This window comes from Miscanthus floridulus, chromosome 9, assembly GCF_019320115.1.
Source record: "Miscanthus floridulus cultivar M001 chromosome 9, ASM1932011v1, whole genome shotgun sequence".
NCBI lineage: Eukaryota > Viridiplantae > Streptophyta > Magnoliopsida > Poales > Poaceae > Miscanthus > Miscanthus floridulus.
In genome coordinates, this window is record NC_089588.1 from 64,615,620 (window position 1) to 64,687,708 (window position 72,089).

Sequence of the window (72,089 nt, forward strand, 5' to 3'; positions counted from 1 at the left end):
GTGGACCCATCACAGGACCACCTTCCCTGCAAACGTCGAGATAGTTTGGGACCAGTTCCAGATAGCTTTCCGGGGGCACTTTATCCCTCCTGGTCTCATGGCCATTAAGCATACCGAGTTTATGAAGCTAACCCAAGGCAACAAGAGTCTTAATGAATACCTCCAGGCATTCAACAACCTGGCAAGGTATGCTCCCAAGTTTGTCGATACTGATGCTAAAAGAATAGCTAGTTTCAAGAGGGGCCTTTCCCCTAAACTGATGAAGTCTATGGGCAACTGCAAGTGTGTCACCTTCAATGAGTTTATCAGTGACACCCTGACTTAGGAGAATAATGATAAGATATATGCTGCTTCCAAGACCCATAAAAGAAACTTTGAGGTAGGTGCTTCTCAGTCTAAAGCACCAGTGGTATCCAAGACCCAGTATCGTCCACCCAATGCTAATGTCCGGTACCGCCCACCTCAGAAGAAAAATCAAGTTAAAACTGGTTTCCGCAAGGGGTACACAATTTCCTTGCCAAAGAATACCTCTGAGCAGGGCAGCTCCAATGTCCCACCAGCAAATAGGTCGTGCTGGAACTGTAACCAGCCTGGTCATTGGGCAAATAAGTGTCCCTATCCTTCTAAGCAGAATGCTTAGGGAAACGTCCGTCAGGGGCATGTTCACGACACTACTGTGGAGGAAATTCCTGCTGGTGAAGTGGTCACCGCTGGTAAGTTCTTTGTTAATGATCACCCTATAGTTGTGCTCTTTGATTCGGGTGCTTCGTATTCCTTTGTGAGTTCTACTTTTGCATCTATGCATAAGATGAATGTGATTACAATTGTCAAGGGTGGTTATTGTATTAGTGCTACTGGAAATAATATCCTGACTAACCAAGTAGTTAAAGATGTAAAGATTGAGATTGGGGATCGAGAGTTCCTTACGGATCTTGTAGTTCTACCGAGGGTAGGAATCGATGTAATCCTAGGAATGAAGTGGATGAGCGGGAATGGAGTGTTGATCGATACATCAACCCGTGTGGTAATGTTGAGGGATCCTGTGGATAAGAAGGGTTTTCTAGTGCAGTTACCTCATGATATCGCTATCCACAATGCAGCCAATGCTACCCTAGCCAAAGCCATTAAGGAGATACCGGTTGTCTGAGTTTCCAGATGTCTTCCCTGATGACTTGCCTGGATTGCCTCCGGACCGTGATGTAGAATTTAAGATAGAACTCATCCCGGGTACGGCTCCTATTTCTCAAAGGCCCTATAGAATGCCGCCCAATGAGTTGGCTGAGCTGAAGAGTCAGTTAAATGAGCTATTAAAGAAAGGTTTGATTCGGCCTAGTTCTTCTCCTTGGGGTTGTCCAGCTATCTTTGTGAAGAAGAAGGACGAGTCTCTGCGCATGTGCGTGGATTATCGCCCCCTCAATGCTGTTACTATCAAGAACAAATACCCTCTTCCTCGCATCGATATTCTATTTGATCAGCTCTCCAAAGCTAAGGTATTCTCCAAGATCGATTTGAGGTCTGGCTACCATCAGATCAAAATTTGTCCGAAGATATACCTAAGACAGCTTTCTCTACTCGTTATGGCTTGTTCGAATACCTTGTCATGTCCTTTGGGTTGACAAATGCTCCGGCACACTTTATGTACCTGATGAATTCAGTATTCATGCCGGAATTGGACAAATTCATCGTCGTGTTCATTGATGATATCCTTGTATATTCTTAGAATGAAGAAGAACATGATGAACATCTGAGAATTATTTTAACTCGGTTACGTGACAACCAGCTTTATGCTAAGTTCAGCAAGTGCGAATTCTGGTTGAACAAGATACCTTTTCTAGGTCATGTGTTATCTGGAGATGGAATTTTGGTTGACCCTACTAAGGTGCAAGAAGTCCTAGAGTGGAAGGCACCTACTATGGTCATAGAAGTCCGAAGTTTCCTAGGTTTGGCTAGCTACTATCGTCGCTTTATCCCGGATTTCTCAAAAATCGCCAAGCCCATGACTCAACTACTTCAAAAGGATGAGAAGTTTGTGTGGACTCTGAAGTGTGAAGAGGCTTTCCACACTTTGCGGACCTTACTAACCTCTGCTCCTGTATTGGCACAACCTAACATCGAGAAGCCGTTTGATGTCTACTGTGATGCATGTGGCACCGGTTTGGGGTGTGTTCTTATGCAGGAGGGACGAGTCATTGCTTATGCTTCGCACCAACTTTGAAAGCATGAAATCAATTATCCTACCCATGACTTAGAGCTAGCCGCGGTTGTTCATGCCCTGAAGATTTAGAGACATTACTTGCTGGGTAATGTGTGCAACATCTATACGGACCATAAAAGTCTCAAGTACATCTTTACTCAACCCGAGTTGAACATGCGTCAACGACGATGGTTAGAATTAATCAAAGACTACAACCTTCAAGTGCACTACCATCCTGGCAAGGCCAATGTGGTTGCTGATGCCTTAAGCAGAAAGGCCCATTGTAATTCCTTAGTTAGTGAAGACTTTCATCTGGCACACCTCCTTCATCCTGTAGTACTCCACAATATCACTGTGGATTGCTCTCTTAGAAGTCGAATTATCGAACTCCAGAAGACTGATGTGGGTGTGTTTCATATCAAGCGAAAGATGAAAGATCAGGAGACCAAGCACTTTAGGGTCGATGACAAAGGAATTCTCTGGTTTAATGATAGGCTTGTAGTACCCAAAGACAAAGAACTTAGAAATCAAATTATGGCTGAAGCCCATTCTTCTAAATTGTCCATCCATCCTGGTAGCAGTAAAATGTATCAAGATCTCAAGCTGTATTATTGGTGGACCAAGATGAAGAAAGAAATTGCAGCCTACGTGGCAAGGTGTGATAACTGTTGCAGAGTCAAGGCTATTCACATGAGGCCCGGATTATTGCAGCCACTCTCTATTCCTGGCTGGAAGTGGGAAGAAATTGTTATTGATTTCATTGTTGGATTACCCACTACCAAAAAGGGTTGTGATTCCATCTGGGTTATCGTAGATCGTCTAACTAAATCCGCTCACTTTATTCCGGTCAAGTCTACCTATCACCCTCACAATTATGCTGAGATTTATTTTCAACAAGTGGTATGTCTCCATGGTGTACCCAAATCCATTGTTTTAGATAGAGGACCGCAATTCATGGCTCGCTTTTGGGAATGCTTACATTAGAATCTTAGCACTCATCTAATCCATAGTTCTGCCTATCATCTGCAAACATCAAGACAAACTGAGCGTGTTAATCAAATTCTTGAAGACATGCTTAGAGCTTGTCTTATCTCTTGCAAAGGCTCTTGGGAGGACTAGTTGCCTCTCATTGAATTCTCTTATAACAATAGTTATCAAGAGAGTATCAAAATGGCTCCTTTTGAAGCTCTTTATGGCCGCAAGTGTAGAACTCCTTTGAACTGGGTGGAACCCAGAGAAAGAAGATTCTATGGTATTGATTTTGTAAAAGAAGCCAAAGAGCAAGTCCAAACTATACAGAAAAATATGACTGCCGCTCAGGCTAGACAAAAGAGCTATGCTGACAAGAGAAGAAAACCTATTGAGTTTGAAGTAGATGACCATGTTTATCTGAAGGTATCCCCTATGAAAGGAGTAAAACATTTTGGAATCAAAAGGAAGCTTGAGCCTTGATATGTTGGACCTTACCTCATTATCGAGAAAAGTGGAAGAGTAGCCTATAAACTCGATCTACCACGTGAAATGGGAGCTATATTCCCAGTATTCCATGTGTCCTAGCTGAAGAAGTGTCTCCGTATTCCCGAGGAAAGGATAGCAACAAGGAAAATCAACTTGAAATTTGATCTTTCTTATGAGGAGAAGCCCGTGCAGGTTCTGGATACTCAAGAAAGAGTGACTCGTAGATGAGTAGTTAAGTTATACAAGGTAGTTTGGAGTAATCATAGTGAGCGGGATGCAACATGGGAGCGGGAAGATTATCTAAAGGAAAATTATTCGGCTTTCTATATTAAATGGTACGCTTTCCAAATCTCAGGACGAGATTTTTCTAAGGGGGGAGGGCTATAACACCCTAGGTGTTTGGCTTCCACATAATTGCATGTCATTTCATAAACATATGCATCATCTATGTCATCATGCCATTGTCACTGAAACATGCATATGCAACATTCACAAATTCTATTTGTTTCATACTTGATTGCTTATGAATGGTAGTAGTACAACATGTGAATGCAACATGAGTCTCTCATACCTTGAAACATGGCAACATGGTAGGAATGTGGCAAGTTAAGCTTGCAACAAAAGTAATGAAACATGTGAAACATGGAATTGCAACAATTGAGTGAATTGATTGTTTTATGCTTCATCACATGTGATCATTAGAAATTGATATAACAATTGTGTAAAGTGGTTGATCATGGTCTAATACACCTTAACTACACTTAGGGTAATTGTTTGGACATTGTTCATGTGGACCAAAATGACCAAATTGCCCTTTAGGAGAGGTTTGACTTGAATTGACACTTAGAGTGCCACTGTTTGACTGATTCAAAAGACCAACTTAGAGACTTTCCATGGCTGTGCACTCTTTACCAAAGTTGTAGCTAATTTATCAAGGAACAAAAGTTGTTTTATGATCAACTCATGAAAATGTGTGGAACAGCCTCAAACATGGCCCACAAGTCATTCTTGATGGTGGATTCAACACTGAAAAATATTCTAAGTCATAACTGCACTTTCAGTTGGAACAAGCCCACTTTGGCTTGATGTAACTTCGGATCCATGGCGAATTAGATGATGGTCCTTGAAAAGAAATTGTAGATGGATGGTAGACCTACAATTTTCATGTACACTATTTTTGCAATGGATCAACGGTTTAGCCGTATTAAGACGCTGAAGTCACGCTGTCAGTCGGTTTCCGTTGTCTGAATGAGTGCTACAGTGACTGACAGTCATCAGACAACGAACGCCGCATGTTCGCCACCCGTCGCCGGACTTCTGCTCGGGCTGCCATGCGCCACGGGCATCCTGGCGCTGCTGGCCGCGACTTGAGCACCCCGCGCGCCTACCCGACGCACTAGCCTGCTCCATTTGCCTCTCTTTCTCATCCACCGTGCACAGCACCGAAGCCGCCGTAGCTTCTCCATTTCTGACCGAGCATTGCCGTCGTCGTGCGCGCTCACCACTACAAAAACACGCTGCCCAGTTTGTCAATAGCTTCGCCATGATCCCCTCTACCACCTCCATCTCTCAGTCGGTTCGTTTAAGTCTTGGTAAGCACGAATTTGTCATTTCTTCCACCGTCGCCATGGCGGGACCTCGCCGGAGTTGGCGCTCCACGCGGCCAACTGTCATCGCACCCTTGCTGTCCCTTCTCTCCCTTGCACTAGGTCCAGTGAATGCCACTGATGCTCATAGGGTCACCCATTAGAGCCGTGACGCCGTCGTCTCGCCGGAGCCGGCCATGCCGTGGCCGTGCGCCGCCATGGCCGTCGCCATTACCAGTAGCTGCAGCAATAGCTTCGATTGAGGGCACCGCTAGATGTGCACGGGCGAGGAGGACATCATAGTACCGCTGGACTCGCCGGAGAGGCCATCGGCGACGAGCTACGCCGTCGTCTGTTCCTCCTCCCCTGCCTGTCTCTCTGTCACGTGGGACCCGCGCGTCAGCCGTTGTTCTCAGGCGGGAGTCAGCGTGGGCCACGCCGCGTTTGGGCCGCGCCAGCGCGTGTGTCGTGGGCCGCGCGAATCTGTTCGGGCCGGCCCAGCAGTATAGTAGGGTTTCAAATTTGTTTTTGTTTTATTCTTTTCACAGATTTGTGTATAGATTCAAAAATATGTATCTCTTAGTTGGTAGCTTCAAATGATGTGGTTCCAATTTTGTTGAGTTCATGATAATGTCTAGTTTTTATTAAAAATATAATTTATGCTATGTTCTGTTATGAAAAATGGAGTTGCTAATTATCTCTTTTAATCATGCAAGAAATAGGGGTAATTATATCTTTTTCTATGTAGCTCCAAATGGCATGAAATGTTTATGGTGTATTGCTCATATCATGAATAGCTTGTAGTTAAATTTTTATGTATTTTGGACACTATATGTAGGAGATAGAAAATTCTCTTGTTTGCATGGATGGATCTTGTGTGAATTTTCATACTTTTTCTATAGATCCAGTAAGGGTAAAATTTGGTGAGTGCTGTTCTTATGCTATAATGATGCTAGGAAAAATGAGAAATCTATTGCTTGACACTTTTCAATAGGGTTTCCTAATTATGCTAAAAATAGACATGCCACCTGTTATTTTGGATACAACAAGTTCTGCTTGCCCAATGACTTTGAAATTTTTATGGTAGTCTATGTGAAGCATGGAATAGCTACTATAATTATTGTAGATTTTTCTGAATAGTTTTACTATATATTGGTTTAATCACCTAATTAACTAAATAAATTAGAAAAGGATATTAAATAATTTATTTAGAAGTTGGCACTATACTTTCTGATGTTCCTCTGGTAGGTGCAACAAGTTGGTAAACTTGGTTTGGTCTAATTATGCTTTTGCATCTTTATTAAATAATTAAGTTTGTAACCCTGTCATTTCTGGACAGATTCTAGGTTTAATGGAATACGATTTGGTTAACTTAAGAATCATGCTTTGATGTGTACAAATGAATTGTAGAAAATTTCATAAGCTTTCCAGAATGTCCTCATGCAAGTCATTTGGATTTATAGAACTCTTGTTGTGATTGAATTAAGGAACTACCCGTGTGCATATGAAACTTTAACTGTTGTTTTAAGTATGCCTTTACTATTTCTAAGTTTGTGGTAATGTTCCTAGGTGTTAGGCCCTTAACTGAAGATGAGCATCTTTATCTTAGGTTATACAAGTTAGGTAAGTTGATCTTGTTCTTCAAGTTAAGTTAGATACATGTTTTAAAGTGATTTGAATAGAGCTATTCTTAATCGGTAAACGAGTGTCCAGTGATGTTTTCGTTAAACACTTACTATGATTCATTCCTCATGAGCATCATGTCATTCCTTATGCATCCATGATATTTATCTTGTGCATCGGCATGCAATAGGTGTACCAGAGGGAGTGACACTGCTGAAATTCGAGGAACCAAGCGAGCAGCAGTAGCCGACACCAGAGGTTCAGGAGGTGCAGCCTTTAGGAGAAGTGCCAGACGAGGTCGCCGTTGAGTGCCCGGATCACCGTCCGTGCAACTTTGTGAAAGGCAAGCCCCGGAGCATATTAAGCCTCCTAATTTCCGAAATGCAGTTAAAGTATTATTGTTACATATATATATTGTTGCATTAAGTTTAGGTGTTGGATGCAAACACTTGCTGCATTGGTTATCCAATCCTTGTCCAGATATTGATACCCTGAATCCTATGTAGCTCAGGTTCATGTAGTGCTTAGCCCTGCATAAACACGGTAGAAGTCAGGTGATTTCCTGTCACCTACGAGATATAGGAAGATACATATGGCACGGTTGGCTATATTTGCTATCGTGGAAAAGAACCAGTCTTAATTTGAAATGAAGACCGGACGGAGGCTTGCCGGTTTGCAGTGACTCCATCTGTGTCGATTAAGGACTGAATCTTGGAGCCTTTCCAGTTCATGTTGAACGCATGCCTCTCTCTTAGTTGGTCGTGTCTGAAGACCGACCGCGAAGCCGAGTAGCTCACCTCAGGCCGAGAGTCGATAAGTATAAAGTGCGCCTCGGAAGGGAGCCATAGGCGTGAGTCCAAGGGTAGGTGATTTAAAAGTCCTGATCGTCCTAGCAGAAGGGTAATCCTTGAGAGTGTTGGCGCTGATCGAACCCGCGAATTTGGTTCCTGAGTTGTTCCAAAGGTGACCCACGGCTACCCTTGCTAAGTATGCTAGGGTGAGAGTTAGGAATACCCCCTCAGCTGAGTTGTAATTCAATTCGAGTCGCCGTCTCTCCCGGTTAGTGAGAACTTGACGGGCTTATCTCCAATGTAGATACACTAAATAACATAATGGTTCGGAAATGATGATATGATGATGACAGCCTTATTATACCTGCTATGGTTAATATTGTTTGCTCCTAATAAGTGAGTGCTCTAGTATTGGTGCTAATCTAGTGGACAGGTAAAATGATGATAAACTTGATGCTAAGTTTAAATTGGTTACTATATTCATAAGCTCTTTTATGCAACTGTGTCTAGCTAGCCCACCTCTTAAGCCTTGCATGACCCTTGGTGTCTTTTATTTCTGGTTTTGATGGGTAAGTCTAGCTGAGTACCTTCTCGTACTCAGGGTTTATCTCCCACCTGTTGTAGATGACCAGTTCTACTTTGGTTGCTGCAAGTACTGCCTTCTCCCAGCTGGGGATGAAGACTAGACCGTTGGGCGCGGTCTCTACTAGTTCTCGTACCTGATGATGCTTTTGTGGGACATGACTGAGATCTAGCAATGTATTTGAAACTATGAAGTTATGTACTAAACTATGTTGCTTCCGCGAACTTGAACTTGGTTTGTAATATTTTTATTCGAACTCTGATGGATGTAATCCGAATGCTACTTGTGAAATGTTGTAACGAATGATGTGTTGTGTTGAATCACTATGGTCTTGGTTTGTATGTCAAGAGTTGGTTGAAATCCTTCATGATTTCCGGACTACCAGGATTATGGGAGCTTAAGTACAGGAATTTGATCACCTCGGTGATTGTTTTTGTACTTACGTTCTTATGATTTGGTCGGTTCTGTTACACCAGAGCTCGAGGGTTAGAGAGATTCTCAGGATTCCAGAGTCATCCATTCGGCTTCATGAGGTTTGCTATGGTCAGACAGAGCCTCCTAAACACCCTCACGGCAGACTTGTGCCACCCACAGATCTTGCCCAACCATGCTTCGCAGAGCCTTTTGGTGAGGGGTCAAGCAGGACACCACGTGACCTTACTCCCACAGCTCGGCTACTTGATGCTATTATGAGGAGGACTTTGCTTCTGAGGATGGGTTACTGTGAGGGCTTGACTCGCATTCAGTTGTGGTTAGTGAATTCTCTGGTGTCTCAGACCGTATTTGATATTTGGGATGTCATACTTTTAGAGATGGAGGACACACTTGCTGAGGGTTTCAGAGGTCATTGTTAGCTGTCGTATGCTCACTGGATCACCTTCTTGATTCGAAAGGCAGTTACTCAGAAGTCCCCAGAGATGATGGTAGAGTACATAGGTGCCACTACTAAGATTCCTCCATATAACATGACTTAGATGCTCTGCCATAGTAGTGTGAGGACACCTCGCCAGCCGAGCCATCGCCTAGAGGTCCTAGAGACAGCAGCCCAGCAGGATGAGATCATTAGGGGCATTGCAGCGACAGAGGAGCAGCAACTAGATGCTCAGCAGGACAGTGTGGTCGAGAGCGACCCTAGTGACAGCTCTAATGATGACTATCAGCATATTCCTCAGATGCCTCCTTGACCACACGACAGAGAGACCAGTGGCTCTAGCTTAGCTTCACCATAGCCACCGCAGATAGATCCAGCACTTCCTGACGTACTTGAGCGGATGAGGCAGGACTAGGCACGCCAGGCATTGGAGACAGCAGCTGCACTTGCATAGGTTCAGGCTTGATAGGACAAGTTCCAGAGGTAGCAGCAAGCCATGCAGCAGCAGCAGCTTATGATCCAGCAGTAGTTACTTAGCTTCATGCAACATGTCTTTACTGCTATCGGGGCGGCTCCTCCATAGTCTACACCTCAGATCGGCCAGCCTGCCACCACTTTAGTGACTCTAGCTATACAACCCAGTGGGCTTTAGAGTCAGGGATAGCCAGCTACTCAGTTTGCTTCACCTACAGAGCAGGTGTCCTAGTGGTTTGCTTTGCCAGTGATAGCCCAGGGTCCTCACTTCACTCCCATTGTTACGGATTTCACTCCGCCTCTGAGTTCCTTAGTGCTAGTGACTGACACCCTAGTCTCCAAGAGCCTTGGTGCTACTTTTAGTGAGCTTATAGGGCAACCTACACCGCCAGAGTTGTGAGTCCTTGTCATGACCACAGTTGCTCCAGTTGCCGGTACTATAGAGATAATCCAATTGTCTATTGCATCATCCAAGCTAGTTTCAGCGACAGCGACAGTGGCAGATGTGGCTCCCGTGCCACGCCCACGCCCGTGCCACCATGCCCACGCCATGCCCACGCTCGCCCGTGCCTGTACCACTGTGCTCGCCCGGCCACACCCGCCCGCGCTGCACTGCTGCTGCTGCTCCAACGGCCGAGCCCACGCCCTCGCTGCGTCGCGTCGTCTCTGCTGCTCCGATGGCCGAGCCCACGCCCTCACCACGCTGCACCGCCGCTGCTGCTCCCTCACCCGAGCCCACACCGTGCCACCGTGCACTCGCGCCGTTGCCCATGGTTGGCTGTAGCGTCGCGCCGCCACATCCTCCACCGCCGTCCTTGCCTTGGTCTCCACCAGCGGCCTCGGCCTCGCCCCGCCTTGCCCCCCTCCACCGCCGGCCTCGCCCCACCTTGCCGCTGTCCACTGTCGGCGTGCCTCCCGCGCCTGTCGAGCTGGTCTCGCTGTGCGGAGCGCTGGCCACCCCGCGGCCACCGCGTGCCACCGCAGGCCTGGATCTTCGCCTTGACCTACGCCCGTCGTCCGCCAACCCGGAAAGGTAAACATTATGAATATGCAATGTACCTATTTAGTTTGTGTTTGTTATTTACTAATTACTGTGATGACTCAGTTAGTTGATTTAGTGAGATATATATGTAGATAGATAGAAACATAGATACATTTGTAAATAGATACAGTTAGATAGCTACTCAGATATGTAGTTATATTTGTAGTTAACTACATATGATCTAGCTATTTAGTGAGTACACTATAAATATATACGTAGTTATTATCTTGATTACTTAGTTTGTAGTTAGAAAGTACTTGTTAGGTAATATCTATCGTCTAATTTGGACTAAAGGACATGTGTTTCATTACGTTTTTTAAATAGATGGACAACCTAGTGACCATATATCATGGAGGCACGGTTGAAAGCGATCGCTATGGATATGTTGAGTTTCTTAACATGCAAAGCGTGCCTGTACTATTTAATGATAGGCCTTCATTTAGTGAGATAGTTGCAAGGGCTCGGGAGGAGCTGCATTGCTTTAGAGATGATGACATTGCAGTTGATGGTGTACTGCACCTAGGTTGTCCTCCGAACATCTTCAGACAAATGATCTCAATTGGTTGTGCGGATCAGTGGGAGAACTATGTGAGATCGGCTATGAAGAGCCAGCTGCAATGTTTGGACGTGGTTGTGCGTCGGGTGTTAGTTGATCCAATCCCTCATGGGTTTACCCCAGCAATGGATCATCCGGCACACATCGACCCTCCCATTCTGAAACCTTACCTGCATGTGCAGATTGCGCCTATGGTTCCTAATGCTCAATCTGCCCCCAATGCGGTATTTGGAGATGGTTGTCATACTCATGTTTTCATGGCAGATCCTCCTTATGAGATCCCTTTGACATAGAATCATCCGAGTAAGTGTCTTAACCGCATGGTTTTTGGGAGCTTATCCCATTCCTTACATCTATTTCTTTCATTCTTTCCTCATTTCTGTAATGACGTTGCAGGAGACATTCCTAAGAATATGGATGTGCCCCATGTTGCTGCGCAAGTGCACTTTGGAGATGGATTTCGTGGCTCCAATAGTGTTGAAATTATGAATGATTCGGAGCCATATGAGATGGCTAGGGCTCTTGATTCTGATGATGATCGTCCTGTTGGAGAGCTAACGGAGAGTGATATTGAGATGATGAGGCGTATCTTTCCCGACTGCCATGATCCTAGAGTTCATGAGTTCAGTGATCTTGCTCATTCGGATCTAGTGTTTGCAGAAGGACGTGATGATGAGCTCCTAGAAGCTCCTGAGGCCGGTCCTAACATGGTAATTAAGGAGGGGAGGGTGTTCAATGACCTCCCTACTTTGAAGAGGTGGTTGCAAGCTTTTGCAGTGATACGAAAGAGGCCTTACAGGGTATTGCATTCATATGTGGAGCACTGTTACATAGTTGTGTGTGACAAGGAACGCTGCCCATGGAGGGTTTGTGCAAGGAAGCAACAGGTGACCAGAAAATGGAAGATCACAAAAGTTTGGGCCACACAATTGTGCTGACCATGAGCTGACACTAAGGCATCGGCAGTTGACATCTACCCTCATTTGCCAAGCGGTTGATGGGAATTTTGTAGGGAGAACCCAACATGAAGGTGAGAACAATTATCAGGACCATTGAGGCGTTGTATGAAGGATATGTGATAACTTATGGTAAAGCATGGAGGGCTAAGCAACGAGCGTGGAAGATGATATATGGGGACTGGGAGGATGAGTATGAGCAGTTGCCAGTTCTTTTCAATGCAATCAAAGCGGTGAATCCAGGCATGCATTATGAGTACATCCCAAAACCTAATGCATGGAAGGATGGGAGGCAGATATTTTTCCGTGCCTTCTGGTGCTTCCCTCAGTGTGTCGAGGCCTTTAGGCACTGTTGTTCCATCTTCTCCATTGATGGTACGTTCTTGATTGGCAAATACCAGGGCACACTTCTTATAGCCATATCATGTGACATGAACAACAAGTTGGTTCCTTTGGCATTTGCTTTGGTTGAGAAGGAGAACAATGACAGTTGGGGATGGTTCTTGAGGCTAGTCCGGATACACATGGTTGGGCCTGGCAGGGAGGTTAGCGTCATATCTGATAGGCATCAGGGCATACTTAATGCCGTGCGAGAGCAGTTAGAGGGGTATGCACCTTTGCACCATTGTTGGTGTACTCAACACCTTGCCGAGAATCTACTACGGAAGGATGGTGTCAAGAAAAACTTTGATCTGTTCCAAGAGGCTGCTCGATAGCTTGAGGACAAGTACTTTAGGGAAAAGTTGGAGCAGGTCAGAACCGCATCAAATGCAGAAGGTAGACAATGGCTCTTAGGTTTGATGAGGGATTTGGAGAAATGGATGAGAGCTCATGACACCGGTGGCTGGAGGTATGAGTTTCAGTGCAGCAACATGGCAGAGTCATTCAATAAGTTGCTATTGGGGATACGTGGTATGCCCGTGAATGCAATTGTTCAATTCACCTTCTATAAGCTTGTTGCCTGGTTCAACGATAGACACGCCCATGCATTGCAGTTGAGGAGTGATGGAGAGATATGGGCTCCAAAACCAAAGGCACACCTAGAGAAGGCAAGAGAAAGGGCTGGCACACATGAGGTTGCATGCTTTGACCATGCCACAAGGACTTATCAGGTCGAGCATAGGGGCGGTACAACGTCCGACGGTGAGGTCCGAGAGTCGAGGATACATGTGGTTGTCCTCCAAGATTTCAAGTGCACTTGTGGTAAACCAAGGCAATACCACTTTGTATGTTCTCATTTGGTGGCAGCAGCTAGGCATCACAACTATAATATCGAGAGGAGGATACCTCACGAGTTTAGTGTCAACACGCTTGTGAACACATGGAGCCCCCGCTTCATGCCTTTCTGGGACCCTAGAGAGTGGCCTCCATATGATGGGTCGAAGCACATTGCGGATCCAGCTTACCATTGGAACAAGTGTGGATCAAGGCAGAGGACGAGACATAGGATGGTTATGGATCAGATACCCAGAAGAACTAGGCATGGGAGAGGAACTCCATTTGTTACTGATCCCGAGCAGTACGAGTGTGGCAAGTGCGGTAGACTTGGCCACAACTCACGAAGTTGCCGTTGGCAGATTAGTGAGGTAGGACTATTGGTTTATAGTATTATTTTATATTTGTCTTATTCATATATTTAATTATGCATGTTTCAATTTATGCTTGTATTTGTGTCAATTACTTATACATTTATAAGTTCATGTTTCATTGTACATTGCAATTCTAATTCATTCACTTTTTTGTAGGATGGAGCAATTCCACCTGCTGGACCCGACGTACGAGGAGACCCACCGAGGACGTCTCGTTGCGCTGGGGCAGGTAATAATCTATAAGTTTTATTCGTACATATGTTTGTGAAGTAACATGTGACTATGTTTTATTCGATGCAGGACCTTCCGCACCTTCGTTCTAGGACCCACAGTGGGTTCTTGGACATTCGGTATGACGATAGGTACACTCCTTTCCTGCAAAGAGCTGGCCTGGATGTCATCTCCTTTCACGTTCGTCGTGGGTTGCCCAAGTTCAACTCAGCGGTGATAACTGCGTTGGTAGACAGGTATTAAAGTGAATCATTGGCTCCATTCATGGTCATTTGTTCATGCGATTGACATTTTGACAAGTAATCTTGCTTGGTCTTAAATATAGGTGGCGGCCGGAGACTCACAGCTTCCACCTACCTTTTGGGGAGATGACAGTCTTGCTTCAGGACTATCAGAAGATGCTAGGCCTAAGGATTCATGGGAACCCAGTCACCGGGAAGTGCAGGTCAGAGGGCTGGAGAGCATGAGTGGAGGCCTTCCTTGGGCGTGAGCTTGGCAAGCAAGGGGCTCGCACTTCTGGAGTTCCCATCTCATGGCTACATATAGAGTTTGCACAGTGCTCTAAGGAGGCAGATGAGGAGACGGTTGGGTACTACTACCGGGCGTGGATCCTATACCTTTTTGCTTGCGTTCTCTTTCCCGATGCGACGGGTGACAATGCATCCTAGATGTGGATCCACTGCCTCGGTGACTGGGACCAGGCAGGTCAGTACAGCTAGGGCTCTGTAGTCTTGTGTTTTCTATACCAGCAGCTGTGCGAGGGGTGTCATCGGTCTATGGCGAACCCATCACTTGGTGGATGTGTGTACCTGTTACAGCTGTGGATGTGGGCTCATTTTCCCGTTGGTCGTCCATAGGTTCTGGCTCATCGTGAGTGGTTCCAAGGTCAGCCTCCAAGTCGCTACTCGACGTGGGCGTACCTTTGGGACTAGGTCTAGGTTCCACACATGAGGATAGACCGGGCATACATTGAGTACATGAATGAGCTAGATTCGCTGACGGCGTCTAGTGTAAGCAAAATTTATTTTCTATGCTGCTTTGAAAATGATTAGTTTACCATCTAACATCTTATTTGGACATGTTGCAGGTGGAGTGGGAGCCGTATGGTGGAGAGGACGCACTTCCTTTTCAGCTGAGCAACATCTGTGGGGCTGATGACTACTTCTATAGGATGAGGTGCCCTCTAATCTGCTTCTATGCTGTCGAGTACCACCTGCTAGATAGGGCTACACGCCAATTTGGAGTGAGACAGCTTTGGCCTATGCCTCTATTCTCGACTGGCGTTGACTTAGACAAGTAAGTGTTTTGATATTTCAAAAGTCTCATGATGATGGTCCATTTCTTATAATATGGTGCCACGTACGTGGATTAATGTAACGATGACATACGTGCAGGTTGGATCGTTAGAGGAACAAGAAGATTTTTGACTGGGAGAGGCACCACCAGTCCTACATTGAGGAATGGGAGGAGATGCATGACAACGTGGATGACAACAACGAGCCGCACACGAACCATGAGTTCAGGTGGTACCAAGCTTGGTACCAGCGTTCGACACGGTGCAGGCTTAGGCTATAGTGGATCGAAACTGACTACGCCAACATCGAGTCCTCCGACGATGAAGACATGACGTACGACCAGTCCACTCGTGTAGGAAGGCAGGTGGAGGCAGGACCGATCTTGGACAGAGTGGTAAGCCAATCGCCTTATTTTGTTACATTGAGTTACATAACAATACATTAGGCGTTCTTGGACCGACATTAGGAGTTATCTATTGTAGTTATTGCAACCTTCGAGCCGTATAACCCTTATAATAAGTTACATTCTTGTATAAAAGAAAACAAAACTAAATGATATCTGTTCAGAAGTCTTATTATTGAAAACTTTGTTGCAGGGCAATACACTGAGAAGCTCAGTTGAAGAGATCAAGCGCGTTCGGCCGAGAGTCAATGATGACTACATATTTGGCTTCCTAGACGTAAGATTTAAAATATTCTTTCAAACAAATCATTAATACGTTATATTCTTTTAGTTAACATAGTTTTGTACAACAAAGGCTGTCACGTCGTCTACGCCGTGCTGCTGGTCGTTGTGGTTGCAGGACAAACACGACGCATGACGTGTACGATCCTTCCATAGGAAGAGGAGCCTTGGGTTCCTCTAGTCAAGCAGCTACAGGGGATGGGGACGAGGACGAGGAGGACGACGACGACGATGACATGGACAAGAGGCACGATGAGCTTGGGCCCTCTCAGCTCCATGACGCTCCATTGACTCATCCTACACCGCCTCTAGGCACTAGGCGACGCCGTCCATGTGACCCCTATACTCCAGGCACCAGCGCTCTAGGTCACAAGGGTAGGGGCAAGAGTATGAGACAGTGAGGGACGTGGTAGGTGTTACTATGAACTATTGTGAATTTTGTATTTACATTTCTGTAACTATTCGGGACTGTATGGACATTGTGGACTATTTGCACTTTGCATGACATATTATGTTGGTTGTGATATTTGTTGTGGTTGCATTATGCTCGTTGGATGATTAAATGTTTGGAATATATATTGATGTCTCTGTTTATAGCTGTGGATGCTTCTAATACAAGACCGTATCTTGTGAATTTTTTGCGTGAACCTTTAATCATACTACACTTGTACAAAGGTACAAATGTAGTACATAGATTAACTATAAATTTATTACATGTATAATCTAGGAATATTTGTACATATGCTGTGTAGAAGAATCTAGGATTACCAAGCAACAGTGAATGAATCTATGCTTTTTAGACAACAAACATAGACTTTTCAGATACACGGACAGCATCGAATTATCACATCACCGATATAGACTTTTTAGATACACGGACAACATGCAAGGAAGCACAACTCCACTCTATCTCCACCATCCATCTTATGACTGTTTGATCCAAGGGCTAAGGTGAAGAGGCACACGGATCACTGACATGGCACATTGATAGGCCTCCATTCCTCCTCTCAACCTATAAATAACCACTCACTCCCTCTCATTCACACAAACAAGAAGAAAAAAGAACACTCCTCAGCATTTGCTTTCATTACAGTACCAATGTCTGGAGGGTCGTCTAGAGGGAGAGAAAAGGAGAAGGAAACTACCTGGGGTGGGAGGGTCCTCTTGGTCCCGTTTTCTTTGAGGAAGCTCTTTATAAGAGGTTCCCAGTTGAGAGCAAAAGTGATTTCACCAAAGAGGCACCACTGAGAGGATACGATGAAAGGAAAGAAGAGTGGCCAAAATGCATGCATGGTGAGGACTGCCTAGTGTAGATGTTCACCGAGGGAATAGATGGAGGTCATCGTTTCTTTAAATGCCCGCGAGCATGGGTAATTGCTATTACTATTTGTTTCTTCAATATGTTTGTCTTGTATATCACTTACACGACATACTTATTGTAGTCTTCCTTAACCGAAGAAAACGGTGGGTTCAGTAGGTGGGTCGATCCTCGACCTATTTATCCGCATGCGGAGTACATCTACTACCTACAGGACCATATCTTCGATCTAGAAAGGGAAGTTAGCAGCGGTTACAAGGACGACGAACAGGACGACAACAACAATGGTGCCGATTCACAGGAGGCACTCTACAATGATTCATATTGCACCTGCCCCAACCACAAGAAGAAGGGGCCTCCCCCGTCACCCCCGCCACCACCACCAACAACAACGGGAGGCTACTATGGAGAAGGTGCAACACAATTTGCTATGTGGCCACACTACTAGGATGACTTTATCTTTTTCACATGTACCCAGGTTTAATTACCTAAGGCATGTTAGATTTAATTACCTAAAGCATGGTTTAATTACCTAAGGCATGTTAGGTTTAGTCAAAGAAAACTCTGTACCTAGGTTCGGTACATGTAGTTACATGCCATTTAATGTGTTTTGTGTGTTGATTTCTATAATGTCGTACGTCGTTAAGTGTTTTTGCAGCACGTGTTCAAATTTAAATATGTCTGTATCATTAAGCGGAATATTAAGACCATTGATAATGAAAACAACCACATAATGAAAAGTTTGATACTATGCCACATTACACAACATATTAATACTACAACTACGTGCCGACAGTAGACATAGGGGCAAAAGCACTTCCAAATCCTTAGTCTGAAACGTACTGAGTAAGCAACTCATCATCCGAGTACCAGTCCTCTACTACAACCATGTTGTTGTGGCTAGGCTCAACTACGTTGCTTTGACCTGCCTGTCGCTTGTAGTAAGCGGCCTCCGCTTCATCCGCGGTCGCTGTGGCCTGAGTGAAGATCGCGTCGTCATCCTCCTCTGCCTATAAGCCTACCTGTGCTAGAGCAATGAGCTCACTTAGTCTGCCAGTGTCGTCGTCAGCCTCCTGTGCCTGAATGCCCACATCTGCTAGAGCTATGAGCTCGCTCAGTCTGCCAGTGTCGTCCTCAACCTCCTATGCCGATATGTCCGCCTCTGCTAGAGCAATGAGCTCACTCAGTCTGCCAGTGTCGTCTTCATCCTCGTCTCTGTCATCACACAACACAATCGGTGATTGAACGGTGCGACCAGCTCGTGATCTATGGACATCTAACTTCTTCTCCTCATACCTTGCACGAGCCACCTCTGCAGCATGTTTCCCGCTGCAACCAATCCCTTCATGTATAAAATGCAATCAGTTAGCAACGCGATTATATTACATTTAAAACCAGGCAATAAAAAAAAGGTTTTCAAGCACTCACTGGCACATAATGTAGCAACATGCTCGTTCAAGACTTGCATCTGTACTCTTGTCTCTTCCCTTGCCTCATTCCTTGCTCTCTCCTCCTCTAACGTCATCCGCCTCTCCAATCCCCATTTATTTAGCCCAACATCGATCGGGTTATAAATACCACGCTGTCTAGCAAACTCACGTATCTTTTCTTTGTGATGTTTAACGAATAGGTTGACGTAGTCAGGTCCATATCCCCTCTTCCGTGCAATTAGTTGCCTCTTCTTCAGTTCATCCAAGAACTTAGCTTGACCATCATAACATTCCCAACTGCATTTCCTAGTGCTCTGTTCAAAAGAAATATTATATCATATGTCTTAGCAAAACAAACAAAATACAATTTCATGTTTACCAGAAAAATAACGAACCTCATCATACTCAATCATATGGCTGCAATAATGGCCAATTCCAAGCTCCGAAGGGACTAGGCCATAGTTGGATTTTACACCACATTCGCACATGACAGGAGGTGCTTTGTAGATTACCCGTTCTTTCTTCTTTTCCTTAACCCTCTGTGGTTCTTCCGGCTATTGGTTCTTAGGACCATACAACCACTCCTTGAAACGACACTTCGCCATTGAATACACCTAAATAATGAGACATTAGTACATGAACACATATAGCTCAAGATTTTAACACATATACTTTGCACTTACTTCATGCTTGTTTGGACACACAAACTCCAATGTATTCTCAGGGTTTATCACAGCTCGATCTCCGCAATCGCACAGAGGAGGTTCCTCGAGTCGTTTAACTACGGCTAGGTGCTTCTCCTTAGCCGTCATTGTCGGAGGGTTAGGGGGGTGGAACCCACCGCTTGAAGTGCTCACGTGGATGTCTGCCTCTAAACCAATCATCGAAAAAGATGTACCTATGATCAAACTTGTCTGCACCATCGATCCACTGAAAGAAAAAGCACCTCTCATAGTCCTACACAACGAGATTTCAACAAAATATTAGTACCATACTTAAACAAATAAAGAAAAAGGATAGTACAAACAATTTCTTACATTAAACCGACTACATGTGTAGAAGCAACGCGAGGCTGTGTCCGGATGTTTCGATTGAAAAACATGGGCCGGCAAACCACAGTCACAGTTAGGGACAGGAAGGTCAGGAGGGACGGGAGCATCTTTGCTAGACGCGTCGGGGTATAATTCTCGAGGTCGACCCCGTTTTCGCCAAAACTCCTCCCGAAATATTTCTTGCATCTAACAAAACGGATGTAATTTAACAAACATAAATCAAAACATCACAAATAAATATCAATGATAACCATAAGTACAATACAACCAATTTCGTTCTAAGAACCCAAAGCAGTTAACATTAAACCATAAACCTAGTGTTTCTCATTTCATCCTCAACAATGAACCCATAACATAACTACATGCGGCTTGGTTTGCTAGTTTTTTCCACGCCTTGGAATCAACCTACGGTTGTATAATACATATATTGAGGGATACAATGAAACCCTAAGTGATGACGATTCTTAGGTTCAAAAATCCGACTAATATATACCGAATCGATGCGAAAAAACAAGGAGGTGAGCGAGTATACCTTGCTCTCGAAGATCTACGAATCAAATCAAGATTTTCAAGGTCCAATATGTCGATTCGTGGGGTAGGGTGATGTGGGGAGAGAAAAACCCGAGAGGGAGGAGAAAGAAGAGGAAGAACGCTCGGGGAAGAAGGGTGGGTTGGGTTAAATGCTGGTGGCTCGGCGCCATTCACTCTGGCGCCGAGCCCCCTGGCAGGCCATTTCCCCGTGCCCAGGACCTCGGCGCTAGTCACTCTGACGCCAAGCCAAGGGTCCATTTCCGAAATTCTTTCCGTCAGGGGTCTATTTATGAGAAACTTTCCAAAAAATGTCCGAATAGTAAAAAAATTCGGCGTGGAGGCCCAGCCACGGACTGAGTCCGATGCCCAACAACGCTCTCGGGCGGTCTCTGTTTCCCTCCTGGAACCGTGGGACTTGGCCTGTTGCGGTCCGACGCTGGCGTTCAAGCAGGGTCCGACTCCGCTTTGTTCCTTTCCTTGCGCATGAACAGTGTTGCATCCAGTCCGGCGCTTCCTGCTGCCACGGTCCGACGCCCCTTCGATGCCTTGGGTGGCTGTGGCTTCGCACCGTCAGACTCACGTCCAAAGGTCCGACGCCTGCCCTAGGCAGGGTCCGACGCCCCTACACCTCTCTTCTTCGCTTCATTCCTTCGCCAACTTGTGTCCGGGCTTGGTTCCATCTTGGTTCTTTGATTTTTCTAGGTTGTGAACATCTCTTGTATTCTTTTCGGTGTTTCTCTGGGGCGTTGGATTTTTCTAGGTTGTCAACACCATCTTGTCAAGGAAGTCAGGGTTCCGATGGTTGGGGCGGGTAACAGATGGCTCCGATGCCTTTCCTGTCAGCCAGACAGCTAGTTGCAGGTTGGCATGGTTGATTGGAGCCTAGACGGCTGGTCACAGGAGGCCAAGAAGCATGGAACCAGTTTGATGTGCCCAGGTCGCGAAGTGCACAACAGCGAAGAAACTCCTAAGTGATGTGATGGATCTAATAAAACTAGGTGATGTGGCAGGTTTGAATATGGAGAGTGGAAATGTTTAGAGAGACTGTTAGATTAGTTGAGTTTTTTTAGGGGAAGGGTTATTTTAGAGATCAGCTAAAACAAGAAATTTGTAATATATTTTTAGTTAATTTCTTGGAGTTGCTCTTATAACGTATCTAAACTTGCGCAATGCAATTTACTCGTGTTTGGTTGCCCGCCAAGACCTTTATGGAGGCTTGCACATTCCTCATAACACAATAAGGTTGCATTAGCTAGGGAAATATTGAGTACAAACTACGTCTTCGATGGAATCGTGAAAACCCTATAAAAACATAATTACGAGTTTCTGAGTAACTTGAAACAATGCAGATCCACAGTACATCTATATAGTACATTGTCATAAAATTGAGATTCCAACGCATTTAAAAAAATATATGAAAATAATAAATTTTGGGTGCATATACACTATAAGACAAATTCATATGCACCAGAATTTTATTAATTTTATTTGAAATTTACAAAATGAGTTTGCATGTCTAACTTTTGTGACAATGTACATCTGTAAAGGCACTATGGATATGCTTCATTTCAAATATTTTGAGAACCCCTAGGTATGTTTTTCTTAGGGGTTTTCACGATTCTAACGAAGATGCGATTTGTAATGAATATTTTCTTGCATTAGCTAGTAAGCAAGATTTTTTATGGTATTGGAAAATGCAGGTATACATAAACCATTGAGAACTACAAAAATGAAATCTCCTAGTCTCTCCTCTGTTGGAATATAGATTATACTAGCAAGTAGCAACCAACACAATCTTAACAAATGCATCTGATATTCTTATATATATGCAAGACAATACCAAACACTTAAATATGCATTTATACTAGCTTAGATTGTGCTACATATGTCCTAATATAATGGAGGTTTAGTCTAGTGTAACCAATCTATCACACCTTATATTCGAGCTTTAGTTTTCAGATGCCCGGCCACCAAGGATTCCAAACAATTACTGATTCCAGTCTGAGATTATATTGTATGAGAATCACTTGCTGAAAGGGCTACATCAGCACGAAATTCCCTAAAGGCGATCACAATTCACAACCTTCTGGTGCTGATCTTACGCAGCTTATTGTAAAAAGTTACAAGGTGAGCCTAACTTTCCTCTTCTTCCAACCATAGCAGAAAGATACATGGCGATACAAGCCATGGAACCAAAATGCATTTCATAACCCAGTGGGCTTTAGCGATGCTCATGCTGTGTATGGGGTCTGCCTATCTGATGTATTACCGAGTATTACCCTACTCTATCTTGGACAGGAGCAGCAACCTTAAGCTGGCAGCTCTAGCTTCACATTGTTCTTCCAGCTGCACCATTGTTTGGAGAACATTTTCAATGAAAGGAACATTCGTAAAAAAAAGATATCTAGGTTAGCCAAAGGAACTTATAGTTACCTCATTATGTAATAATAGAAGAAGTCAGCATACAACAGAGTTTGCACTATTCCTGCCACCCAACCTGGGTTGAGAAAAACAAAAAGAAAATGGGTGCATGAATAATGGTTACATCTAACATAATGGGGAGTGCAAATGGATGTCACATCTTATTTAATGAAATGATGCGCATCTCCCCTGCACATTCGAGGAATAAAAATGGATGGCACAAGGAATTCATACTTATCCAGTGGACAAAATGGGGCTCAGTGAAGTATCGGTAAATCCAGTTAAGGATATAAAGCACGCGGTAGGCACTGCATCATAACCAAGAGAATCTGTTTTAGGAATAGCGTATAAAGTAAAGAAGACAAATTAAGGCCCAAAAGGAGATGACTGATCCTAGCATGATATATCAAATATCAGAAGGCGGAATAAGAAAATTCATCCCTGTTGCCTATTTCACTATATAGGCAATGCCGATCAAATATTGTTCATACAAAACTTTTGTTGAACAGTCCTGTGCATTGTTTCTAGGCAAATACATTTTCTGTTTTTATGCATTTTCAGTAAACGCCATATATAGATCTTACCCCAAGAAGAAGACATATTGGCCAGTCAGGTTGTCAATATTCCTTGTCCGCTGTAGCAAAACAAGTTGTGGAAATATCGCGACAGCTTCCAAATAAATGGAGAATGCCCACATCACCTGCTCCGGAAAATGACAAAAACGATCAGAACTGCACAATTTCAGAAGTGAAATTCCAACAAGATTATATACTAATCAGGAGGGGCTTGCTCCTCCTGTTTCCTTAAAAAAAAAGGAGAAAATCAACAAGATTGGATGCAAGCAGATTTCCATCACATCTAAAAACAATGGCTCCAATTAGGCAACAACCAAAGATCAAATGTCAGTACATACTCTAGAATGGTAACTGGGCTGACAGACTTGAATAGCCACTAGATTTGCATAAGCAATTAGCTAGAAATGTGGAAGATAGGAAGATGAAAACACTGACCTCTCTAAAAGTAAACTTCTCATTAATGAGGAGAGCCAGAAGAAGACAAGGCAACACTAAAACGTAATGGCGAAAGGTGTCATGATCCTTGTCATAGGTCCTCCGCACAATCTTATGCCGCTTCATGTACCAAACTATCGAGAAAGAACTTGCCAAGAAGACCAGCTTCATGACAGTGTTATACAGAGACACAAAATGAACAAACAGGTCCAGATAGCGGGCTGCAAAAACAACTGCATAAAGCTCCTGCGTCTTCAGAGATATGCCTGCAAGAAAGTGTCATGTGAATCTTAGAGACCCATCGAACCATATAGCAATAGAAGCTTGCTAAACATTAACATGATGTTAGGTAATAATTACTAGAGTAGCCGAATACACACAATGGATCGACATCAAGTTTATGCTGACTGAGAGAGGCGTGCCCAAACAGGTGGGTGATTGAGCCTTCCATAATCACTGTCAGAAATGATACAGGGCATACAGCAGCATTCTTCCTAATAAGGTTAACTCTCTGCTCCCTCGAGCATCGGCATTATAGTACACCCTATAACTATGAGCATTGAGGGCCAAAAAATGGATGAGTTTCATGGTGTCAAAATCCGCACATATTTTCAGCCTCATAGCGCTATATGCATAGCCGCAGTACTAGTTGGCAATGAAATGGTCAAAAAAGGTAGTCTTCCTCTGCTTGTTTGCAGACAATTCTCTAAGTCAAGCTATACGTGACGGGCATTGAAGGGCACAAAAAACTATGGCACACAGCCGAAGATCCTAACATAGATAGCCGAGCGGTGAACACAGTTAGCTGCAGATTGCATATGAGGATTGAGGACCAGTAACCTGCAGCCTAACCGATGAGCCTCCACAAATTTGAGAAGAGCAGCCGCAAGGTCTTCCCCTTATCACGTTTCCTCGTTTCCTACCTACACAACAAATTCCTTGCCGTTCACAATGGGGGAAAGACGGGATCAGCGGGAGGCACGCAGTGCGAACGCCGCATTGCGTACACCACCGCAGCCACCTGCTCCCCTCGAGATCGAGATCTCCGGTGCGGTCCCAGAAGACTCGATCGCTAAAATCCGGAGAAAATGGCAGCGCAATTCGTTTCGGTTCCTAGCCCTGATCCCAGTGGGGCGGAGAGGGGAAGAGAAGGGCGTACCTGCGCACGACTTGATGGTGTGGATCTTGAGGAGCAGCACCACCACGCTGAGCAGGTGGGTCATGTCCCCCGCCAGCCGGAACACGTTCATCTCCGATCCCCCTCCTTCACTTTCCCTCCGCCCTCCGGTCCTTTTCACGAACGAAAGGTCCTCCTCCCCTCTCGCTCGCGCGCGCGCGCCGGGGGCTCGTCGGCGAGTGGCTGTGTTCCCTCGCGCGTCGGGGTCCCGGTGGCGGAGACGGAACGGACCCGAGACGGGAATGAAAAGAAGGTCGGGTCGACACAGACTGGATACTGGGCCCGGGTGCCCAGGATGTCAGTTGGTGCAATAGAGCGTGGCGGGTCGGAGACGCCGAGACGGCCGTGGGCAAGCGAGGGAAGTACGTGGCGAGGCTGAGGTGGCGGGGCGCCATTGGAAGCCATGAGCACACGCCGTCGCCGACACGCGCGACACGAGCAGCATGCGGATTAGCGGAGTTGGGCCGGCTCAGCGTAGCAGCTAAGATGGGCCGGGCCGCTAAGCCTAGCAGAAATTGCTTCTTCACTATGGGATACTTGTGAGCAGTTACTCAAAAAAAAAAGTCTGTCTACCCAATAACTATGTATTTTATGCAGTTTTAACGTATGAATTTTTTTCACCATAGAATTAAGATCCAACAGCCTCCATCCTCTTTCTACCTTCAGCCTTCTACCTCCAAACAATCACAAGATCACAGATCCACAGATCACAAGAAACAATTTTTTTCTATGGAAAGACAAATCACAAATCGCAGAGGAGGAGGTACCTGGAGCCGAATCCGTCACTGCACTGTGCCACGTACACATCGGAACTGAAGCTAGGCCGAGCCGGATCCGTCACTGCACTGTGCCGCGTACACATCGGAACTGAGGCCAGGCCGGGAATCATTGCGCCTGTAGCTCCGACAGGATGGCGTGGCGGAACCTGAGGGGCGAGCTTGCCGGAGTCGGTGATCACCGGTGAAAAAAGAGAGAAAAAATCCATGTGTTTTTTCCCTTAAAACACATGTATGTTGTATAGCATTTCTGGAAAAAAAAAAAAACTTCTGAGCACGATAACACGTGGCAGAGAACGCATTACCAGCAGTCGTGGGAGTGGAGGGACCGAGGGAATATGGCCGAATATAGATTCTTTTTAGAAAGGCCGTAATCACTCTCACGATAGAAGTAACAAGATGACAACCACCACCACAACATATTGCCCATGAAGCCATCAAAGTGGCAACGAGCAAACATCATCTCTCACGCTCCAAGAAAACAAGCAAAGTGTAACACCGTGGAAAAAAAGAAGGAAACTTTTTTTTTCAAAAAAAATGCCTTGTTGGGTTAGTTCAAACTAGCCCAACTCTTCCATAACCATTTGGACCGGCATCCTTCTCCCACTTATATTTCGTCCTCTCCAAACTAGTTGTCGCTTTCTTTTCCAATGATCCTATTTTCTCTCCCTAGACTCTCGAGTGAGCCATCCATTTCTCCAATGCTCACTCCCTTTAGTCACATGCCTTCTCCTCTCGGCAGACACTTCACTGATGCACACATTTCTCTGGTGCTCCCTAGCCGTAGCCACCAGTGATTTCCGGTGGTTCCTAAGAACATGTGCAGAACAACCTAACACCTGTTCTCCGGCATTTAACACTAGGCATGTCTGATGCATGAGCATGCAATTAACTCTATTTCTTAACGTCTTTGCACTCAGACATCTTCTTCCACTTGGTAACTTGGACTTCTTGCATGACTTGTAGGTCTTTGGTAGCATCTAATGTCTTGCTTCGGGTGTTGATCACTATGATCTTCACGTTGCCTTTTGTCCAAGCCAACTTTACATCCATTTGAACTCTTGTATAGTAAGAAACATTATTAGTCCAAATGGTTATTTTGTTAATCAACCACTAAAATCAACTATTGGCCCTTGCTAGATGCCATTTTCTTTACGCACCCAACTCGAATCTGCACTATTGCCATCCCTATCACGACTCCTCCTCCTAACTATACATACTATTCAAAGTTCTACATGTGCAATACAAAACAGGGTGAGAGAGATCATAACCAGTGACATGGTAGGTAATTTCCATGCAATACAGTGTCCACTTTTGTTTGTTTGATTTTCACAATCGAGGGACCTTCAAGAGTTCCCTGATCCAACCTCCTATAGTTTTTAAGGTTTATAGAGTAACAAAACAACATCCAAAGCTCTCTTTAATCAAATCTTATATTTGATGGCATCTTAAATCACTTCCTCTACCCTCATATATGGGTAATATAATGGTCATCCCCCCTTATCTACTTCGTGTGTAATTTTTTTCTAGTCACGGCTACTTTCCTACCATATACTAGCACCTCTCCACGTAGGACCATATTGCCATGTGTCCCTCCCACGCTGACTGCAAAAGCATCGAACACCCCTCCCACCACTTCCACATCATCCATATCCAATCAAACCAACCCAAAAGATATCCAACTCAATGAAGCCACCTATCCAATCCAACATCGTGTTGACCCAAATCCAATCCATTCATCCAAATAATTTCAACGTTAGTTGGTCAGACCGTGCGGCAACATGACGGGCTTCTCTTCCTTCTGAATGTGATAATGCTGGTGTTGCGGCCTCAGCTACATCTTAGCTAGAGAGTCGCTGAATTGGTGTGTCCTCTTCAATCTTCACTTACATGTCTATGATATGTTGCTGCATCACGCTCTACTCTGCTTCTATGTCGATGTCCATCAATCCATGTGCTGAGGGGCAGCTTGAACACGCCTCCCTTGGTCTTCCTTCCGCCGGACGTCATCGTGTTTGGCGAGTGGCAGGACACGGGCTCATGCCACGACGACAATTTCTCCGCCACCTTGGCGGAAGACGAGACGACTACACTGACCATGCTTGTTGTCTAGGCATCCTTGGTGGTTCTATCGTTAGAGGACACCATGACTTCTTCCGAGCATCACAATCCTCTACCACCAGGCCTCTGGTCAGGAACGACGGGATGCACGGCCATGGTGAGTGAAAGGCGTATGTCCTTGCGCGCGAGTGACAGGAGGTGATCGGTAGACGAGAACTCGAGTTCCCAGCTATCATATCCTCGCAAGGGCGAGCGACACGAACGCGGAGCCGATTAGCTGATCGTCTTGAACCTACACCTGTGGCCCCAATGGATTTATGGATATCTAGGTTCTGGTATCCAAACCAATCCGATGTGTATTGGTTTCATCATAATGGACGTGTCCAACTCCAAACTAATCCATCCAATTAAATCCAACATAGGTTGAGTCTATTTGGGTCATGTATCAATAGGGGGAGATTGGTGCTCTGGAAGAAAGACAAGGTCAATGAAAAATCGTGGCTCAGATTACTTACATGGCATGTTTAAAATAAAAAGAGGTAGATATCTAGAGAACTATCATGGCGAACAATCTGATGGTGAATACATAAATGTTTAGGATAGCCATATACAACAATGAACAAGGGATTAAATTTAGAAGGGCTCTTCAAGATAGGGAAGATAGGACGTTGGATCACTAAATCATGATATTATATATATTGTTATAATTTAATATTGTATAAACCTAGCTGTTTGAACATGTCAAACAATTACAACCAAAACAAATGGGGCTTAAATTAGGGTCAAAACTTCACATATATTAATATTTTGGTCTGAATAAATAGTAGTAGTAAGATGACACAAATATTAGTCTCTATAATAAATATCTAAAATACATTAATATTTTCCACTGCGAAAGGCAAATCAGTAGAATTGGAATTTTAACTTAGGCTCGTTAAATTATGTGCTCTCCAGTAGACCCGTATCAGACACCTAGTGAACATGAATAATCATTTTTGTGCTCTCCAATAAACTATTATGTAAACTATATAAAATCGGGATTCTTCCACACAGCAGTTATGTTTTCAATATGTTGTATCTTTATTAGCGCTTGTTCTATTTCCAAAATTCTGTGAAACATGTCCAAAATTTCTAGGGCACTCGCTCATATCAGTTGTTCAAGAATACAATGAGTAGGGGCACAACGAACGAGCTAGGAAAAGGAAAAGAAATATTCTCCAGCTCCATTTCAAAAAAAAAAACTAACAAGACACGGATCCAAACATTTTTTGAAGAAAAAAAAGAAAAATACACGAAAACCCTCGTGAAAAGAACCATCATCTTAATTCACAAACACTATGTGCATCCTAATAATATAATTAGTTAGGGGGAACTCTATCTAAAAACCCATTTCGCTCTTTGCCACTAGCAGCCAGCGAGGCCATGGCGAGCTCAAACTGCTCGAGGGTGGTGAGGTTGGAGAGGGAGAACAGCTCCCTGGCCCCCTCTAGGCCCCTTAGGTTTGACAAGTTGGTGGATCCGTCCAGGCCTATGTGCACCACGTGCTGCACATCCGTTGGAAGCCCGATCTCAATACTTGTGTCATCATCGTCCTCCTTCTCATCCTCGTCCTTGTATATCTCGAAGATATGGGAGAGGTTCTTGAAGCTCTTGAAGAGCTTCCTAATCCCCGCGAGGAAGTCCCGCTCCCGCCTTGCAGCCTGTTGTTGTTGCTCCTGGTTGGCATTCTCCGCATCCCTGATTACCGGTACCTCATCTGTCAATCAAGAAATAAAGGGGTGAAACTAATATATATGTACATATATATATATATACATATATATATATATAATAATAATAATAATAATAATAATAATAATAACAACAACAACAACAACAACAACAACAACCAATACAAAGATAGAAAATCTTTGGTGACTATTGCTAATTTACATACAAATTTACTCTTTATGTGGAACCCACTTGTCAATTAGCCGATGCTACAAATCTTCATATCCAAAAGTTTGTTCATAGGAAGGATTCCTTATATACATGCGCAAGATAAGGGCATATGTACTTACTTGGAACTGGAGAATTACGGCTTGGTGAAGATTGTGTTTCAGGCTCCTCGTTGGGTTGCTGCTCGCTGATCGGTGTCATGCTTGCTGAGGGCGAGGCAGGAGCGAGCAAGCTAGCTAGTGTTGTGATTGTGAGTAGTGCCTGAGTTTGGTCGCTCAGAGTCGCAGTGTTATGTAGTGAGAGAAGAGAAAAGGAGAGGTGTGGAGTGCAAGGGAAGGTAGTCAAACAATGGAGGTGGTTATGGTGGTTATACGGATGGATGGATGAATGGAGGTAGCTGCGGCCTTGAGTTGGTTTTCACGGGTGCAGATCTTGCCGTCCTTGCAAGTCTCTCTGCTCGGTGTCCAGTACGGCGGCCGCCGGGTTAACAACACCTATCAAGTAGTATGGTGGTTATACGGGTCAATGTTGTGTTATGTAGTGTTCAGCTGTGAATATATTTCGTTCCCTCGCTGCTCCTATCAAGTAGTATACCCAAATCTGTGTTGGCACTTTGGCCTTGTCTCTCTGTTGCATGAATTTTGTCAGATGAGCCAATACAATATTAAAAGAGCCCAAATTAGTATGCAGTATATATGTATGTGCAAGAAAATTGGCAGATCCGCTTTTCCAAGGTGAATCATAGCATCGGAATTCGCGCTTGCCATTGATGTTTTTGCGCCCCGATATAGGCCACTGACCTTCATTATAACACACTCGTTCTTCCTTCAACAGTTAGGTCAACCCATGTGGTTTCCTATAACAAGATTTCAGGTGGCACGTACACTAGCCAAAAAGGATATTACAATTTTGTTTCCAAGGAAATAGTTACAATTATGACTTGATTGTCTTGGCAGTTAAGCTAAGCTCAAGCTTTAATTTTCTCAACTGTGTAGCTGATGACCTGTAGTATGTATCAGCGTGTATGTAGCGACGGGGACCTCCTTCTTTTTATTTTATTCTTTTTTATTTTGTTTTGTTTTTCACTTTTCCTATACTTCAGTCGTCTGAATTTTGTGTCTGCTGTTCAAGCGATGTTCTATGATGAATTTTGCAATGTCTTCGAGGGACATTGAGTAACAACAGCTTATACGGAGGGCCAAATCCACCTCCGGGTCAGCCGGGGCTCCAGCAGTCCTGTGTAGTGTAGGCCAGGCCATGGATGAAGGAGAAAAGGAGAGCTTTTTCTATAATCCCTTTACCATGGATGAAGGAGATTAAGGAGAAAACCAAAAGAAGACAGAAAGAAGGGAAAGAGGTGGGCGATGAATAAGAGGAGAAAAAAGGGCAGATGAACCCCCATCCCTTGGCACACTCATCCGCCACTATAGTCATATATTTTTCAGTTATTATTACAGGCAAAATTTGAAGTGGTCTTGCTACCTAATGGCAAATTATAGGGTTTTATTTATTGGTGTCCCGAAGCCAAAATTTGTCCTCGGCAAAATTAGGAGAATACCATACTCCCTCTGTTCCTTCGTACACATCGCATTATGATTAGAGATAGTCAAACTCTATAGATTTTTACTATCAAATCATATAGCATATTTAGTGTATGATAATTATATCAAAATATTCATATTTCACAATCTTTTAATACGACATTGATTTTGTACAAATTGATTGTATACAGTAAGAAAATTTGATGATTACATTGTTCTCCCACCATTCTAAATTATAAGTCATTTTGGTTTTTCTAGATATATATAGCTTTTATTATGTATCCAGTATCTAGATGTGTAACAAAAATTTATACAGAGTCGAAACGATTTAGAATTTAAAACGGGTCAAGTACTTCGTAATGCTTTTCCTACATTTTAGTACAATTTTAAAAGAAAAAGAGGGACTAGCATGGTTTAATGGCCAAGCCCAAATTTTAGGCTGGCTCTGGTATAGAAAAAGGTCAGTTCTCTATGGCTGGAAGATCCCTCTCCTATAGAAAAACGGGAATGCTAACTTCCGAGCGCGCACGCTCAGAAGTCTCGGCGTGCACACTCCGCCGTCGGATGCGGGGCCGGGGATGTGGTCGTTCGATGGGCCTTCTTCCCCAACGCGTCCGAGCCGCATCGACCGCGCTTGCGCACTCGCCACGCCACGCGCCGGCCCGCGCCTTCTCCAACTCCGGCGGTGCCTAGGGTTCTGGTGAGCCGCGCCGCCCCCTTCTTCTCCAACTCCGGCGGGTATAGAAGGGGCCGGCTGGGGGGCCAGGCAGTGGGGGTGGCCGGCGGGCGGTTTTGGGGAGCTGGCGACGGCAGCGGCATCAGTGGCTAGGCCAGGTCGGGGCGCGGGCGCCATGGCCGGACTTCGGCAAAGCTCGCTGGAGTTCACCATGGCCGCATGCGGGAGGAGGCAGGGGGGAGGGGGAGGGGAAGGAGGTCGCCACCGGCGGTAGGTCTCAGTGTCTCACCGGAGCTCCGCGGCCGCCCCTACCGCCGGCGGCGGGCTGGTAGGCACCAGGGCGGTGTGAGGTGGTGGAGGCGGGGGCGAGGGTGCGCGTCGCTTGATCAGGAGGCGGTGGGGGTAGCACGGCCAAAGCCGGATAGAGCGAGGAAGAACGAGGCTGGCAGGACGAGGAAGAAGGTGGTGAGGAAGAACAGGCGTGCATGCGGGACTCTATCCGCATACAATGCGGTGGGTAGCGCTGTCCATAGAAAAAAAATATTATTATTTATTTGTAATGGAAGAGGGCGAGTATACCGGCATTGTCCCAAAGTTAAAATGCAATGGACACGTCTATCTTGGGCGGTTCGTACAGTGAAGATTTGCCAGTCACACAACGCAAAGAGTTTTGTACTGGTGTTACGCCATGTACAATGCATAGTGCTTAGGCGTGAGTACTTGCGAAAGAGAAGACTGCTAGATCATTAAAACACATAAAAGTTAAACTCTATACATAAACCGGTGCTTAGATATGACCTTGTCAACACACCTTAAACGCGTAGTGCAAACTAAACCATCTTATCTTCAGATAAGCACCTGGAGTATATGACAGCGACAAAAGAATTGCTGTTATCAAGCACCAACTCACGAACGAAGAAGATAAATCAACATAAGATTGCAATGACTTGAATCCAACATAATGGCAAGTGCATTCATGCCCTGACACTGCCGATAGCAAAGGACCACGGTGACCACCAGTACACAATACGCATGACAAAATGGGGCGAATGTAACTACCAGGACAAACATGGCATTCAATCACATCTGCTTCTGTGCCGCCCGTACAGAACGTCCTGGGCTGGGATGCTAATAATTTCTGCTAGGCAAGATTACACCTTGTTTGGTCAAGCTGTCCACTACAGAAGTGGCATACATCGCTTAATTCGACAATAAGCTCTTTTGTTCAAGAAGCCTGGAAGCAAGAACTGAATCTTTGACCAAAGAGGACCCAGATGAAGCCTATGATTTTAGCACCTTTCAGCCATCTAGAAACAAAGCTAAGAGACGAAAATGTAATATTAGAGACAAGCAAACAATGATAGGGAATTATTTTTCTTGGTGAAGAGATTGGAGCAGCGTATACATAAGTTATACTTTGGATACAAGCAATAAAAAATTGGCCATGCTCTCAATGAGACAGCTTCTACATAAGGACTGAAGGCAGCATGGCAGAGGACATTGTTGTCAGGAATGTGTCTGTACATTACATGGAGCCCACAACTCGAGGCGTGCTAGAATGATTTGGGCTACTTCATCATCTTTGTTTTGATCAGCAACCTACGGGAAGTTACTATGTTTCATACAGCAGGACATGAAATAGTTCAAGACTACCATCCAAGTGGAAGTAGCTGCTAGTACCTTTTCATCACAACGGAGGGTAGAAGTAGGATGAAACAGAAAACCCTAAGAAGAGAACACCTCCAATTGTCGCTACTGTTCGCTGCGAAATCTTTGATGCCAACATGCTCCCTCCTACCACAGCAAGAGATGTGCACACTGTGTGCCCCAATGATGCTCCGACTGCAACTCCAATTGCATTCTTGTGTGTTGCCAGCTGCATGGTGATAACAGAAGTAAAGAAACTTTGTGAGATACAGATTTTTGCTCATGAATGTTCAAGTTCCTATAGTATCACAGCCCTCGATGAAAAATACAATGTTAGATACATCAAAGAATTTCAGTAAGTGGAGCAGTATCCTACCGCAATTGTTGCTATTTGGCTTCGGTCACCCTATTCAGCTAAGAAGGTTAATATGAAAGCCTGCAACCAGGATAAAGAGTTAAAATGTTAAGCCCAAGGTTGTCTCATAATGAGTCACATATCACAGGTACAGAATACATTTGTGGACTGACTTATACAGAAGCAACAAAAGCATCTGACAAACTTCCATAAGGTAACAAACTAACCTCCAAAAAGATTGGTGTACAAAATCTTGCAAAGAACCTACGGATGGTTGATTTTCCTTGACCTGACTCAAGCTTCTCTTCTACCTGCTCACACATGCATATATGTCATTAATTCATAACTAAAAGTACATCAAAAGATCTGTAGCACTTTTGTGAGCATACATTGAAGTTTAAAAGCAAGGTATAAGCATATAGTTTTCCAGTTCTGCAAATTAATGGACCTTTTACATGACCTTATTTTCATCAATAGCTTTAACCTATAGTTTGTAAGCCTGCACCTCAGTTCATACAGCTGCTAGTTTTACAGAGTACAGGTATCATGCTCTTACTTTTGAGTGATTAATGGTAGGCTCAATAATGTTTTCTTTTAAACATAAGTGAACTTGTACTTCAAGATTCCACAAGATAACCAATGATGGTTTCTATTTTAGTACATTGAACTGCCTCCCTCAGTCTCTCTTTTGCTTCTCATTCTAGAATGCAGACATTCAACCTTCCAGTACTTAGACCATACACAAAATTATTTAAGAGTATCCACATGATATTGATATTAGTAGATGGCAAAGTGTCCAAAACAGCAGGTAAACAAGGATGTAGTGGACTAGCAAGTAGAACCAAACACCAAAACAATAATGGACATTTTCCAAGCCCCCCATGTTCAGAACAAGAACATGGTATACAATAAAACAAATGAGCTGCGCTATGCATAAGCAACGGCTATATTGGAAAAAGGACACGTACTTCTTCCATTTCCTTCTTCTGGGATCCCTTCGGGTCAGATTTCCAAGCAATATACAGCAACCGCAGTCCAAAAAACAAGTACAAAACTGGCAGGTAAACAAATTTGAGAGGTCACTCATGAGCAATGGCAAGGACATATCAGTGTGCCAAATTATTTCAAATGCAAACATGGCAATTCCAGCTACTAGGAGTCCCAGTCTATCCTAAACCCCATGCCCATGCCCTGATGTGTGAAAATCACTCAAGCTGCAAAGCGTTTAGAGTCAAACTAATGATCGGTGTTTCAAATATTTAATACTGTTTTTAACATCAATCATTAGCGTGTCTCAGTACATTTTCAGTTCAAATAAAACAATTCAACATCTCCACACAAGTGGAACAATAGCCATGGTTTTTAAGGCTGTAAGGCGAGACGTGGCGAGCCACTCATTTGAGTCGACTAGGCGATGCCTAGGCGATCATAAGGCGAGGCAAGGCGATGCCATATGATTTATAAGAAACTTCAAAGCAGCAGCACGGAGAGGGGATAAAAAGGAAAATGAAAAAAATAAAAAAAGGACAAGGCACAAAAAAGGCCCAGCCCAGCAGCCAGCCCATAAAGCCTTCCTGACATGTTGCGTGACCTACTTGAGGTCCTCCCCCAACTATCGTGAAGCATCTAGCACAGCCACTGCTCTTCTTCCGGTGCCTCTTCTCCCTCCCGATCCCACTCTCATGTCCACTGCTGGTGCCGCCCCCTTCCAAATCTCCCCTCCCCTTCCTCACGTAGTCACGCCCCCTTCTAGATCTCCCCTCCCCTTCCCCACTGCTGTTGCCACCCCCCCTTCTAGACCCCCTGTGCATGATCCCCTGCTGCTGCCCCTTCTAAAGCCCCTCTCAGATCTCCAATGTCACAGAAGGTGGCTGGTGAAGAAAGCTACAATGCCCACAAGAACCAGAGCCGATGGGAATGGGAGCAGAGATGGTTGCTTAGCCTTGCCTGGTCCTCCTCCAGTTCTTCCTCTCTTCCCCCTCCCCTGCTCTCTCATTTTTCTGATTTTTGGTCGTGGAGGACGCCCAGGTTTTTTGAGTGCCTGGACGCCTAGGCGATAACTAGGCGACGACTTAAAAACCATGCAAATAGCCTGTCTTAAGTTCGAGTGCTAAGAATTTATTTATCATCACAATAATATTAAGGGAAATGATCAACTCAAGGATCAAGGATTTTTTTTTTCAGGCAGGATCTTGAATGAATTGAGTTGTGCATGTTAATGCAAGAGTATCACCGTTCTTTCCATATAATTTGGGGGAAGTATAATCTTCTTTTTCTCACCCCAGATAACACAAAACTTGCATAATGCTTACATCAGTAATATACAATATAACTGCCAACATGACGATATGAAAAACATTCAACACTAAAAGAACTTAAGTACCTGTAGCAGCACTATTAGTGTGCTTCCTTGATATCAAGTTGGGCACTATTCTACCAAGTCCAGTTGATAATACCTTGTGGGGGGGAAACGAAATATGTAAGCAGCATAGAGAATCAAAATACTTTGTGGCAACAGCGTAGACTAATAAAAACTAGGAGTTGGCATACATGAAACTAAATACTAGCACAAGCACCAAAGTTAAATGGAACATACCAATATTGCCATTAAGATATGGACAATGCAAACCTCTATACTGAGCATCAGATAGATTTATATCTGAACCTAGACATTGTTATATACCAAGGGTATAAAAGAAACAAGTAGATCAAACTAGTTACGACATAAGTGGCATTAGAAAATGCATCCTTTTAATTCTAACTTGTATGAGATACTCCCAACGAGTCGCGGTCTCCTCGCATTGCATAGGCGAGGGTTGGCAGCTCTCTGCACTGGGTACGCCCTTTATGAGATACTCCCAAGTTGATTTTGCATTGTGTAGTACATAAGCAACAGGAATTAATAGAGGTAAAGAGCAATTAAATAGCTCACCGTCATCACGTAAAGCGCAGATAGCGCACCAGACAACACAATTGACTTGGGGTGCCGCATCGCCATCAGCGCAGCAATGATAAAGGTCTCATCTCCAATCTACATCACCACAGAAGAAAATTTTGAACAGCTTGTTAAGCCCGTGCTGTGGCACCACCATCGAAGGCACAGCCACACATCCAAATCTCACAGCCAAGGCAATGCAGTGGGACAGCAGCTACACAGACGCCATTTCCCAAACTCAAATCCTCCCTAGCTCACACCACTAATCAGTACCTCACTGACTAGTATCATGGAGAGGCTGGCGAAGAGCGCATCGAACAGCCCCGGTCCAACCTCATCAAGGGCCACCCCATGATCCCCCTCCACCAGTGCGTCCTTCTTCTTCAGGCCGTGCAAGAAGCCCTGCAAAAACGGCACCACCAGCGCCAATCAGACATCAAAATTGACAAATTTGACACCAAAACGACATCCTCAATCGGACAGAGTTCTTGCTACGCGAAGTAATCGGGATTTCTCACCCCGGCGCGCCGGCCCAGAGAGATCCCCGACGCGTCGTCCTCGGCGCCCGCCGCCTGCACGATACACGCAGAAGACCCTCATCAATCTTGCCAGTGAACAAGCTGAATTCAAAAAACCTTGAACCCAAAGATCCGAACTTTGCTCGGGCCAGGCCTTTACCACGGATGCGCCGAGCGCGAGGACGATGACGGCGAGGAGGAGGGGAGCTCTAGGGTTCGGATCCATCCTGGGGCTGGATCTCACGAACCCTAGGTCCTGGGAACGCTCTCAGATTGGGGAGAACAGTGAGACGGGATGGCAGATTCGTCCCTCGAATTACCCGTTGTTCCTGTGTTTCCTTCTGATTTCAGAAGCTGTCGAAGAGGCTGCTTGCTCCTTGCCCGCGCCGTTGTAGAGCGATAGAGCGGCGGCGGCGACCGGCCGAGAGCAGCGCGAGGAGGAGGGGCGGCCGCGGGATTTTGACGAGGCGGGCAGCGACGGGGAAGAAGAGACCGTGCTTGAGAGAGAAAAGAAAACAAAATAATAAAAATTGCAATATGACATGTGGGTCCTACGTATTTGGGAGGTGTATTTGTGATCCGCTACAGCATTCTCCCGATAAAAAAAAGTACAGAATTGATATCCGGTGCCCGGTTGTGTTCGCTCACTCCAGCAACCGGTTTTCTGTTCGTCGGATTTAGCATGTGTAGCTGCGTCTGTCATCCGATTTTGCTCCGTCTGTCGCTCGATCTGTCTCTGGTGCTCTTATTTCTTTGTGTCTCTGTCACGTGGAATCCATATGTCGGCACTATTGGCCCCGTTCGCTGGTCTGAAACTTGGCTGAAACTGGCTGAAAAACATTGTTCCGGCTGAATTGTTGTGAGAGAAAAACACTGTTCTGACTGAAAAAAGAAGCCGAACAAGCCATTTGTTTGAGTTTTTGGGAGTCACGTTTCAATGTATAGTGTTCGTTTCTCTTTTCTTTCTCATTTCATTTCGTCTCGTCTTCCTCGTGGTGCTCTCGTTCCCTGTCGGCGGTGACCTCGCGGTGCTCTCGTTCTCGTCGGCGGCGACTGACGATTTCTAGGATTTAGCCAAGTTGGTTGCTTCTGCTCCCTTGTTTGCTAGTAAATCATTGTTGTTAGGGTTCGTTCTTGCATTGGTGATGTGTTTGGATGAGAGGTTTGAGCTTATTCCTTGTTTATTTGTTTTCTATGGCGTGGGTTCGATGTCTTTTTCATTTGGGTTTCGTCGCCGGGGTTTTGGTGCAGCATAGATGCGGGCTCTGTGTTCGTCGCCATGTTTGGTTTATGTTTTATTTAATTTGATTGTGTGATTTTTGGCATGAGAACGAATGATCCGTGGCTCCGCTTCGTGTTTTTTTGCCATGGGGATTAGCTACATGGTGACGAGATTTATGGTGATTTTATCCTGATTCTTAGGTTTTAGCATGTAGTTGTGCGTCAGATATGCTTCGCAAGGTACATCTGCGCTTGCCCCCTCTCTGCTCGCTGGTTGGATCCCCACGAGGCCACGACCATGATTTGAGTTCTAGCTGGTTCGATTGGCATGATTAGCTAGCTGGTTCGTCCTTCGCCTTGGGCATTTAGGCATAGCAAGTGGGTGCTGTTGTCAGGAAGAGGCAGCAACGAAGATCCATTTCTGGACATCTGGGCGCAACAAAATTCAGAAGGAAGTAGCTGTGTACATGATCTATTTTCCTATCTTGAACTTTTGCCTTTTGTGGCATGTCTTTTTTTCTTCCCATAAAAAAAATTAGGGACATGAGGAGGTAAGGCTGCCATGTATGTACGTTCTAGTTGCTTTTCTAGCTAGATCCTTGCAACATAGCAACCAAGATCCTACCACTCCTACACCTAGGGATGGCAACGGGGTGGAATCAGATCGGGTGGAGTCTCTATGCACCCGAACCCGAAACCCGAAATCAAAACCCAAAACCGCACCGAACATCGATTCGGGTGATAATCCGTCCCCAAAACCAAACCCGCGGATACCCGAAACCCGAATGGATACCCGAAACCTGCTTTGTATGGCAACATAGTAAGAGAAATAATGACTTTCTATAAACATATGCATGATATATATACACATATTCACATGTATAAACAAGAGACAACAAATAATAAATATTTTCATGAGTCAACTTAAAATAAATTTAATAATATAAGTAAATAAGTTATTATTAGCATATTATAAAACATGAGTTTTAATTCCAAATGATTTATTTCGGATATCCATTAGATATCCACGGGTGGAAAACCAAACCCGAAACCGAACCCGATTGGTTTCGGGGCCCGAACCCAAAAACCGTGGGTGAGAAATCATCCCCGAACCCGAACCCGCAAGACCCGAAACCCACGGATATCCGACCCGAAACCGCCCCGTTGCCATCCTTGCCTACACCGCTACGCAGATGATGCAAAAGATAGAAAGGAAGCTAGGTAGCTGATCTGTTATTAGTTTGGAGGAGGAGCAAGACAAGGCAGGAGGCAATTTGCCATCATATTGAGCATGGATGGTGGTGGTATCTGCAGGAAGAGATCCAGAGATATGAGGGGAGGATCAGGAAAGGGGAAGTGAAAGGTCCCAATGGCTAGAGGAGAGTGAATAGCCTATTAAAAATCTACAACAACACTAAGCCAAGTGGTTAGACAAATATGAGGCGAAACAAGTTTTACACTAGCCTACTAAAAATACAAGCCACCTACCACAATTCTAATTGCTATAGTCTCTAAGCACACAAAGCCTAGGTCACTACTACTGAGTTAGTGAGCTCTTAAAAACTAACTAAAGAGCCTCACTAACCAAACTACACAAACAAGAAAGCTAGCTCTCAAAACTAACTATACTAAAGAGCTTAGCTAAACTAGAAAAGTAATGCAAGGTAGAGTGAAGGAGATATACCGACGTGGCAAGTGATCAATTAAGAATACCAATGAATACCAAACGGAACAATAATGACACAATATTTTTCCTCTGAGGTTCACTTGCTTGCCGACAAACTAGTCTCCGTTGTGGCAATTCACTCACTTGGAGGTTCACGCGCTAATAGGCATCACATGCCTAACCTGTAACCGGATGCCACACAACCAACACAAGATGAGGATAAACAAGCCACACCCAATCCACTAGAGTAACCTTTGGCGCTCCACCGGGAAAGGCACAAGAACCCCTCATAATCACAATGATCGGAGCCGGAGACAATCACATTTCTCCGCTTGATGATCCACCAATCATTGGGCCGTCTAGGTGTCGGCAAACACCAAGAGTAACAAGATCTCCACTAGCCCAAATCGCGCAATTAGTGCTACAAGATGCTAGAACACTAAGCAATGCACTAGAGGCTCTCCAATCTCACTCAAGATGATGAAATCAAATGTGTAAGTTTGTGGAGTGGTGTGCTCAGCTCTCAAAGGGTGTATGCAGCTGTTAGAAGTGCCAAGAGAGTGGCCAAGGACGACTACTAGCTTTATTTATAAGCCCATAAGCAAATAGAGCAATTACCCCTTTGGAGCAACTTTCTATAAGGGCACTGGACACGGCGGTGCCTGGCACCGGGCATGGCGGTGCCTCTCCCAATGGTCACTTTCCAACGGCTAAAAACTAGCCATTGGGGCACCGGACAAGGTCGCGGTGACCACCCGACCATCTGCCCGAATACCCCATTCTCTGGATTTTTATGGCAGTGCACCGCCATCAGGGCAGCTGTTGGGTTCATAAACCCAGGGTCCCCAATGGACCTGCTTCCCTACAAAAAAATGCAGCCCTGTAGACGGCGCTGCGACAACGCGGGCCTCCCGGGCCTGCCAGATACATAATAACAGGCCAGGGCAAGAATCCGGTACCCGACCGGAAGGCCTAGCCAAGGTTGGGACACAGTCTGACTCTGACTTTCTTTTTCGACCGGGGATACGCCGGACCTCTGCTCATGATTCTCCCCCGACCAACATGGTCAGGGCCAACTGGGGACAACCGACCGGGGACACCCGCTCGGTGAGGGTCCAGGGATCAGGCAAAGCAGATAAGGTAAGACATTCAAGTCAACCGCAATACCGAGGACCGTACCCTGCCATGCCCTGTGCACCTTTAGGACGGTGCCACCAGGTCATGCAAGACGGGCACTATGCAACCTTCTAGGTGTGTCAGAGTACAAATAGTATTGTGGGCGCCGATGTTTGTCATACTAGGCGAACACGGTAGAGCCTACCACATGCGTCTGACATAAATAGTATTATGGGCGCCGACGACCGTCTCATACCCAACAGCGTGGGCAACAAGACTAGGTAGCACATGTATCCATTCTCTCTTTCTCTGACTTGTAAGGCCATCCCCTCAAACTATAAAAGGGGATGTGCTCTCTCCTCTCTAGGGGATGTTCTCTCGGTTCTCAAAAGAAAAGAGGCTGGACGTTCTCTCTAGCTCTAGGCAACCTGAGCACTCGAACAGCTCAACGGTTCTAGAACCCCATAGCTACACAGAGCATACGCTCTAATACTTAGCGCACGTTAGAGCACCCATCACTCTTGCCCATTCGGTTTAGAGTCTAACCGGGCCTCTAGCACCCCCCTTCTCATTCCTACTCGTTTGTAACCCCACAGCAAACTTCGAGCACCTGGGCTTAGGAATAAAGTCATCGGCCGACTAAAACTGGATGTACGGCACGTTGCTTGAATCAGTATAAATCCTATGTCATTGAGTGCTAGGCCACATCCGATCACAACGCGCGACAAAACTATAAATATTTACTTGTTGGTCACTTTTCGCACCAACAGTTGGCGCCGTCTGTGGGGAGGACGCTGTGCGTTCACGCTTTTGGTCATCAAATGGCCCACCTCTTCACCATCTTCGGCATGGCAGGCTCGAGCGATACAATTCGCTTCGGCTCACTGGAGTTTCCTGCACTCCCACCTGTTGGGATGTGGGTTCCTCCTGTCTTCCAGCCACTCCAGACTTTCCTCTTTGGGAGTCTGGACTTTGTCGCCGACCGGCTTAGCGTATTGTGCCTCCACGAAGAGGCACTCGTCCCAGCATCCACTAGAGGAGGAGCGCTCTCCACCGGCCCTAGGCCACTCGATGACCCCAACATCGAGACACTCGCGCTTCGCCTTGAGCCCATACTGGGCTCAAACTCCACGGTGAGTAACATACATGTTGTTCTTTACTCGTTGTTTAATACCTTCCGCCGACTCTCTGGAGGGACCCCGTTGTCCTCACCACAACCACCATGCGACCGGTTCCCCTACGGCTTCGCGTCCCCCGTGGACGCGTACGCGTGGGGTTTCGAAGGATGCTGACGCCGCCCCCTCTCATATCCAAATTCATGAGGATGGCGGGCTATGCTCCTGCCTCCTTTCATGACCTTATGGATGACGAGGTCGAAAGCGATGGCTCTAGCATCGGTGATGTCATGGCACCTAGCCACCCTTTGTCCTAGGAGTGCACTTTGGCGGAAGCTCTGGGATAGGCACTGGTGATAGCAGAGTCTTTACAGACTCACACCCCTCTGGACCCTTGCGTAGAGGCCCTCACGCGTGCACAGAAGCATGGCGAGGAGTTACGACAAAAAGGCAGAGCCAGCCGCCACCTACGTTGGCGCGCTCGGCGCAGCATGCAGCACCACACGTGCATAACCCGGCAAGCGGTGCCTGAAGTCGTGCCCATCAGGTCTAGCGCAACATCCTAGATGGTGGGAATGACCCCCCTTAGTTTGCTCGAGCTGGCCAAAACATCGCTGCTGTGGCGATGCTTCTGCGCGGCCTCCCTGAGCCAACCGACCCCCAGGAACAAGCAATCCACTAGAACCTACGGGCGCTGATGGAAACCACCGTCGTTCAACAGGCAGAGAGCTCTGCGTCACGACACCGACTCACTGCCTCTTGCCCTACCGGGGGAATAGGGCCGCACCAGTCGAATGCTCCATCCACTCACCACTACAGTTGCTGGGCGTGGGGCAGGATGTCGCAGAATCGACCAATTTATAAGAGCATAAGTACAATGGCAGTCCGTAAGCGGTTGCACTATCATACTTGAACCCATATAAACCCGGTAGTCCATCGAGTACCACGATGGGTCTCGATAAACGATCCACATACAACCAAGATCGTACATGATTCAACATACATGTCACGTGTTACATAAAGTTCGTAGATACAATTCATTCATCAGAGTACGAAATAAGGTTATTACAAACCAAGTTCGATAAATAGTAGCGGAAGCAAATTAAAGTTTGAAACTAACTTTTGCCATCATAGTTTAGATACAGTGCTAACTCATGATCACAATCCACAAAAGCATATAAGAAGGATTATTAAAGATGCCTTCCCAAGGCTCACTCCTCATCCACGGCGGGTGAAAGCTCTAGTTTGGTTTTGGTGAATTGATGAAACCCTAAGTGCTAACCTAGTTTATCAAGTGATCATGAGATAGGTAGCATATTCCAAGTGGTGAAGCAAATGAAGATCATGACATGACAATGGTGATGCCATGGTGATGATCAAGTGCTTGGACTTGAAAAGAAGAAAGAGAAAAACAAAAGGCTCAAGGCAAAGGTATAAATTGTAGGAGTTATTTTGTTTTGGTGATCAAGACACTTAGAGAGTGTGATCACATTTAAGTTTGATAGTCGTACTATTAAGAGGGGTGAAACTCGTATCGGAATGCGGTTATCAAAGTGCCACTAGATGCTCTAACTCATTGCATATGCATTTAGGATCTAGTGGAGTGCTAACACCCTTGAAAATGTTTGTGAAAATATGCTAACTCATGTGCACAAGGTGATACACTTGGTGGTTGGCACATTTGAGCAAGGGTGAAGAAGTTAGAGGTGTAAAGGAGTTAGTCTTGCTGGTCACTGAGTGACCGGACGCTGGTCTCAGAGGGACCGGCGTGTCTGGTCAAGTGTAGCAGCGTAGACGCCAGCGTCGGTCATCGATCGGACGCTGGGTCTTCGACTAACCGGACGCTGAGGTCCAGCATCCGGTCCTGTTGTCGGGCAGCGCAGAAGAAAACTCACTATGAGACTAGACGTTGGCATGACCGGACGCGTCCGGTCAAAGAAATTCATTTCTAGAACCTTATTGGAAACGATCGGACGCTGGAGGCTGAGCGTCTGGTCAGTTTGTGCGCTGCGTTCGGTCAATAGATGACCGTTGAAATCTAACAAACAATATTTGAAGCAGGGGACACATGGCGTGTATCACGTGACTGGACGCTGAGGGCCAGTGTCCGGTCAATATGACCGGAGCGTCCGGTCACCCCACGTTGAACCCAGTGAAGGGGTACAATGACTCTATTTCATGGGGGCTTCTATTTAAGCCCCATGGCTGGCTCAAGCTCACACTCTTGGCCATTTGCATTGACATAGCAACCTTGTGAGGTTAGCCAAAGCCCTCCTACTCATCTCCATCATTGATTCATCATCTTTGTGAGATTGGGAAAGAATCCAAGTGCATTGCTTGAGTGTTTGCATCTAGAGGCACTTAGTGTTCGTGTTTCGCTGCGGGATTCACTTGTTACTCTTGGTGGTTGCTGCCACATAGACGGCTTGGAGCAGCGAGGATCATCGAGCGGAGGTTGGTGAGTGTCTTTGGCTCTGATCATGGTGATTGTGAGGGGTTCTTGACCTTTCCCCGGCGGAGAGCCAAAAGGTACTCTAGTGGATTGCTCATGGCTTGTGTGATCCTCATCTTGTGTTGGTTGTGTGGCACCCTATTGAGGGTTTGGCGTGTGAACCTCCAAGTTAGTGAATCACCACAACGAGGAGTAGCTTGCCGGCAAGCAAGTGAACCTCGGTAAAAAATCATTGTGTCCATCATTTGATTTCGAGGTGATTGGTCTTCATTGTTATTCATTCTTGTGATTGATTGGCTCCTTCCTCGACATGGCAGTATAACCTTCTTGCTCACTCTCTTTACATTACCGCAAACTAGTTGTCAAGCTCTTTAGTGTAGCTAGTTGTGAGAGCTTGTTAGTTTGGTTAGTGTGGCTCTTTAGTTAGCCTTTGAGAGCACACTAACTTAGTGTAGTGACATAGCTATTGTGTGGATAGAAACTATATCAACTAGAGTTGTGGTAGGTGGCTTGCATTTTGAGTAGGCTAGCGCAACACTTGCTTCGCCTCATAATTGTCTAACCATTTTGTTAAGTGTTGTTGTAGAAATTTTTATTAGGCTATTCACCCCCCCTCTAGCCATTAGGACCTTTCAAGTGGTATCTGAGCCAAGGTCACCGTGATTTGAGGCTTAACAACCTTCGGTGTAAAAATGACTCAAATCAACAACACAAAGAAGCCACCCCAATTTGATGGCACAAATTATCCATATTGGAAATCAAAGATGACCATACATATCAAGTCAATCAATAGAAGAGTGTGGAAGGTGGTAGAAACCAAAATTGAGATTGAAGATCCGGAGAATCCCACCGTGGCCGAAGAAGTGCTTCTCCAAAATAATGACATTGCTCTAAGTGCTATTCATGATGCAATTGATGAGAGAACATTTGAGCAAATCAAGAACATTGAGATGGCTCATGAGGCTTGGAAGAAGTTGGAAGAATCTTTTGAAGGCACTCAAGCTGTGAAGGGTTCAAAGGCATACTTTCTCAAAGAGAAGTTTGCAAGCTTCAAGATGAAGGAGGATGAGAGTATGCCGGAGATGTTCCATAGGCTTCAAGTGCTTGTCAATGATCTCAAAGCACTTGAAGAAGAGGTGAAGGACAAAGATTTCTCCCATAAGTTCTTGAGATGCTTGCCTTCAAGATTTGGCACATTGGTCACTATTCTAGTAAGGAGTGGTTTGGACACCATGACACCAAACCAAGTGTTGGGAGATATAATGACCGATGATACATATAGAGATGATGATGAGAAGGAAGAAAAGAAGGAGAAGAAAGATGAGAAGAAGGATGAGAAGAAGAAGAGAGTGGCATTCAAGGCCACATCATCCAAAGGCAAGGCAAAGCAAGAAACATCAAGTGAAGAAGATGATTCATGGGATGATGATAATGAGAAGATGGCTCTCTTTGTCAAAAGATTTGACAAGTTCATGGTGAAGAAGGGCTACCGTGCTAGAAGAAAGTAGTCTTCATCCAAGAACAAAGAAGAGTCAAGAAGGTGCTTCAAGTGTAGAAGCAAAGATCATCTTGTTGCTCAATGTCCATACAATTGCGACAATGATGATGACAAGAAGAAGAACAAGAAGAAGGACAAGAAGGAAAAGAAAGAGAAGGACAAGATGACCTTCAAGAAGAAGAAGGGTGGTTCATATGTGGTCACTTGGGATAGTGATGCTTCTTCAAGTGATGATGATGATAGTGATGATGACAAGACCACCAAGAAGAAGGCACTTGCAAGCATTTCTATTAATGAGAAGCCTTCTCTCTTCGACTCTTCATCATGCTTTATGGCTAAGGCCACTAAGGTACAAACTAGTGATGATGAAAGTGATGAAGAACATGAAGATAAAAATGATAGTGATAGTGATGATGATGAACCTACTAAAGATGAACTATTTGACATGCTAGAAGATGCTAGAGAACACTTTGACATCAAGAGAAGGGAATGCAAAAGCTTGCGTAAGGAACTAAAAGCTCTTAAGCAAGCCTTTGATGAGCTCAATGCTTCTTATGAGAGGCTAGAGGAAGCCAATGAGAAGCTTGGCAAAGCTCACAAAAAGCTTGAAAAGGCTCATTCCTCTTTACTTGATGAGCAAAATAAAAAGAAGCATGTTGAAACTTGCAATGTAGGTTTAATTTATGATATAATTGATGAATCACTATCTCTGCCTATCAGTGTTCCTCCCACTAATCCTTCTTGTAGCACTTCCACTTCTATCTCATCTAGTAGTGATGGTCTCACGTGTGATGCCTCACTAGTGGTTGAGAATGAGAACCTCAAGAAGGAGGTCAATAAGCTCACTCACACCTTGGCTAAGGCGTATGGTGGTGAGAACCGCTTGCTTATGTGCTTAGGTAGCCAAAGAGCTTCTCTCTATAAAGAGGGATTGGGCTATACCCCCAAGAAAGGCAAGGCAGCCTTTGCTCCTCACAAGACTAGTTTTGTGAAGAACAATGGTCAGTTTTGCACTAGTTCCAAGCAAGTGGGTCATAAAGAGAATGAATGCAACAACAAGAGCAAAAATGTTAATGTATCCTTCATAAAGCTTGATTCATGCTATATGCTTACTAAGGGTACAAATGGTATGAAGGCTAAGTTCATTGGTAAACCAAGGATGGGCTCAAAGAAGAAAGCCATTTGGGTACCAAAGAGCTTAGTGACTAACCTTCAAGGACCCAAGCAAGTTTGTGTACCTAAAAAGAATTGATCTTCTTTTATAGGTTAATTATAAAGCCGGAGGAAGGCATTGGGTTTTTGATAATGGGTGCACTCAACACATGACCGGTGATGCAAGAATGTTCAACTCAATCAACACCAATGGCAATGATGGTCATGATAGTATCACATTTGGTGACAATGGCAATGGCAAGGTCAAAAGGCTTGGTAAGATTGCAATATCAAATGACATGAGTATATCCAATGTGTTGCTAGTTGAGAGCTTGAATTTCAATTTGCTATACATGGCTCAATTGTGTGATCTTGGATTCAAATGCATATTTGGGGTAGATGATGTTGAGATCATAAGTGTAGATGGCTCTAACTTGATCTTCAAAGGATTTAGATATGAGAATCTATACTTGGTTGATTTAAATGCTAGTGAAGCTAAATTATCTACATGTTTGTTCACTAAGTCTAGCATGGGTTGGTTATGGCATAGAAGGCTTGGTCATGTTGGAATGAAACAATTGAATAGATTGGTTAAGCATGACTTGGTTAGAGGCTTGAATGATGTTGTGTTTGAAAAGGATAAGCTTTGTAGCTCTTGTCAAGCCAGCAAACAAGTTGGAAACACCCATCCTAAGAAAAGCATGATGAGCACTAGTAAAGCATTTGAGTTACTGCACATGGACTTATTTGGGCCAACACAATACACTAGCATTGGTGGAAATAAATATGGCTTTGTGATAGTGGATGATTACACTAGATACACTTGGGTATTTTTTCTAGTGGACAAAAGTAATGTGTTTGCAACATTCAAATCATTTGTCAAGGGCATTCACAATGAGTTTGAAACAACCATCAAGAGAGTTAGAAGTGACAATGGTAGTGAGTTCAAGAACACTAGAATTGATGAGTTGTGTGATGAATTTAGAATTAGACATCAATTCTCGGCCAAGTAAACTCCATAATCAAATGGCCTTGTTGAGAGGAAGAATAGAACACTCATTGATATGTCAAGGTCTATGCTTAGTGAGTACAATGTGAGTCAATCTTTTTGGGCTGAAGCTATCAACACGGCTTGCTATTGTAGCAACCGCCTCTATTGTCATCCATTGAAAGAGAAGACACAATATGAGCTCTTGAATGGTAGAAAGCCCAACATTGCATATTTTTGGGTCTTTGGTTGCAAATGCTATATCTTGAAGAAAGACACTAGATTGGGCAAGTTTGATAAGAAATGTGATGAAGGATTCCTACTTGGATACTCAACTACAAGCAAAGCATATAGAGTTTGGAATTTGGATAGTGGTACTCTTGAGGAAGTTCATGATATTGAATTTGATAAAACCAAGGGTTCACAAGTAGAGAATGAGAACTTGGAAGATGTTAGAGGCATTCGACTTTCAAATGCCATGAAGAACATGGATGTTGGTGAATTGAGACCTAGGCAAGTGAATGATGATGAAGATGATCAAGTGCAAGTGCTCTCTAACTCAAATGTGCAAGATGATACAAATCAAGCTAGTACAAGTGGCTCTCATGAAAATGAACAAGATCAAGGGGCTAGTACATCATCTCAACTCAATGATCAAGCAAGTGCAAGCAATCAAGTTCCAATCCTCCAACCAACCAATGTTGCAAGGGATCATCCATTGGACACTATAATTGGTGATATTTCTAGAGGTGTGCAAACAAGATCAAGATTGGCATCATTTTATGAGCATTTCTCATTTGTGTCATCCATTGAACCAAAGAAGATAGATGAAGCATTGAAGGGTGTTGATTGGGTGAATGCTATGCATGAAGAATTGATTAATTTCACAAGAAATCAAGTATGAGAATTAGTAAAGAGACCAAAGGGACACAATATGATTGGAACCAAATGGGTCTTTAGAAACAAGCAAGATCAAGATGGGATAGTAGTAAGGAACAAAGCAAGATTGGTAGCACAAGGCTATACACAAGTTGAAAGTCTTGACTTTGGAGAAACATATGCCCCGGTTGCTAGATTGGAAGCAATTAGAATCTTGCTAGCCTATGCTTGTGCCCACAACATCAAGCTCTATCAAATGGATGTTAAGAGTGCATTTCTCAATGGTTACATCAATGAAGAAGTATACGTTGAGCAACCTCCCGGTTTTGAAGATGACAAGAAACCCGACCATGTGTACAAGTTGAAGAAGGTATTGTATGGCTTGAAGCAAGCACCTAGAGCATGGTATGAGAGATTGAGGGACTTCCTACTCTCTAAAGGGTTCATAATGGGCAAGGTTGACACCACTCTTTTCATCAAGAAGATTGGAAAAGATTTATTTGTGTTGCAAATCTATGTTGATGACATCATATTTGGATCAACCAATCAAGACTTTTATGATGAGCTTGGAAAGATGATGGTTAATGAGTTTCAGATGTCCATGATTGGAGAGTTAAGTTACTTTCTTGGTCTTCAAATTAAGCAATTGAAGAATGGTACATTTATGAGTCAAGGCAAGTATATCAAGGACATGATCAAGAAGTTTGGCATGAGTGAGAGTAAAGCCATTAGCACACCAATGGGAACAAATGGCAACTTAGATAGTGATGCAAGTGGAAATATGGTAGATCAAAAATTGTATCGGTCTATGATTGGAAGCCTACTCTATGTGACCGCATCAAGGCCGGATGTCATGTTTAGTGTATGCATGTGTGTAAGATTTCAAGCCTCACCTAGAGAAAGTTATTTGAAGGCTACAAAGAGAATATTGAGGTACTTAAAGCATACACCAAATGTTGGTTTGTGGTATCCCAAAGGAGCAAAGTTTGAGTTAGTTGGTTACTCCGACTCAGATTATGCGGGATGCAAGGTTGAAACAAAGAGCACTCGGGCACATGTCAATTGTTGGTAAGATCACTTGTTTCATGGTCATCAAAGAAGAAAAATAGTGTTGCATTATCAACCGCCGAAGCCAAATACATATCCGCCGATAGTTGTTGTGCACAAGTAATTTGAATGAAGGCCACTTTGAGTGACTTTGGAATCAAGTTCAAGAAAGTGCCATTGCTATGTGACAATGAGAGTGCAATCAAGTTAACCAACAATCTGGTTCAACATGCAAGAACAAAGCATATTGATGTCCGCCACCATTTCATAAGAGATCACCAACAAAAAGGGGAGATTTGCATTGAGAGTGTGGGCACCGAAGATTAACTTACCGATATATTCACCAAGCCATTGGATGAGAAAATGTTTTGCAAGCTAAGGAATGAGTTGAACATATTGGATTTCTCAAATATGTGTTGATGCACCCCTACTTATATGACATGCCTCTCCTTCGAGCTAACCAAGGTAAAAGTTGATTGGCATGGCATACATCCTTGCTAAGGACATGTTTAGTGCATCTAGACATCTTTCCATTTTATTAGGCTCATTCATAAAAATCAAATGAATTTGATGATTGTATGGTACCACTATTGCTTCTATGCTTGACTTGATTTAGTGGTAGCATATGACATATTTATGGGCTTGTCAACCTAGTGTTTAATCTAGAAAATGAACTCTAAGTGTTTAACTCAACATGGTACAAGATGACCCTTATTTAGAGGTGTGAAGAAGCTTGTTCTGGGATCAAACCGAGTTAAATATCTTTAGCAAATAATCTAGTTTGAACCAAACTTGGGAAAATTATCCTCACCCCATTGACTGACATTGATAATCTCGACCCTACAAATGGTATTATCTACATTTTAAGTCTTTGTGGCCATTGATGATAAAGGGGGAGAGAAACAAAGATATAAGTGATAGGGGGAGAAATAACAAAGATATTAGTACATGGGGAGAAAGACAAAAGATATATTAGTGTACTAAGATGGTGAAAAGACAACAAAGGGGGAGAGATATGACAATGAAAAGGGATTAATTAAAATTTTAAGCACACAAGTAGGGGGAGCAAGCTCATGAACTTGTATGGTGCATTTGAATGTGCATCTCATATGTTTGCTTGCATGGCATAAGTTCTAAATTTAAAATATCCATGCTTGTGTGATGTATGCTAGTTGTAAGATTGAATGATGAAATGAAATCACTAGATAACTTTCATTTCCAAAGTGTTGTTTCCAAGTGGCATCAAGCTAACCATGATGCTAAGGATGGTATATTGGTGCACTCCGATTGGTATCACGCTTCAAAGGTCCATCTTTTATACCTTAGCATCACTTGGTAGACATTGTCTCCTATATTTTCTATCTAAGCATATGTGCAAGCTACAATCCAAACTCTTAGCACATATGTAGGGGGAGCAATTGCTACCATTTGGGGTTCATGAAACTTGTCCATATTCTTTTACAAATGGTAAAAATGCTTGGGCAAGCAACATGGATTCAATTGAATTTCAATTCATATCTTTGCGTAAGGGTTGTCATCAAATACCAAAAAGGGGGAGATTGAAAGCTCTAGTTTGGTTTTGGTGAATTGATGAAACCCTAAGTGCTAACCTAGTTTATCAAGTGATCATGAGATAGGTAGCATATTCCAAGTGGTGAAGCAAATGAAGATCATGCCATGGCAATGGTGATGCCATGGTGATGATCAAGTGCTTGGACTTGAAAAGAAGAAAGAGAAAAACAAAAGGCTCAAGGCAAAGGTATAAATTGTAGGAGAAAAACAAAAGGCTCAAGGCAAAGGTATAAATTGTAGGAGTTATTTTATTTTGGTGATCAAGACACTTAGAGAGTGTGATCACATTTATGTTTGATAGCCGTACTATTAAGAGGGGTGAAACTCGTATCGGAATGCGGTTATCAAAGTGCCACTAGATTCTCTAACTCATTGCATATGCATTTAGGATCTAGTGGAGTGCTAACACCCTTAAAAATGTTTGTGAAAATATGCTAACACATGTGCACAAGGTGATACACTTGGTGGTTGACACATTTGAGCAAGAGTGAAGAAGTTAGAGGTGTAAAGGAGTTAGTCTTGCTGGTCACTGAGTGACTGGACGCTGGTCTCAGAGGGACTGGTGCGTCCGGTCAAGTGTGGCAGCGTAGACGCCAGCGTTGGTCATCAACTGACCGGACGCTGAGGTCCAGCATCTGGTCCTGTTATCGGGTAGCGCAGAAGAAAAGTCAATGTGAGACCAGACACTGGCATGACCGGACGCGTCCGGTCGAAGAAATTCGTTTCTAGAACCTTACTGGAAACGATCGGACGCTGGAGGCTGAGCTTCTGGTCAGTTTTTGCGCTACGTCCGGTCAATAGATGACCGTTGAAATCTAACAAACAATATTTGAAGTAGGGGACACATGGCATGTATCACGTGACCGGACGCTGAGGGCCAGTGTCCGGTCAATATGACCGGAGCATCCGGTCACCCCGCGTTGAACCCAGTGAAGGGGTACAACGGCTCTATTTCATGAGGGCTTCTATTTAAGCCCCATGGCTGGCTTAATCTCACACTCTTGGTCATTTGCATTGACATAGCAACCATGTGAGCTTAGCCAAAGCCCTCCCACTCATCTCCATCTTTGATTCATCATCTTTATGAGATTGGGAAAGAATCCAAGTGCATTGCTTGAGTGTTTGCATCTAGAGGCACTTAGTGTTCGTGTTTCGCTGTGGGATTCACTTATTACTCTTGGTGGTTGCTGCCACCTAGATGGCTTGGAGCAGCAAGGATCGTTGAGCAGAGGTTGGTGAGTGTCTCTGGCTCCGATCATGGTGATTGTGAGGGGTTCTTGACCTTTCCCCGGTAGAGAGTCAAAAGGTACTCTAGTGGATTGCTCGTAGCTTGTGTGATCCTCATCTTGTGTTGGTTGTGCGGCACCCTATTGAGGGTTTGGCGTGTGAAGCCAATTAGCGCGTGAACCTTCAAGTGAGTTTATCGCCACAACGAGGAGGAGCTTGCCGGCAAGCAAGTGAACCTCAATAAAAAATCATTGTGTCTATCATTTGATTCCGAGGTGATTGGTCTTCATTGTTATTCATTCTTGTGATTGATTGGCTCCTTTCTCAACATGGCGGTATAACCTTCTTGCTCACTCTCTTTACATTACCGCAAACTAGTTGTCAAGCTCTTTAGTGTAGCTAGTTATGAGAGCTTGTTAGTTTAGTTAGTGTGACTTTTTAGTTAGCCTTTGAGAGCACACTAACTTAGTGTAGTGACATAGCTATTGTGTGGATAGAAACTATATCAACTAGAGTTGTGGTAGGTGGCTTACATTTTGAGTAGGCTAGCGCAACACTTGCTTGGCCTCATAATTGTCTAACCATTTTGTTAAGTGTTGTTGTAGAAATTTTTATTAGGCTATTCACCCCATTCTAGCCATTACGACCTTTCAACAGGACAGAAGCAGTGCTTGCAATAGTCATGATAAACTGAACCATCTGCAACAATGGGAATAAAACCCTGAGTACGAGAAGGTACTCAGCTAGACTTACTCGTCATAAACTAGAAATAAATTAACTCCAAGGATTATGCAAGGCTTTATAAGTAGAGGTAGCTTGACAACATTTTGCATGAAAAGCGATTAACTCAGCTATACAATTGTACTTTGGTCATCAAGTTAATTATAGCTATTCATCTCTAGATTAGCGACTATCCTATGCCAAACATGTGGTATATCATTTAATAACATACAATAGTAACCATAGCCGGTGTAGTAATTCCATGTTTATCCGAACCATCATATTCCATAATACAATTACTATGATGTTGGAGCTAGCCAAGTTTCTCACTATCCGGGTGACGGCAATTCAAATCGATTTCAACCAGCTAGGAATTTATTCCTAACACAAACCCAGGTAGACCGAATCAACGATCACCTTAGGTCACCTTTGGTACAACTCAAGTCCACATTTCGTGGGTTCGTCCAGCGCCGTATAATCAGGGATAACCAGCTACCAGGACGTTTAGGCCCGGTCTACCCTTGGGCTCATGTTTGGCTCCCCACATATCTTTACTACCATCTAGAGTGCGAACTCTAATAGAGCGGGGCCCAGCTTGAGTTGAGCTACTCAACTTCACGATCGAAATGAGTTATCTAGCCAGCTAAGTGATAGAAATGCGTTCAATCTTGTCAGAAGGGCCAACAACGGTACGGTCCTTAATCGGCACAGATGGAATCACATGAGTCAACCTACACATAGACTTTGCTCGACCTCCATTTACATTACTCCATGGTTCTTTTCCATGATAGCAAATATAGCCAACCGTGCTTTGGTATCCACTTATATCTCGCAGGTAACAGGAAATCACCCGACTTCTACCGGTCTAAGCATGGCTAAGCATATATTCGATCCTGGACCTACATAGGGTTAAAGGTATATGTATCTAGACAAGGTAGTTCTATGCATCAAGTGTTTCCAATCAACTCTTATAACCTAATGCATCAAACATAAAGGACTCAAGTAGTATGTTATAAAACATGGGAGACTTAGAATGCTCTGGGGCTTGCCTTTGAGGAAAGAGGTGGGTCAGTGATTTGGGCACTTAGGGAGCTCTTTGGGAGTCTGCTCCTCTTCTCCTAGAGCTATGGCTTGAGGAGTCTCCTATTGATCCTCTTCCTCTTCTTCGTTGAACTTCAACAACGTTATCTCTTCGGTTGATCCTATATGCATGAACATGGAATAAGATATCGTGAATGCATATATGATGACACATATAGTATGATATAACATGATGAATGCATCTTCATAAGTATTTTCAATAGCATGGTATTAAGGTAATAACAAGTGCATCATATTCTACTGAGTAGGTGTATATCTCTTCTCTATTACTTAAGTAAACATTTCTGTAAATTATTTTCTGGACTACAAGACATCAACTACTTGTTTTGACCCTAACTAGAGTTATATACATTGAAATAATATGGTTGTGGACATTCTGGAAAGCTTATGAAATTGTATACAACTTTATTTTAATACCCTTGATGTGATTCAATAGTTATCTAAGTCAAACAATTCAGTTAATCAAATCTATCCAGAGAGCAAGCATTTCGGATAGCAAACTTCTAACAGCCAAAACTCTTAAACCTCAAGGCCTATGACCATGAAAATTTAACACAAGATGGATCAATAAGTTATCTACAACTTTTTTATTAACAAGTTTTACATAAAAGGCCATTATCAACATAAAATTGTCAACTCAACCGAAACTATACATGCAACCATTTATTTAAAATATAAAGCAATGATTAATTAGTTGCATACAACCAATTGCTTCTAAGCCTTACTATTAACATCAACAGTTTATATGTATCACAAGCACCATAGAAAACATTATGGTCAAGCACAATTTATTCATTTAAATGCCTTTATTAATTTAATTAGATAATTAGGGGAAATAACAAACATATAATAAATGTGCACAATAAATTCTCATAAAATTACAGTAGCTTCCAAGTACTCACAATAGACTACTATAAAAATTTCATACCATTTAGACATGTATAGCATCCTCTACAAAAATGACAAGCCATAAAATTACAGTAGCTTCCAAGTGCTCACAATAGACTACTGTAAAAAATTCATACCATTTAGACATGTATAACATCCTCTACAAAAATGACAAGCAAGCAATGTTTATTTTAGTAAAAATAGGTAACCCTATAAAAAAGTGTCAAACAATAGATTCTATATTTTTCTTAGCTTCATACTAGTGCCATAATACTGTACAAAAATTTGCATGGCAATATGTTACTTATTTTTATCCGTATAATTTTTCTCAAAAACACCATTTATTAATAGATAAATAGAAAGACCCTATTTCAATCAAGTTTGCTACAAGTTTATTATTTTTCCTAGCTAGAGCATGTCAACACAAGATCAGCAAAATTTGAATCACAATTTTATCACATTCCTAGCTCAAGTTACACATTTTACAAAATTGTAAACATTCAAAAAGCACTTATCTAGCTATATTTTATTCACCTAGAAAAGTACCAAAAATAGTGCATCTCATATTTTTATAAAATAATACACTTCTTGAGGAATCCAATAAAATTTGGTTCACCAAAATTGGAGACTCCTAGCTCTAGATATAATTTTCCAAGTTTAGTAAAAAGATATAGAAAAGAATAAACCAAAACCCTAACTTCCAATCGCTGACGTATGGGACCCACGAGTCAACCGGGCCCGCGTGTCATAGGCACAAAATAGAGTGCCGGCGCTGACTAGCCAGAGTTCACCAATGGCGAGCTCTCCGGCGAAACCAACCCCACTTACGTGCTCTCCTCACTCACCCGCATCGATTGATACCCGTGGTGGCAGCGCGGACGCATCGGAGCTACCTCGTCGCCGACCATGGCGGCACAGCAGTGCTGCGCTGAGTACGCTGGCCATTATAGGCCATGGCAAGGCCCAACGAGAGGCGCATGAGCTCTGTGGTGACCAAGCGAATCTAACTAGACTATTTAGGGTTCGGGTGGAGGCACACATGCGCGGCGGTGCGACGGTGAGAGCGCAGTGGCGCTACACGTCGTGTTCCGCGCCGACGAGGCAACCATTCATAGTGAGGTCATGCTACCAGCTAGTACACACCCTAACCAAGCTATAATGTGAAGAAGGTGGACGAAATGGCAAGCGAGCCGAGCGGCGGCGAGCTCACCGTGAAAGCGGCCATGGAAGCTGAGCTTTTCAATAAGGACAAGAACAGCGATTTCACCCTCACAGTAGCTCGCCTGGCCCTGCTAATGTGTCGAGGAGGTAGAGGAGAGGATGGCACAGCTGCTAGCTAGATGGAGGTAGTAATGGTGTAGTGGAGCAGGTGCTAGGTGATGGCGGAGCCGTGCGGTGATGCGGCGGCGCTCGGTGCTCCGCTGTGCGAGCGAGAGAGAGCAGTGGAGAGGGAGAGAGTGAGAGCGTGAGTGCGGAATGAGCAGCGTGGCCTCTTCTGATATTGTGCACCACACAGACATGGTGGGGGCCCAACACCAGCCAGTGGCAGCCAGGTGCTGCGCCTGGTCGACCACCATGGCGTGTGACGACACAGCCATCAGAGCTCGATCGAGCGACTGTCAAAGCAAAATGAAGGTGCTAAAGTTCTCGATCCACGACAAATTAGTGCACAATGTTAAAACCAAATTTGTAGAGCTATGTATGCGCTACAATATTGCTTTAGAACTCAACTCCTAATTCTCAATGATTATGGAGTTAAATCATCCCAAAGTCAGCCACAACAAAACTGTCAGCTCAATATGACTTAGAAAATTTTCCATGTTTGAGAAACACATTGCATTCATTTTTGTGATCCAAATTCATGTATGTTAGGAGCTGAACTAGCCTATGACCCAAAAATAAAAGTTGTTATACTACTTGAGTTCTACAACTTTGTTTTAGGGTGCACAGCCATGCAAAGTTTCTAAAGTGATATTCAACTCTAGTCAAACATACAACTTGAAAATGATGATTTACACTATAGCTATGACTTAGAGACCAAACTAGCCCTAGTCAGGAATACCACAGTTGTTCCTAATGACATTCTAAACATGTTTAAGGTATTCCTAAGGTTCCACACACATTTATACATTGGTTACATATAAATACTTCCTAGGTCAACAGGCATGTCATCACTCAGGAGCTTAATTAGATAAAGTGATCTACATGAACATTGTTCCATTAGTCATCCTAAGTGTAGCTAAGGTGTTTTAGTGACCAACATCAACCACTTGCACTTAATCACACATGATCATAAGCATACACATATGGAAACATAGAATAACAAGGCATGTTTCACATGTTTCAATTATACGTTTCACATGTAAAAGCTCATATATGAATGCTTGATGCTTATGCTAATGCAATGCAAGTGAAATTATGCAAGCCTAACACCTAAGGTGTTACATAGGAGGCCGCGACTGCACCATAGCTCAACCCAATGCCCGCTCTACACTGACACCATGAGCCTTTGGTTGTCGCATCTAGAAAGTGCTATTCCTACAGCGCTTCTGACCACCCACCAACATCGTTAGACACACCAGGGAAACAAACCCCGATATTTGGCTCGAAGACTTTCGGCTTTCCTGCTGAGCCGGAGGAGTGGATGATGACCACTTCATCATCTAGTATCTCCTCATCTACGTGTGGGAGCATGTTCGAGCATGGCTCGAATTCCTTCCGCCCGACAGCATCCGCGACCGGGCAGATCTCAAGAGGGTCTTCATTGGGAATTTCTAGGGGACATATGTCCATCCTGGGAATTCCTAGGACCTCAAGAGCTACCAGCAGGAGCTCAGCGAGTCCCTATGGGATTACATCCATAGGTTCTCAAAGTGGTGCAACTCCCTTCCTGATGTAGTTGACGCAGACGTCATCAGCGCATTCCTCTCTAGGACAACATGTGAGTCCTTGATCCACAAGCTCGATTGTGTGAAGCCCCGTACCACCTGCGACCTGCTCGACATCGCCACGAACCACGCCTCTAGTGAGGAGGTAGTCAGAGCGGTCTTTAGCGATGGCCAGGAAGCATCCGGGACAGGGGCAAGGCCAAGCGCGAGGACCAAGGCGAAGGCCCCTCCACACAAAGGGGTAAGAAGAACAAGAAGGATCGACGATGACCGGCCAACTTAGCCTTGGTCACCGTGACCGATCATGTGGGCAAGCAACCTCAGTAGGGCCAGCCTGACCACATTGACAAGCTTATGGAGAGTCTATGCACCAACCACGCCTACCCCCTCAAGCACCTCTACAAGAACTATGAGCTCCTCAAGCGCTTTCTGTGGCATGCCAGCAAGCTGAAGGAAGGGAAAGGCAAGGAGGAGGCGGCCAAGAAAGGAGGCACGGTGGGTAAGGATGATGATGGCTTCCCTGACCCCGAGGAATGCCTCATGATCTTTGGAAGATTTGACACCCTCCACTCCAAGCGCTAGCACAAGGTACGCTACAGAGAGGCATACGCCGCTGAGTCAGACATGCCCTCTTTCCTTAGCTGGTCGGACTCCCCAATCACTTTTGATCGGAGAGACCATCCTTCCCACATCGCCCAACCAAGTCACTACCCGCTTGTTGTTGACCCCATCATTCGTAAGAAGCACCTCACCAAGGTGCTGATGGACGGAGGCAGCGGCCTCAACATTCTCTACATCAACACCCTCGACGCCATGCGCATCCCCTGGTCGGAGCTCCGCCTAGTGACCTCTCCCTTCCATGGTGGGATCCTGGGGACACAGGCATACCCACTCAGGTAGATCAACCTATCCATCATGTTTGGCGACTGAGCCAACTTTCACTCGAAGGTCCTCACCTTCAAGGTGGTGGACTTTCTAGGGTCCTACCCTGCCATCTTGGGGTAGCCATGCTACGCCAAGTTCATGGAGATCTCCAACTACACCTACCTCAAGTTGAAGATGCCAGGACCAAATGACATCATCACCGTGGGTAGCACCTTTTTGCATGCCTACACGTGCGATCATGAGCATTATGAGCTCCCCACTGCCATCATCAACTCCGCTGAGCTCCTAGAGCTCAGGAATTCATCGACTCTAGTAGTCCCAGACTGTAACGAGCCGACCTCATCGAGTGCCTTCCACCCGATCGAGGAAACCAAGGTAGTGGGGATCGACCCCACCGACCCAACCAAGATGGTGCGGATCGGGACCAAGCTCCTAGCTAAATAGGAGAGCGAGCTCACCGACTTCCTATGTGCCAATCACGATGTCTTCGTGTGGAAACCTTCTGACATGCTAGGCATATCTAGGGAGGTCGCCAAGCACGCATTACACCTTGTCTCGGGCTCAAAGCCTGCCAAGCAATGCTTGTGTCACTTTGACGATGAGAGGCATAGGGCCATAGGTGAGGAGATCGCCAAACTCTTGGTAGCCCGATTCATTAAAGAGGTATACCACTCTAACTGGCTAGCTAATCCTATTCTTGTTAAAAAGAAGACTAGGAAATGTTGAATGTGTGTTGATTATACTGGCCTTAATAAGACATGTCCAAATGACCACTTTCCTTTGCCACGCATAGAACAGATAGTCGACTCTACCTCAGGATGCGACGTCCTCTCTGTGGCAGAACCTCCTAAGAAATCAGGCCCACGTGCACCTATTGTTGTCTCAACAGACCTCTAATAGCGTACACGAGTTCCCAACAACTTAACAGGTCTATCGAGTGTCCTCGGGAAACCCAAATCATCCACAAATCTTTTTCGAACAGGATCCCAATCACAGTCATTGTAGATTACAATAGTTTATTCGAGTATATACATCAGAGTGAAATATAGCGGAAGTCTTAAGATAACATAGTTTACAAACTAGTTGTTTTAAACTTACAAAACCATAAGTGTCATACAACCATAGTAGCAGGATAATATTACATTAACATTATTTATCATACAAACTAGTGCCTTGTCCAAAGGCCATTCATCATTCCTCATTGTCATCGACTTCAAACACAGACATGCAGCAGGGACCAAAACAAGCCTACGCATGCGACTCATCTACAACAAGGGTTAACAAACCCTGAGTACAAAAGTAGTCAACAAGACTGACCCGACGTAAAAGGGGAGTGATAGACTTTAGTGATGCAGGTGTTGGGGCAAGGTAAGGATGTAGCAAGATTCAAAAGTTCTTTGCCAAAAGCTTACTATTCTTGATCCTATTTTCAAGTTTTACCCCTAAGTCTTCTTGGTTCATTATCTCAAACTAAGTGTTCATATCCCATGTTCCAATCCTTCTCATTCCATTCCTTTTCTCAAATTTTAGTAATTCACTAGTCCTGCATTGCTTCTGTAATGAAACAAGTCTCCATATCCATGGAGCACCGGCAATTCAAATTGATTCAAGTCCTAGCTGGGGATTCCTTATCACATGACATATGTAGAACTTAATCTTGCATATATCAACCTCGCTATCGGATCCTCCTATACTAGGTCATCTCCACGCCACCCGAGAGCACAGCACACCTCAAATCCGGCCACATTCTAGCCACGAGGGTACATGCTACTCCCGCCATCTCTCCACTCCCAGTGTGTGGGCATTCATCTTAGTATCGGATTAGCCAAAGTAGGCTTACCAGAGTATGTGACCAGTACTACAAAGTGTCTCGTTCAGAAGATCCACAATGAGTGGCCTTTAAGCGACATAGTCAGCAACATTACCCAACATTCAAGATAGGTTACCCGACTAGTCTCTAGTTCATTCAATCTTCTTTCTTTCTTTGGCTAGTATGCCATCTTTGATTGTAGCGAAACTTTTACTTTGAAAGCCTACCATAAAGCATACTAAGCATTCTACGCCTTTGTAAATGAAATCATCTTCAAGGATGGTAAACAATTAACAAGGTAGGCAATGCATCAAGTGGGTAACATTTGAATAAATCAACTTAATGCAATAGGTAACATAGGTGATAAGCTTTTCAAAGTAAACAAGGTAATGGTTTAATGCATAAACTGGGGCTTGCCTTCGTTGACGATCTCGGGTTCCGGATCAGTACCACAATTATCGAATCCTGTGACAACCGGGGATTCTTCCATAACTTGCTCAACTAGGATCGGTTCACTCTCGATTTCTACACGAAATAATAATATATGCTTCAACATGATGATAATGTAAACATGATGCTTTCTTGGTACATGAAATATAATAACACCTTGAGTACAACTGTCCTTCACGGTACAGTTGCAAGCCAATAAAACCAACTTGCAATTATACCATCAAGGACCACACAAGTGACTTGACCAAATTGATCTTGAAACCCTACTGGTCACAAAACATGACCAAAACAAGATCAAACCCTAAACTAACACTTAGGGTTTGCTTTCATCCATTTTTGAATTAATTTGGAGATAAGCCCAAAAATCAACTTGTTCCAAATGACCTCAAAATTTTATGTAATCTTCCTCATGATAAATTAGTGTACCAAAACAAATTTCATAATTTTTGGAGTTATACAGTGGCCTACAAAAATCATGGAAATCACATTTATCAATTAATTAACTAAATTTTTGAACATTAAAAATTTATTCAAATTTCAAGTTTCATATTTTTAAACCATACTAGAACATGTACAGAAGCTACACACAAATTTTTAGAATTTTTGAAGCTATAATTATTTTCTTATAAATTTCCAAAGTCACTACACTATTCAAAATTCAGAAATAACAAAATCACACTATTCTCTCTCTCTCACTGACAGCCGGCCCCCGCATGTCATCCCTAACCTCCGGCTTTGACCGCAGCGATGACGGCGCTGACCGACGCTAACTCACCGACGGTGAGCCCAACGGCGACGGCCAAAGTACCAAAACGTTCACAAGAACTAGGCGCATCGATCTGTGGCATTACGGAAGTTGATTACAACACGGAACAAGGCTGACGCCGGCCATGGCAGACGTGGTGGCACGGTAGCGTTACACCGGTGAAACAAGGCCGGTAACGGTGAAACAAAGAGTCCAGGAAGCATTAGTGGCTCACCCCGAATGTGTTGAAGCAACGAGCGAGACCAGAGAAGCTATGGTGACGTGTTTCGACGGTGACAGTGATCACGGCGGAGCGGACCTCATCGGCGACGGCGTTCTGGTGACTGCAGTGGGCAAAACGACCAAGCAAGAGTGGATTAAGCACTACAACATCAAGATGAAGCTATAGAGACAACAAGCAAGGGCAACAGCTCACCGGATGATGCTGGCTGCGGTGAAACGGAGTTTCGGTCGAGGTCGCCGGCCGCGAGGAAGAAGAGTCGCTAGCAGCGGTTCTCGGTGGACTCAGACAACCACAGTTGGTGGGATGGGTTCACAAGGAGGAGACAAAGTTGGAACACTGCTTTGCCGAGGCTGGTTTGGGCTGAGGAAGCGAGGGGAGCTCGCCGGAGTTGAGGCGTCGGCGTCGGGAAACAGAGAAGAAAAAGAAAAGCAGACGATGGCGTCGGGGCTTTATAGCGCGGCCAGGAGCGCGCGGGAATGACACGCAGTGTGCACCCCATGCTAGCGCGAAGCCAAGGGCGGCCACAGGCACGCCTGGAAGGCCGGAGAAAGGACGCCGGTGGTGGGGCGGTGGTCATGTACTGTTCACCCAAAATTACAGAATTGCCACTGAGTTCATTTTATAAATTACTCCCAAATTTTTTAAAGAAGTTGAAAATCTCCAAAAATGAAAGTTGCTCAACTTTTAAAACTCTACAACTTTGCTTTAATGAACATTTTTAAATTCTACCTCCATTTTGAAATTTGAATTTGGGGTGCATTAGAGCATTTGAATCATTTCAAAATTACTCCAAATTTTATATGTAAACTTTAAAACTTTGAATACCAAAGTTGATCCTTATAAAATAAGCTTCAACTTTGCTTTTTGTCACAACCCCAAATTTCAAATGGAGTTTGAATTAGACAAAAGGGGCAAAAAGGACTTTCATGGTTTGAATTTGAATTCAAATCTGATTTGTTTACCTTTTTACTTAAATATGATTTTTGACCAGTTACATAGCCCATTAGGGTTATTTGAGTCAATTGACACATGGTCTCACATGATCACATGAAATTTGACCCTTGTGGTCATGATCTTTATTTAGAGTTTTGAATCACATTACATCACATAAAATAACAATTATGGAATAAAGCTTATTTAGTGAATGCATTCAAAGTTTCCTACTTTATGAATGCTTTGCAATGCATATGATGACATGTCAAGTTTTAGTGCTAGGTCAAAACACCAGAGGTGTTACAACCCTTCCCCCTTAAAGAAATCTCGTCTCGAGATTTAAAACCTAAGGCTAAGTAATGGAAAAGGAAATGTGTCAAGCTAACACATCATAACTTTATTCGAAAGGCTAGTGAGGGGGTTTCCATTCTATTGACAAACGAGACAAGTTACAATATAGATAAGATATTGCAACTAGATAGAAGCGAAGAAGTCAGGAAAGTTTTCTTCTAAGTAATCCTCGGACTCCCAAGTAGCTTTATCTTCAGTGTGTTGATTCCATTGTACTTTGTAGAACTTGATTGTACGTCTTTGAGTGACTCGATCTTTTTGATCTAAGACTCTAATAGGGTACTCGGCATAAGTTAAATCAGGTTCTAGTTCTACATCACCAAAGTCAATCACTTGGTTAGGTACTTGAAGACACTTCTTTAACTGGGATACATGGAAGATATCATGCATAGCTAACATGTGATATGGTAGCTTGACGCGATAGGCGACCGGTCCACATCGTTGTTGGATTTGAAAGGACCAACATAACGGGGCGCCAACTTTCCCCGAATCCCAAAACGATGAACTCCTTTCATCAGCGACACCTTGAGGTAGACATGATCTCCCACTTTGAATTCTAGCGGTCGTCTCCTCTTATCAGCATAGCTTTTTTGTCGGGATTGAGCTACCTTCATATTAGCTTGTGTGAGTTTAACTTTCTCTTCAGCTTCCTTGACCACATCCGGTCCAAAGAACCAACGTTCTCTAGCTTCTGACCAATTTAAAGGTGTCTGACATCTACGGCCATACAATGCTTCGAATGGTGCCATTTTAATGCTCTCTTGATAGCTATTGTTATATGAGAATTCAGCTAAGGGAAGGCATTCATCCCATTTAGCACTATAGGAAAGGACACATGCTCTCATCATATCTTCAAGAATTTGATTTACCCTCTCAGTCTGTCCATCTGTTTGCGGATGATATACAGAACTGCGGATAAGTTTAGTTCCCAAAGACTCATGTAGACTTTTCCAAAACTTGGATACAAACAATGACCCTCTGTCAGAGACAATGGTCTTGGGTGCCCCATGCAGACTAAAGATTCTATCAAGATAAAGCTTTGCATACTGTTCCGCTCGATATTTATCTCTGACTGGTAGGAAGTGAGCTATCTTGGTTTGGCGAACAACAATAACCCATATTGAATTATAGCCTGCAGATGTCCTAGGCAATCCTACGATGAAGTCCATACAGATATCTTCCCACTTCCAAGACGGAACTGGTAATGAATGTAATGGACATGCAGTCTATTTTGACGATGTAGTCTATTTTGAATTAGACAAAAGGGGCAAAAAGGACTTTCATGGTTTGAATTTGAATTCAAATCTGATTTGTTTACCTTTTTACTTAAATATGATTTTTGACCAGTTACATGGCCCATTAGGGTTATTTGAGTCAATTGACACATGGTCTCACATGATCACATGAAATTTGACCCTTGTGGTCATGATCTTTATTTAGAGTTTTGAATCACATTACATCACATAAAATAACAATTTTGGAATAAAGCTTATTTAGTGAATGCATTCAAAATTTCCTACTTTATGAATGATTTGCAATGCATATGATGACATGTCAAGTTTTAGTGCTAGGTCAAAACACTAGAGGTGTTACACTCTCCTTTCTAGATGACTACTCAAGCTATCACTAGATCGCAATGAAAGAGTCTGACTAGCTCACGACTTTATTCAACACCCCGTATGGTTCATACTGCTACGTAACCATGCCTTTAGGTTTGAAGAACGTTGGCGCCACCTATCAACGATGCATGCAGCGATGCTTCACCGACCAAATCGACCCGCCCAACCAGCCTAACGAAGTTGAGTGGCTAAAACCAACAATCACCGTCTATGTAGATGACATAGTGGTGAAAACGGCTCAAGCTAGCGACCTGATCGCAAACTTGGCCGCAACATTCGCAAACCTCCAAAGGTTCAACGTCAAATTGAATCCCAAAAAATGTGTTTTCGGGGTTTCGAAGGGAAAGCTGCTCGGATACACCATGTCTGAACGTGGCATCAAAGCCAACCCCAAAAAAATCATGGTCATCTTCAACATGGACCCTATACGCAATGTCAAGGGTGTACAGAGGCTCACCGGCTGTTTGACCTCCCTAAGCCGGTTCATCTCCTAACTAGGCGAGCGGGGGATACCTCTCTATAAACTTCTCAAGAAGACAGACGCATTCATCTGGACTGAGGATGCATAGTAGGCTTTGGAAAGCCTCAAAGCATCATTGACGTCAGCCCTAATCCTTGTCGCTCCTGAATAGGGAGAACCCATCCTCCTCTACATCATGGCAAACAACCACGTTGTGAGCGCAGCCCTGGTCATCAAAAGGGAGGAGCCAGGACACCCCCTGAAGGTCCAACGACTAGTGTACTTCATCGGTGAGGTACTCACCGATGCCAAGGCTCGATACCCGTAGCTTCAAAAGCTTCTATACGCCATGTTAATGGCGACCCGGAAGCTCCTGCACTACTTCATCGACCACGAAGTCATGGTCGTCACCTCATACCCGCTAGGAGACATCGTCCGCAACCGCAACGCTGTGGGTCGGATCTCCAAGTGGGCTCTTGAGCTCATAGGCCACGACATTAGGTATATCCCCCGCACTTCTATTAAGTCTCAGGCTCTCACCAACTTCATCGTCGAATGGACGGAAGTCCAGCTCCTGACCCCAGACGTCACCCATGAGTACTAGACAATGTACTTCGATGGGTCGGTCATGGCGCCTAGCTTGGGGGCTAGAGTGGTTCTGATCTCCCTGGATGGGAGCAGGCTCCGCTATGTGATTCGTCTCCTTTTTTTAGCCTCAAACAACGCCGTGGAATATGAGGCCCTCATCAATGGACTGCGCATCGCCGTCGAGCTCGGTGCCACGTGGCTGTATGTCCGTGGTGACTCAGAGTTGGTCATCGGCCAAGTCATGAAGGAGTCCTCCTACAAGAGCCCTCTCATGACAGCATATTGCCAGGAGGTGCGAAAGCTCAAGGACAAATTTTGAGGGATCGAACTGCATCATGTCCCTCGAAAGGACAATGATGCCGCTAATTTCCTTGCAAAATTGGCTACTAGGCAGGTGCTGTCTCCAGATGGGGTCTTCATCAACGATCTTCACGAGTCGTCTGCCCATGTTTTAGAGAATCCAATGCAAATGCACTCCAACACTAATTTGGCACGCGAGGGCTCTGACCTCCCAACATGCTCTGACCCCGACCAAGTGCTCGGTGGCTTCGACCCGAGTGCCTTCATGGTGACATCGCCCACCGACATCGCCATAATAGCGCTCGATCCGGTCGACTAGAGAGCACCACTGCTTGCCTACCTCCTCGAGGAGGTTCTCCCACCGGAAAGAACTAAAGCGCGATGAATCACTTGATGCACCAAGACGTTCGTCGCCATTGGTGATGAACTTTACCAATAGCGCCCATCGAGAGTACTCATGAAGTGTATCCCGACCGACCAAGGGAAATAGCTTCTCCTCGAAGTCCATGCTAGAATCTATAGACATCATGCGGCCCTAAGGTCACTGGTCAGGAAAGCCTTTCGCTAAGGTTTTTACTAGCCCACCGTGCTGTGAGATGTAGAGGAGGTTGTTCGCATGTGTGAAGGATGATAGTTCTATGCTCGGCAAACTCATCTGCCAGCACAGGAGCTTTAGACCATCCCCATCACCGGGCCATTCACGGTCTGAGGCCTCAACATGGTTGGACCCCTCAAAAAGGCCTCAGGCGGCTTCACTCACTTACTCGTAGAGGTGGACAAATTCACCAAGTGGATAGAGGTGAAGCCCACCACCAACATTCACTTAGAACATGCGGTCAAGTTCTTCCTTGACATCATCTATCGTTTTGGTGTTCCTAACTGTATCATCACTGACCACGGAACAAACTTCACCGGGAAGAAGTTCCTAGACTTCTGTGATGAATACGACATCAGGATCGTTTGGGCCTCGGTCGGACATCCGCGTACTAACGATCAAGTCGAGCAGGTCAATGGCATGGTCCTCCAAGGACTCAAGCCCCACATCTTCGACCGACTCAATAAGTATGTTGGGCGATGGGTTGTAGAGGTCCCAGCGATCCTCTGGAGCCTGAGAATAACCCCAAACCGATCCACAGGGTTCACACCTTTCTTCCTGGCCTACGGAGCTGAAGTAGTGTTGCCCTCCGACCTTGATCATGGTGCCCTAAGAGTGAAGGCCTTCGACCAAGATTGAGCCACGGAAGCTCAGCAGGACACGGTCAACCTACTTGAGGAGGCTCGTGAGACGACCATCATCTGCTTCGCTCGCTACCAGCAAACTCTCCGTAGGTAATGAAAGAAAAACCAGGGAGAGGATCCTCGAGGTCGGTGATCTCGTACTCAGGAGGACCCAGTCCACCAAGGACAAACATAAGCTCTCTCCACCATGGGAAGGACCCTACATGGTGACCGAGGTGATCTGACCGGGTGCCTACCGGCTGAAGGATGACAATGGCAACGTTCTCACCAACACATGGAACATCGAATAGCTACGTCATTTCTTCCCCTAAAGCTCGGTCTTACCTTTTCTTTCCATTCAACGTTTGCTCCTACAGCACCCTAGCATGAGCACTCTTGGCCTGGGTCGCTCGAGGGCTCCACAGGGGTGCGACACCACCCTCCTTTTCACTATCATAATAGTAATACTTTTTGCCCAAACGAAAGGGCATAGTCCAAACGAAGGGGCATTCCGTTCCTTTGATTACCCTATGTAACTTGTGTTTTTGAACTCCTGACCAATCACACCCTACCACGACCTACAGTTACGAGCAGCTAAGCCTCGTGGGCCATGCTCAGGTTCTTAAGGTTGCATCCTATGGTTCAACGGGCAGGTGTGAAAAAGAAAGGACAGAAAACAAAACTACGCTAGGGGAAAAACAAGGGCGGATGGGACAAGCTTCCCCTCACAAGTGATTTCATCACAATACAAAATTGAAATATTCACGAATGTAAAACTATTCACATGGGGGCTTCCCCACAAACTCTTCTTTTACATGTACTGACTATTTCTGCTCTAAACTCTACTATGTCCCCCCTGGTGGCATCGCCTGATGGTACAGTCGATGAGGTCGAAGGCAACTCACTTCCGATCAGGATGACGTTCGGCTCGGTCAGGGGTGGGACGACGCTCGCCTCCAACCTAGTCTCCACTCCCTCCACAGGCTGGATGACATCTTCTCGGTGCACATCTTTAGCCATGGATGAACAACGAGCCTCCATCACCCACTACACGGTGACTTGCTCGGCAACCATCTGTGCAAATGGCACCAAACTCTCCCCCAGCGCATGGATTTCATCTACACTCCACCCATCGGCGTACCCTCTATAGATGGCCATGAAGTCTAGATCAAGGTGATGGGTCGACAATGAGGTCGACACCCCTAATGTCCCATAGAACATGCCGTCTAACATGAGCACCCGAACTTCATTCGGGACCACCGCCAGCTGGATGGCGGGCGTACTAGTGCTCGGTCCTGACCTAAACACTTCGAAGATGACCACCTAAGTGACATTGTGAATCTAGTTGAGCTCTCCCTCGAGAGTGCATCACTCCTCAAGGGAATGGGCTAGCGCCTTCACGCCCGACTGACCACTGCTTTGACTATTTCCTGCTCTTGCTCTAGAGAGCCGATCTTTCCACCTAGTTCTAGAAAAAGACAACAAATTCAGACACAAAGGAAAGGAGAAATCAAGGAATCAACCAAGGGCAGAATGGATACATACCAAGGCGAGTGCTTTCAAGAATGGAGAGCCCTTTGCCTTGTCGGGTCACCTTCTCGACCAGTCGAGCGTTCGACTCCTCTACCCTGAGCATCTACCCTCGGAGTGCAACCACTTCTTGTTCAACATTTGACTAGGCCTTCCGCTCTGCCTCTAGAGTCTCCATGGACTTCTGAAGCACCACCTCAGTCTCCGCCAAGTGGACCTTCGCTACATCAAGCTCCCGCTTGGTAGCAGTCACCCGCTCAACCGCACGTAGTTTCGTCGTAAGTGCTCCCGTTACCTCGGCCGCCCGGTCTTGGGACTCACGATGGGTGGACTCCAGTTGGTGCCTGAGCTCATCGGCCCACCATGACACCATTGCTTCCTCATCCATCCGACCATGCTCCTCCCGAAGAAATTAGGACTTACAGATCGACATTGTCTCTAAATCCTGTGAGGCAAGAAGCAAACATGCTAAGATAACCATTGAAAGGCCAAGGAGTCAAGGACAACACCAAAAATGCAGAGAACTTACCTCTGCAATGCATGGCAGGTTGACTATCATGGCCTGATGGATGAGCTCCACCTTCTCCAAAGCCTCCTTGAGCCTTGCCTTGGTAAGAGCGAGATCGGACTCCATCGATAGTCCTGTTTACACCAAAATTTGGGAAGAAGAACGTGGGAACTCGAAGCTTCCAAGATTGTGTCATCAAGAAATCGATTGTATAAGGATCGATATCAGCTGATTCAGACGCAGCACTAGGATCGACTCTCTTTAAATGACGTCAGCAGATAACATCAATGAGCTACGGTTGGCGTCGGGGAAACATATGTCGGACTCTACAAAAAAGAAAAGATTAGGGTCAAAGTTATCTTAAGTTAGGAATGTTTTCTCTCATAACAAAAATTGTAATGAGCCATACTTGAGTAGGATTCATGTTTAGGTTCCGGGTATAAATATTGGACCTCGGCTATTGTAAGAAAGATACACAATCAATCAATATCAATTTCTTTTTTCGGCTTCACGCCAACCCTTAGGAGTAGGAGTACTATAGATCTTGGTGAGTTCTTCAACGATTAGGGCTGCATCAATCCGGTCGACCTCTGGCTTGTTTATAAGTACCGTCATGGCTTATACTCTTGTTTGTAAGGCTGCATCGGTCCGACCGACCTCTTACAACTCTAGTATAAGTTAGTTATCGATCCTTATCTAGTTTAAATACGGCTGCATCGGTTAAGTTCGACCTCCACTGCTTGAATTAGATTAAGATCAAGTTATCGGCTCTACCTGAGGGTGGCGTCCTCCGGGTAGATTCATTAAGTTACCGATCTTGCTAATGTCCTTGTTATCATTAGTTTCAGCAATATCAACCTTCCCGATCTAGATCGATCTAGATGAGCCTCACATCCTTTTAGTCCATCGTTTATTTTGTCACATTGCCATGGTTCTTACTTTAAACGATGGATTATGCTTTATCGACTGTTCTACTTCGATCTTGATCGCGCATAGTACGCGGCTAAGGCATGTCTGATCTTGAGAAGGTTTACTAGCTAGTTGAATTTGGTTTATAGATCGCTATTATGGCTATAACGATCTGGTCGATCCCCACTGATAGCACTTTAAATTGGAGTATGCTAGTTGGTAGATTTGCTTTCGACTAGGCATGACCTTGGCTGTTTGCTATGCCCGCATTGGCTAAATAGCCGATTGCTAGTACTTTAACATTTATAGTGTGTCTTTATGATTCTGCTAAATGTGAATAGATCCGTTTACTTTAAAGGTTTGATCTATTGTCTTTATTATGGCTGCCATCGATCCGGTCGAACCCCAGTGTTAAGGAGAATGGGTTAGATTTGATGATTTTATAGGTCTGTCCATATTAAGCAGTCGATTGTTAATATGCTATAACACCTTTTATACCTAAATCAGTTGTTTTAGCCGATTCGCTCGTGCTTTCACAGATATGGCACGCTTTCATAAACTTGTTAACGTATAGATGGTTTTATGGATTTTCTGGCTTTAGGTTATTGTCATCATCATAACTGCATCAATCTGGTCGAACCTCACTATTGGTGGTAATGAATTAGATCTAGACAGTTTGTAGGTCTGTC

General features: G+C 44.5%; 2 protein-coding genes and 1 pseudogene across 2 annotated transcripts; all 3 read right to left on the reverse strand.

Annotated features, from left to right (window-relative positions):
* Window positions 1-22,156: 22,156 nt before the first annotated feature.
* LOC136482072 (ER lumen protein-retaining receptor) lies at window positions 22,157-25,149 on the reverse strand. The gene is made up of 6 exons (XM_066479322.1): window positions 24,856-25,149; window positions 23,697-23,962; window positions 23,271-23,386; window positions 22,921-22,994; window positions 22,699-22,762; window positions 22,157-22,611 (listed from the first exon to the last, which is right to left on the reverse strand). Exons 1-6 carry the CDS (start codon window positions 24,944-24,946, stop codon window positions 22,575-22,577), a joined length of 648 nt encoding a protein of 215 aa, XP_066335419.1. The 5' UTR covers window positions 24,947-25,149; the 3' UTR covers window positions 22,157-22,574.
* Window positions 25,150-29,039: 3,890 nt separating this feature from the next.
* On the reverse strand, window positions 29,040-29,879 carry LOC136482073 (uncharacterized). The gene is made up of 2 exons (XM_066479323.1): window positions 29,771-29,879; window positions 29,040-29,466 (listed from the first exon to the last, which is right to left on the reverse strand). Exons 1-2 carry the CDS (start codon window positions 29,847-29,849, stop codon window positions 29,069-29,071), a joined length of 477 nt encoding a protein of 158 aa, XP_066335420.1. The 5' UTR covers window positions 29,850-29,879; the 3' UTR covers window positions 29,040-29,068.
* A 3,335-nt stretch (window positions 29,880-33,214) lies between these two features.
* LOC136482074 (GDT1-like protein 3) lies at window positions 33,215-37,843 on the reverse strand (annotated as a pseudogene).
* Window positions 37,844-72,089: the final 34,246 nt, after the last annotated feature.

Coding starts and splice junctions, on each gene's coding strand:
- LOC136482072 (XM_066479322.1), bottom strand. CDS start 24,946: ATGAACGTGTTCCGGCTGGCGGGGGACATGACCCACCTGCTCAGCGTG. Junction 23,963..24,855: donor CACCATCAAGTCGTGCGCAG/GTACGCCCTTCT, acceptor ACTTTCTTGCAG/GCATATCTCTGAAGACGCAG. Junction 22,763..22,920: donor CCATTTTGTCCACTGGATAA/GTATGAATTCCT, acceptor TTCTCAACCCAG/GTTGGGTGGCAGGAATAGTG.
- LOC136482073 (XM_066479323.1), bottom strand. CDS start 29,849: ATGACACCGATCAGCGAGCAGCAACCCAACGAGGAGCCTGAAACACAA. Junction 29,467..29,770: donor CCGTAATTCTCCAGTTCCAA/GTAAGTACATAT, acceptor CTTGATTGACAG/ATGAGGTACCGGTAATCAGG.